This window comes from Balaenoptera acutorostrata, chromosome 4 (genome assembly GCF_949987535.1).
Source record: "Balaenoptera acutorostrata chromosome 4, mBalAcu1.1, whole genome shotgun sequence".
NCBI classification, from domain to species: domain Eukaryota; kingdom Metazoa; phylum Chordata; class Mammalia; order Artiodactyla; family Balaenopteridae; genus Balaenoptera; species Balaenoptera acutorostrata.
Window position 1 is genome coordinate 37,310,226 of NC_080067.1, and position 72,089 is coordinate 37,382,314.

The window sequence follows — 72,089 nt, forward strand, 5'->3', positions numbered from 1 at the left end:
TTTGTTTAGAGCCTAAGACATAGGCAGGCCCATAATAGAGGCTAAAAAATACTTGTTAAATCTGAACACCTAAGTCTAACCCTTTACTTTGTATATTGTTTAAATAACTCTCCTCTCTACCTCTTATTCTCTTTTCTACTTTTCCTACATAATTTCCCAAATTATTTCCTCTTTTGTCCTTTTATTTACTCTTCCATCAATCTTTGTTCCTAAAATTGACCACTGTAGTTATCTTCTCCCTTCTTATTTAGATAGTAGTTTGGCCAATGAGAAATGAGCAAAATATAAATCCAAAGCCCATGACAATTTTTCTTGGTTATTTTCTTTCAAATTTGGTTTAAATAGAGACCAGGAGGATGGGCCACTGTATAATTCTTTAAGAATGTTCCCATTTTTAAAAATTATAGTTCTATCTTCCCAGATGTAAAATGATTATTCCCTACATTCTTATAAATATTTTATAATGGAACCATGACCTGAAAACAAAGATTCAAGTTTCATAGTCACTGTGAATTAAATTTGAAAACATCAAAGTTTATATATTGAATAGGTCAGTGGGGGATACATTTGCAAGAGAGTCTGAAGAGCTCATGGGAAAATGACAAATCAAGTTGGGGAGTTGGTCCCAAATATTAAAATTTCCAGTGAATCAAGCAACAAAGAGTCACCTCCTAATCCCAAGTAAAATTATAAATGGGAAAAGAATTCATGCTAGAAAAGGGGAAATGAAATAAGTAATCTGAGCTGATTTTTAAAGAAACTTGATCCTCTGTCATTCAAATTGCCCAGCCCTGTGCATTTGTTTTTGCATTTTTAAAGAGTTCCTAGGATAAAGGATCATAGAATGAATTAAATTAGAGAAATACATCACTATAAGTATATAAGAAAATGAAAAAATGAGAGTTACTGAAAGTCTGAAAACTCAATGTGTGTTTTTTTCTTTACTCTGGCTGCTTTTAAGATTTTCTCTTCTTTTATTTTTTTCATTGTTTTTAATACAGTGTGCCTAGATGTGATATTTTTGCTATTCATAATCTTAGGGAGCAGTAGTGCTTTGCAAAACTGTATCTTCATATCTTTCTTCAGCTTTAGAAAATGTTTCACCAGTTTCTACTCAACTATTGTGTCACTCCCGTTCTCCCTCTCCTCTTTTTCTCTTCTACACATACATTACATCATTTTCAATACCCCTTAAGTCTCCTAATCTCTTTCTGTATTTTCCATCCTTCTTTTCTCCTTGTATTTTAGTCTGGTTATTTTATACCTCTCTTTTCTTGTAACTAATCTGCTAGTAATTTAATCACTAAGTGCTGAATTTCAATTATTGTATCCTCCAGTTCTAGAACTTCAATTATTTTATATATATTCCCATACTTTCTAAAACTCTCCCTCTTGCCATCTATTTTATTGAACATATTAATTACAGTTATTTTTAAGTCTATGTTTTGTTACTTCAATAACTAGATAATCTGTAGGTCTGTTTCTAGCACCTTTTCCTTCTCTTGTTTTTTGATCATTTGGTACTGTTCTCTTTTAGGCCTGTTTTTTTTTTGTTGTTGTTATTGTTGTTTTAATTGACTGCTGAGCATTTTATGACTGCCAAAGTAAGAAGCTCTGGATGACATTATCTTCCTCAAAGAAGATTTAATTATTCTAGCCAGTGTGGTTAGAGGAGGGGCAGGTTCTCTTGGTCTAATCAGGGATAGATACAGTCTGAGAATAGGTTTCAAACTTTGTGAGAGTTAAAATCTGTAGTGTTACCATTGCAGCTCTTCCTCAGCAGACTCTAATTTCCAATTTGTGTTCCTCCAGGGTTGTGAGACTTCTAAAAGTTTTCCTTAGCCTTTTTGCCTGCTTTCTTCCTAGTTTCTCAGTCCCTTACACTCTGGAAGTTTTATGTTGACAAATGCCTCAAGGACAAGAATGTAGGCCTCACTTCTCTATAAACCCATTTTCTCGAGATCTTGGTCCTTTGGGTCTGGCCTACCTTAGTAGTCATTACATTTTTATCTCCTCATCCCAAGAGCTTGACAAAATTTGGGGCAGACACTTTCTGCTTAAACTCTGTGCCCAATGCTATGAAATGGCAAATAATATCAAATTCCTCAATAGAAAAAAGCAACTAAGCAAGTATAGCTTCTTTCAGTGTATTTCCCTTCTCTTTTGGGTCTCCAGTCCTCACTGCCTTAATTGATCACTAATGCCTAAGTAAGCTAAAAAAATTTTTAACTGAGTAGATTTTAAGTGGAGGATTTGTCTGATACAAGCTATTCCATCAGAGCTGGAAGATATTTGGAGCCAATTTTTTGACCTTTGGGTTTCCCTCTAGTCCTAATTTTTTGTTATGTGGATAATGTGCCAATTTGAAGTTTTTCTTAATATACTAAGTAACGTTTTCTTACCTAACATTTTAAAAGTACTGGAAAATTTATATGGAAAAGTGTGACTTAGTTGTTTCGTCTCTAATCAAAAAATGAAGAAGCTGAGGAGGAGGACATGAATTTATCCCTGTGGGATAAGATGCTTTTATTGTTTATGTGCTCAGGGAGGCATATATAAGAGAATTCATTAAAATTGAGCATTTTTATTTTGTTTTCCTTAAATAGAAATCCCAAAGGAATTAAATTATATTTTGGCTAGCTTCTTACATTTATTTGCCAATGGACAAGTCCAAATATGAAGGAATTTTCTTTTTATTTGGACTGATATAATTAGCCTGTCTACAAATAGATTATTTATACAGGCATACCTCAGAGATATTGGGGGTTCAGTTCCAGACCACTGCAATAAAGCAAATATCACAATATGGTGAGTCACACAAATTTTTGCTTTCCCAGTGCATATAAAAGTTATGTGTACACTATACTGTATTCTATTAAGTGTGCAATAGCATTATGTCTAAAAAAACAATGTATATACCTTAATTTAAAAATACTTTATTGTTAAGAAATGCTAACCATCATCTGAGCCCTCAACAAGTCATAATTGTTTTGCTGGTGGAGGGTCTTGCCTTGATGTTAGTGGCTGCTAAATGATCAGGATGGTGGTTGCTGAAGGTTGGGGCGACTGTGGCAATTTCTTAAAATAAGACCACAGTGATGTTCGCCACATTGGTTGGCTCTTCCTTTCATGAAAGATTTCTCTGTAGCACGCAATGCTATTTGAAAGCATTTTACCCACAGTAGAACTTCTTTCAAAATTGTAGTCAGTCCTCTTAAACCCTGCTGCTGCTTTATCAACTAAGTTTATGTAATATTCTAAATCATTTGTTGTCATTTCAACAATCTTCACAATGTCTTCATCAGGAATAGACTCCATCTCAAGAAATCATTTTCTTTGATCATCCATAAGAAGCACCCTTATGCTCCTTATGCTCCTTATCCCTTAAAATTTGATTATGCGACTGGAGCAGTGCAGTCACATCTTCAGGCTCCACTTCTAATTCTAATTCTCTTGCTAGCTCCACCACATCTGCAGTTACTTCCTGCACTGAAGTCTTGAACCCCTCAAAGTCATTGATGTGGGTTGGAATCAACTTCTTCCAAACTCCTTTTAATGAACCTAATTCCAGTAATGACCTCTTCCCATGAATCACGAATGTTCTTCATGGCATCTAGAATGGTGAATCCTTTCCAGAAGGCTTTCAATTGACTTTACTCAGACCCGTCGGAGGAATCACTATCTATGGCAGCTGTATATAGCCTTACCAAACGTATTTCTTAAATAATAAAACCTGAAAGTTGAAATTACTCCTTGACCTATGGGCTGCAGAATGGATGTTGTGTTAGCAGGCATGAAAGCATCATTAATCTCATTGTACATCTCCATCAGAGCTCTTGGGTAACCAGATGCATTGTCAATGAGCAGTAATATTATGAAAGGAATCTTGTTTTCTGAGCAGTAGGTCTCAATAGTGGGCTTAAAATATTCAATAAACCATGTCATAAACAGATGTGCTGTCAATCAGGCTTTGTTGTTTCATTTCTAGAGCACAGGCAGAGTAGATTTAGCAGAATTCTTAAGGGGCTAGGATTTTCATAATGGTGAATGAGCAATGGCTTCAATTTAAATTCACCAGCTGATTAGCCCCTAACAAGATAGTTGGCCTGTGCTTTGAAGGTTTGAAGCCAGGCATTGACTTCTCTCTGGCTAAGAAAGTCTTAGATAGCATCATTTTCCAGTATAAGACTGGTTTTTCCACATTGATAATCTATTGTTTAGTGTAGCCACCCTCATTATTTATCTTAGCTAGAGCTTCTGGATAATTTGCTGCAGCTTCTACATCAGGACCTGCTTCTTCTCCTTGCACTTTTATGTGATGGAGATGGCTTATTCTCTTAAACTTCATGAACCAACCTCTGCTAACTTCAAATTTTCCCCCTACAGCTTCCTCACCTTTCTTAGACATCATAGAATTGAAGAGAATTAGGGCCTTGCTCTGAATTAGGCTTTGGCTTAAGGGAATATCGTGGCTGGTTTGATCTTCTAACCAGACTACTAAAACTTTCTCCATATCAGCAGTAAGTCTGTTTTGCTTTCTTATCATTCATGTGTTCACTGGAATAACACTTTTAATTCTCTTCAAGAACTTTTCCTTTGCATTCATAACATAGCTAACTGTCGGTGCAAGAGGCCTAGTTTTCAGCCTATCTCCTCAGCTTTCAACATGCCTTCTTCACTTAGCTTAATCATTTCTAGCTTTTGGTTTAAAGTGAGAAACATGTGACTCTTCCTTTCACTTAAGCACCTAGAGGGGATTTTAGGGTTATTAATTGCTTAATTTCAATATGGTTGTGTCTCAGAGAATAGGGAGGTCCAAGGAGGGGAGAGAGATGGGGGAAGCTGCCAGTTGGTGGAGCAGTCAGAACACACACATTTACCAATTAAGTTTGCTATCTTATATGGGCACAGTTCATCATGCCCGCAAACAATTACAATAGCTGTATCAAAGATCCCTGATCGCAGATCACCATAACAAATATAGTAACAATGGAAAAGTTAGAAAGTACAAAGTGTGACACAGAGACACAAAGTGAGCAAATGCTGTTGGAAAAATGGTGCTGACAGACTTGCTCGAGGTAGGGTTGCCACATACCTTCAATTTGTAAAAACTGCAATATCTGCGAAGCACAATAAAGCAAAGCGTAATAAAATGAGGTATACATTTATCTGTATATTATAGCTAATGACCTGTCTTATAGAAGATAAATCCTTATTTTAAAAGGTTCAGAGTATTGAAGAGAAGACCCAAAGGAAGCAAAATTTGTTTCTGCTAATGTAGTGCATACAATACTAGGAAAGATGGGGTGGGGGGAGAATGCATATGCAAAAAGTGTAATCTCAAAACTGACATGTATTACAAAATGAATAATCATGAAACACACAATATAAGAAAAACCATTCAAAGACATAAGAGAACTATGGGTGAAGAATACAAAACAAGATAAATTATTTACTAGAATTTTAGGAGTAAAAGTTTTATCGATGTTTCTGCTTGACTTTAACTTAGATATGAGAATATAGTTTCATAATGTTTATGAAACTGGTGTATTTATTGCTTTAGTCCTATGCAACCCAACTGAAATGACATATCTGATATTTTGTGGCTTAATTGCAGAACATAGTGCCCATTACAGTTGTTGCAGAAACCCTTTAATATTTTAGGTTGTGATGACAATACAAAGGTACTTATCTCAAAGAACTATATTTTGATATACTTACTGACTTTACCCTCAATCATTTTAAATGGTGAGATATAGAAATGAAAGTTCTCTGTTCTTTGTTCTCATGTAATAACTGTTAAGGTGAGACTCAGAGTGTATTAGAAACATATGGTCTTAGTGACACATGAAGAAAGTAATGCCCATCTTCATGGAAGCAATCAAATTCTAATTAAACATGCTTTAATTAAACAATGTCATATATAGTAGTTTGAAACAAGGCATTATATCTAGCCTTGCTATGTTCTTTTAACATTTAAAAAAAACTGTTGGAGGGATTATTGCTTTTAAGCTTCAGTAAATTCTAGAGGCTTATTGTTTCCTCATAATTCACCTGAGGATACCTGAGAGTTGACTTGTTCATGGTCACCTACAAACCCAGGAATGTGGCTCAATTTTTAATTTATAATCTACTGTCTTCTTTCTAAATTCTACAGAATTTATTAATTAGCAATAGAAAATAAAACAAAACAGATTTTATCTTTAATATCCTACTAGTTTAGTCAAACTTGCTCTGAAATGGAAAGATTAATAACAATTGTAAGATTTCATCTTTGCTCATCATCTCTTGATGAATTATTAGTGTGATTTCCGATCAACAAGAATATTTGTCTTCTTTTTGCTCATATGGACTGTTAAGGAAAATAGTTATGCAGAGTGGGTGGTTACCTATTGTAATATCAGTATTTAATCTAACATAATAATGTTTATATATTCTCCAAAGATTCTCACAAGGATTATATACCTAGATGGATAAGAAGCTGATTGCTAAAAGAGGGAATTTGAGAAACTACAAAACACAAAATGAAGACATATGACTGAGGCAGATGAGAAAAAAATACAGAGAATTTTCAATTTCATTTTCAACCAGTCAGAAAGGCTGTATAGAACAGGTTGCATTTCCTACAGAAGAAAAATAGGTATTTTGATCATCTGGCAAAGAGAAGGCATTTTAAAAGCAATTTTGATTCATTTGTAGACTTATCCTAATTTTAGACTTTGTATTTTTAAATTTGCTGTTAAAGTATAATTAGAAACATGTAAATTTTCTCCTCTGCTTTAAGAACCTGGACATTTAGCATTTCACTTTAACAATACCTTTCTTACAGTGTCATTTCCTTTTGTAATCATTAGACATTTAAAAAATTTTTTTCCACTTTCACAGAAAAAAAATTAAAAACAGTATCATAATAACTGACAACTCAAAGGCAACAAAGGGGCCCCAAGTTGCAGATAGCTAAATAAACATAAAAGGAAAGTTACATACTGCTCCTAAGAAAAATTAAATTATAGCTGTAAAAATACAAACAGCTCAGTCTGTATTATCTTTTGTTGATCCAACAGCTTGTTGCTATAATAATACTGACAGTTATAAATACAGTCCTTTCCCTTCTGCCAATGAAGCTATCATATCTTCCTATGAAAGTCACAAGTGAGAGATGAATTGACATCCTGGGTAGGAAATTGAATAGAAGCAAGAAATCAAGTAGAAATTCAAATCTCTCCCCTGACTCTCAAAGGAACATATGAAAGTGACTTCTATTATGGCAAGATTTTCTGAGAATATTAAATTAGAATTTTAAGGACATGTTTATTTCAAGTCAATACGACTCAAGAGATTGATGCCTTTTGAGAATAATGCATGGTGTCATTCTGAATAGGCAAGCCATACTTATGAAATGTCCTAAAGAACAAAGAATAGAACAGGGGGAAGTATTAAATTTACTTTTATTATGAAATCTTCCCAGAATTTAACTTCATTTAAAATGAAAATAATTCCATCTTCATTATTTTTTATAATCATTGCCGAATGTTTATTGAGTGCCTTCCAAGTACGGAACAGAGAATTAAGTGTTGCCAACCCAAAAAGATATGGTAGTCTCTACCTGCAGGGGCACACTATATTGTTGGAAAAGAGAAAGTTAAGTTTCAATCGACAGATGTTCCTATTACTTATATTTACTCTCTTGCCCTCTTTGGAGCCATACAATCCTAATAATTCTTTGGGCTTTCATTTAATACAGATTTTTATTTCTTCTTCTTAGGACAAGGGAAGACAGTGAAAATTTTTGGAAAATCTACCTCAAATCTCAGTGCATCAAACCCTGTTGTGTCCTCAGCAAAAACTCCAGGTATCAGTAACTCTCTACTGAAATCAGAAATTAATGGTCAATATGTTTTGGTTTAAGTTTGTGCTATAGTATTAGAAGTCTCCAATCTAGAGTCATTAGAGAAAATGAGAAAACACTTTAAATAAAACCTAACTATTTTTTAAAAGCTATATCATTTGCAGAATATGAATCACACTGTGTAGTCACCTAGCAACTATTTACTTGATATGGAATTTTAACCTAAAATGGATATTCTTCCCATGACTAAATTCCATTTCAAGTCTATCATGTCTAATTAATTTCCACATGAGTGCCCTGATAGAAACCATAATAACTTAAACTAGGACAGGCAGGAGGCAGTTCTGCTTATAGCACAAACTGCAGTGGGAACCATAGCACAAGATGCTGGGTCGTACTAGCTGACTCTGGACATGGTAAGGATATTATTTCATGGACTGTGTTCAGAACGAGAAGAAAATCCATGGGAAACGTTACTGGATTAATGAGAGAAAAACTTGATGTGCCCACTGTCCTCTACTTTTCTGGGCTTCCCTGTGGCACAGCACTGGAATGGTCTATTTTCTACCCAACTAAAGTGTAGACTCTTCAAGTTAGTAGAGTCTATATTACTTTTCAAGGGGTAGGCAAAGTGCTTAGGCCATAGTAGATCTCAAAAATGCTTAAATGGCAGAATGAGATGAGAATCTAAGATGGTATGATAGCTATCAGAGACATAATGAGCAAATAGTAGATAATTTAATAGGATCTTGAGACCCATGATTTTATACAGCGTGGCATAATTAAGGAACAAGAAGTGTAGAAGCTTGGTATTCATCTACAGCTGGCAAATTCCTAACCATGATCTTCTAATTTGTTGAATAAATATTTTATGAATGCTGAAAGAAAGAATGAACAACTCTGAAGCAACCCTGACATTCATAATTTGGAGTTATGAAGTTTTGCTCCATCCCAAATTATCTCATGTATTCTGAGTGAGCTGGTGAGTCACTTAGCTGGTGACAGAGCCTAGCCTTGAACATCCCAGCTGATGATCTGTCATAGCTGTGAACCCTGAGAGTTTGCCCCTCTCAGCCCTCAGGCTGTAATATTCTATACGTCTCAAGATACAAAAAAGAGAGAAAACACCAGCTTAGCCAATCATTTACTATCTACCTCTCAGAGCAACTTTGATTCTTCTCTGTACATACTTACCCAGCAACCCTCACAAAGGGATTAAAAACTTCCTTTCAGTGTGAAAATTGCAATGGAGGAAAACTTTTCATTGAAAGTTAAAAAGGTTGTGAGATGATAGGAGGAAACATTATGCTCTGGAAATGGCATTTAGATGAAAGCTAGGAGCCTGTGCGAACATTGTGGTATACATAAGTTTCAGGTTTCAAGAAAATTTTGAGATTTATCTTTTCCATGAACTTCACAAGCTTAATGTTTATGAAAGAATAAAGGAAAGAACATTCGGGAAACAGAGGAGATGTATTTATTGAACACCCACATCAAAGTCTCCTATGAGGCACTTGTCTTGCAAAGGAAGTGGTAATTTAACAAAGTTCAGAAAAATCTGACTCTTTTCCAAAAGTACAATAAACAAGAGATCTCTTTTAGTTTAGATAAAATCAGACAAAGAAAAGATAAACATTGAATAAATTGACACCATGATTTCTAAATATAGAAAAGTAACAAAAGGTAGAAATTATAAGAGAAATAAGACACAAATTCAAAGATAAAGCCAAAAGCAGTGAAAGTTTAAATAGGAAATAGAGTGTCATAATCATTAGAATTGTCCATTACACTTGTACAAATTATACGAGAAATTGTCCTTGGATTTGAAAGCACATACAGATCCAATCAAGTAACAAAATTATATGCATTTTCTTCAAAAATATGAATATTATACTTGTGCTGCTCATCAATAATATTTATAGCTCTCCTGTACACCTGTCAAATTGTCCTTGATTATTTAAATGTATAATGGCAATTTTCCCAATAGACAGAAAACTTCAAGAGGTAAAGACCATGCCTGGCTTGTTCACTGTGAGACTTTCAAAGGCCACATGAGTAACAACTGCAATTGTGCTTCTTTGATTTTGGAAGACGACAGACCATTTTTAAGTATTATGGATTGCATATACAGTAGATCTAATAATCTATGCTATTTTCAAATACTTTTTAGAATAAAGGAAATATATTGGTAGTTATAGGACTTTACCAGTTCTACCTATAACTCCCTGTGAGACCTTTGTTCTCCAGGTTCCTCTTTTTTATAACAACATGTTGCACATTTTTAAAGCATGCAATTTGATTTTTCACATATGTACACACCATGACCACCACTACAATCAAGATAATGAATATATCAATAACTCCCAAAGGGTCCTTGCAATCATTCCCATCCAGCTTTCCCTGTCCTTCTCCCATTTCCAGGCAACCACTGACATGTTTTCTGTCTTTCTCTCTCACATATATATAATTAAGGGAGAGCTGACATCCTAACAAAACCAAGGCTTCAAACACAAGAGTATAGTTTATCTCCATTTATTTAGGCATTCTTTAATTTCTCTCAGCAATGCACAGGGAGCTATACTTAATATTTTGTAATAATCTATAAGGGGAAAGAATCTGAAAAGAATATATATATGTAAATATATATTTGTATATATATATATGTAAAACTGAATCACTGTGCTATACACCTGAAACTAACACATTGTAAATCAACTATACTTCAATAAAGATATATATTTATATTAAAATAAATAAATAAAAGTGGGCACATACTTCTACTAAAAACAAAAAAATTGCATTAGTTTTAGGTGTACAACATAATAATTTGATATCTATTGCAAAATGATTGCTACAATAAGTTTAATTAATATCCATTACTACACATAGTTACAAATTTTTTTCTAAAGAAAAGTATTCTTTTTTCAATTTTATTTTCTGAACAATTATTGCTATGGTAAAGAAATAAATGTTTGTATATTGGTCTCTTATTCTGCAACCTTGATAAATTCATCTAACGATTGTAGTACATTTTTGTATATTCTACCAGATAAGGATTGTTATATTCTCTTGAATTGACCCCTTTACTATTTTGAAATGAACATTTTAATGCCTGGCAATAGTATTAGTCAGAACTCTACTTTGTCTGATACTCATATGGATATTCTAGCATTCTCTAGTGTTAGCATGGTATATATACTATGGTATTTTCCGTATTTGTGTCTTTCTTATTGAACTAAATATCTTATAGGCAGTATAGAGGAAGATCTTGTCCCTTTTATCCAATTGAACAACATTTGCCATTCACTTGGAGTATTTAGACCACTTACATTTAATGTGATTTTTGATATGGTTGGATTTAAATTTACCATCTTGCTATTTGTCTTTTATCTTCCCTGTCTGTTATTTATTTCCTTTTGCCTCTTTTTCTGCTACCTTTTGAATTAATTAAATGTTACCTTATGGTTCCATTTTATCTCCTTTCTCTGCTTACTAGCTATAACTGTTTTGTGATTTCTGGAGGGTTTAGAGTAAACATCTTTACTTATCACCATCTAATTTCAAGGGATCATATACCTATTCCATTCACCTGTAATTTAAGAAGTTTACAATAGTTTCATTTCTCTTCCTCCTCGCCATTGTGCTATTGTTGTCACATATTTTATTTTATTTTATTTTATTTTTTTTTTTATTTTTTATTTTTTTATTATTGAGACAGTGCGCTTACTGATATACTTGTATTTTAAGATTTGAGAGTATTTCTTTCCTATGCGGCTTGTTTACTGGGAATAAGAAATCAGATCAAGCTAAAAGCCAAAGAAGTATTTCTGGAATACAGGCTACTATTGAGTTTCATTAATTTAATTGAATTCAATCTCAATATTCATTATACATGGAAAATATTAGCTATTTTTAGTCACGTTCTTGTCCCTGTCGCTGCTAGGGCCTTATGCAAACTTCATGTGTCAGTAACTGCAATTGTCTTTCACAAATAAAATGCATGAAGTCACTTAACCTGGGCAAGCAAACAATGGCTGTGGTTGTACTACTGCTGTTCTTTTTCACTAGAATCTTCTGTTCTTTGATTCTCTTACTGTTTTCAGTAACTCCACCTAAAAATCAAATATTACTCACACGTTATTTTCTAAAAGGAGCCATAGCTGTTATAAAAGTTAATTCCTCTTTTCATGACAATGTTCCCTGTTAAAATATTTGGCAATTCTACTTGTAATGTGTGACATCTTTGTAAGGACTTTTGTCCTTCCCAACCTCAGAGGCTCCCAAACAAATCTAACATTTTGTTGATGAAAATTTATGCTCTTGTTTAATTGCTGATTCTCATCTTGTCTTTTACATGTGTGTTTATGTGTTTCAGGAAAAAAGTGCCAGTTCAAATGTAAGACTTAAAACTAATAAAGAGATTCCGGGATTAGTTCATCAACCTAGAGCAAAGTAAGTTCTAATTCCTATTTTCCTATATTGTTTTTTTTTTTTTTTTCCACACACACACACTGTATTTTATTTTTACAAGAGATAAATAGACTGACACCAAGCATTGTACATGGATGACCACAACAAAAGCAACAATGATTGCAATTACCAAACATGAAACACAGTTATACTATGTCATAATATTGACATTCAGTCCAGTAATCCTCCACTGTAACAGCTCCTTTACTTTGCAGTGAAAATTGATTTGTATATTCTTTTCCTCTGAGTCCTTGTGGGATTTTTTTTTTTTTTAATTCAGACAGAAAGTCACAAAAATTATACTCATCCTCATCAGTTCACTCAGTCCCATGTAATTAATTTCTTTTTTTTTTTCATCTTGATCTTTTGTTAGCACTTTTATGAGTTCATCAGTTTTTCATTAGAGTTCTGAAAATGCTTATTCATTCAGTTCAGCAGTACAGTCAGTTACCAGAAACCTGTACTTGTCAGAGTCTTTTCCATGAATTTCTTGAAGATGAAACCCTTTTATAGGAACATATTTGCAAAATCATCAGAGTACACCCAGAACTGTCTGTAAATGACAAAAGACTTAAAAATGACCATGGTTAAAGATTTGATGAAAGTTCATAATAATGCAGTTGACAAGAAAATTAGTTATTTCTGAGATATACATTTTAAAGTAATAACTAGGATTATTACTTATAACATTATACCAGAACATATAAGATTTTTAGACGTTTCCTGTAATGTCTGAAACATTTATATTAACATATTTCCATACATATTTCCATACAAATACAAATATAAGATTTTTAGAAATTTCATGTAATGTCTGAAACATTTATATTAACATATTTCCATACATATTTCCATACAAATACAAATATAAGATTTTTAGAAATTTCATGTAATGTCTGAAACATTTATATTAACATATTTCCATACATATTTCCATACAAACACAAATATAAGATTTTTAGAAATTTCATGTAATGTCTGAAACATTTATATTAACATATTTCCATACATATTTCCATACAAATACAAATATAAGATTTTTAGAAATTTCATGTAATGTCTGAAACATTTATATTAACATATTTCCATACAAATAACCCAATGAAAGTTTAGTATTAGTTGTTTTGTTTGTTTTTTTATACTGCAGGTTCTTATTAGGCATCAGTTTTATACACATCAGTGTATACATGTCAATCCCAATCGCCCAATTCAGCACACCACCATCCCCACCTCATCGCAGTTTTCCCCCCTTGGTGTCCATATGTCCATTCTCTACATCTGTGTCTCAACTTCTGCCCTGCAATCTGGCTCATCTGTACCATTTTTCTAGGTTCCACATACATGCATTAATATACGATATTTGTTTTTCTCTTTCTGACTTACTTCACTCTGTATGACAGTCTCTAGATCCATCCACTTCTCAACAAATGGCTCAATTTCGTTCCTTTTTATGGCTGAGTAATATTCCATTGTATATATGTACCACATCTTATTTATCCATTCGTCTGTTGATGGGCATTTAGGTTGCTTCCATGACCTGGCTATTGTAAATAGTGCTGCAATGAACATTCGGGTGCACGTGTCTTTTTGAATTACGGTTTTCTCTGGGTATATGCCCAGTAGTGGGATTGCTGGGTCATATGGTAATTCTATTTTTAGTTTTTTAAGGAACCTCCATATTGTTCTCCATAGTGGCTGTATCAATTTACATTTCCACCAACAGTGCAAGAGGGTTCCCTTTTCTCCACACCCTCTCCAGCATTTGTTGTTTGTAGATTTTCTGATGATGCCCATTCTAACAGGAGTGAGGTGATACCTCATTGTAGTTTTGATTTGCATTTCTCTAATAATTAGTGATGTTGAGCATCTTTTCATGTGCTTCGTGGCCGTCTGTATGTCTTCTTTGGAGAAATGTCTATTTAGGTCTTCTGCCCATTTTTGGATTGGGGTGTTTGTTTCTTTGATATTGAGCTGAATGAGCTGTTTATATATTTTGGAGATTAATCCTTTGTCCGTTGATTCATTTGCAAATATTTTCTCCCATTCTGAGGGTTGTCTTTTCGTCTTGTTTATGGTTTCCTTTGCTGTGCAAAAGCTTTGAAGTTTCATTAGGTCCCACTTGTTTATTTCTGTTTTTATTTCCATTACTCTAGGAGGTGGATCGAAAAAGATCTTGCTGTGATTTATGTCAAAGAGTGTTCTTCCTATGTTTTCCTCTAAGAGTTTTATAGTGTCCAGTCTTACATTTAGGTCTCTAATCCATTTTGAGTTTATTTTTGTGTATGGTGTTAGGGAGTATTCTAATTTCATTCTTTTACATGTGGCTGTCCAGTTTTCCCAGCACCACTTATTGAAGAGACTGTCTTTTCTCCATTGTATATCTTTGCCTCCTTTGTCATAGATTAGTTGACCATAGGTGCGTGGGTTAATCTCTGGGCTTTCTATCTTGTTCCATTGATCTATGTTTCTGTTTTTGTGCCAGTACCATATTGTCTTGATTACTGTAGCTTTGTAGTATAGTCTGAAGTCAGGGAGTCTGATTCCTCCAGCTCCATTTTTTTGCCTCAAGACTGCTTTGGCTATTCGGGGTCTTTTGTGTCTCCATACAAATTTTAAGATGATTTGTTCTAGCTCCGTAAAAAATGCCATTGGTAATTTGATAGGGATTGCATTGAATCTGTAGATTGCTTTGGGTAGTATACTCATTTTCACAATGTTGATTCTTCCAATCCAAGAACATGGTATATCTCTCCATCTGTTGGTATCATCTTTAACTTCTTTCATCAGTGTCTTATAGTTTTCTGCATACAGGTCTTTTGTCTCCCTAGGTAGGTTTATTCCTAGGTATTTTATTCTTTTTGTTGCAATGGTAAATGGGAGTGTTCCCATAATTTCTCTTTCAGATTTTCCATCATTAGTGTATAGGAATGCAAGAGATTTCTGTGCATTAATTTTGTAACCTGCAACTTTACCATATTCATTAATTAGCTCTAGCAGTTTTCTGGTGGCAGTTTTAGGATTCTCTATGTATAGTATCATGTCATCTGCAAACAGTGACAGTTTTACTTCTTCTTTTCCAATTTGTATTCCTTTTATTTCTTTTTCTTCTCTGATTGCCATGGCTAGGACTTCCAGAACTATGTTGAATAATAGTGGTGAGAGTGGACATCCTTGTCTCGTTCCTGATCTTAGAGGAAATGCTTTCAGTTTTTCACCATTGAGAATGATGTTTGCTGTGGGTTTGTCATATATGGCCTTTATTATGTTGAGGTAGGTTCCCTCTATGCCCACTTTCTGGAGAGTTTTTATCATAAATGGGTGTTGAATTTTGTCAAAAGCTTTTTCTGCATCTATTGAGATGATCATATGGTTTTTCTTCTTCAATTTGTTAATATGGTGTATCACATTGATTGATTTGCGTATATTGAAGAATCCTTGCATCCCTGGGATAAATCCCACTTGATTGTGGTGTATGATCCTTTTAATGTGTTGTTGGATTCTGTTTGCTAGTATTTTGTTGAGGATTTTTGCATCTATATTCATCAGTGATATTGGTCTGTAATTTTCTTTTTTTGTAGTGTCTTTGTCTGGTTTTGGTATCAGGGTGATGGTGGCCTCATAGAATGAGTTTGGGAGAGTTCCTTCCTCTGCAATTTTTTGGAAGAGTTTGAGAAGGATGGGTGTTAGCTCTTCTCTAAATGTTTGATAGAATTCACCTGTGAAGCCATCTGGTCCTGGACTTTTGTTTGTGGGAAGATTTTTAATCACAGTTTCAATTTCATTACTTGTGATTGGTCTGTTGATATTTTCTGTTTCTTCCTGATTCAGTCTTGGAAGGTTATACCTTTCTAAGAATTTGTCCATTTCTTCCAGATTGTCCATTTTATTGGCATAAAGTTGCTTGTAGTAGTCTCTTAGGATGTTTTGTATTTCTGCGGTGTCTGTTGTAACTTCTCCTTTTTCATTTCTGATTTTATTGATTTGAGTCCTCTCCCTCTTTTTCTTGATGAGTCTGGCTAATGGCTTATCAATTTTGTTTATCTTCTCAAAGAACCAACTTTTAGTTTTATTGATCTTTGCTATTGTTTTCTTTGTTTCTATTTCATTTATTTCTGCTCTGATCTTTATGATTTCTTTCCTTCTGCTAAATTTGGGTTTTGTTTGTTCTTCTTTCTCTAGTTTCTTTAGGTGTAAAGTTAGATTGTTTACTTGAGATTTTTCTTGTTTCTTTAGGTAGGCTTGTATAGCTATAAACTTCCCTCTTAGAACCGCTTTTGCTGCATCCCATAGGTTTTGGGTCGTCGTGTTTTCATTGTCATTTGTCTCTAGGTACTTTTTATTTCCTGTTTGATTTCTACAGTGATCTCTTGGTTATTTAGTAACGTATTGTTTAGCCTCCATGTGTTTGTCTTTTTTACGTTTTTTTTCCCTGTAATTCATTTCTAATCTCATAGCGTTGTGGTCAGAAAAGATGCTTGATATGATTTCAATCTTCTTAAATTTACTGAGGCTTGATTTGTGACCCAAGATGTGATCTATCCTGGAGAATGTTCCGTGTGCACTTGAGAAGAACGTGTAATCTGCCGTTTTTGGATGGAATGTCCTATATATATCAATTAAATCTATCTGGTCTATTGTGTCATTTAAAGCTTCTGTTTCCTTATTTATTTTCATTTTGGATGATCTGTCCATTGGCGTAAGTGAGGTGTTAAAGTCCCCCACTATTATTGTGTTACTGTCAATTTCCTCTTTTATAGCTGTTAGCAGTTGCCTTATGTATTGAGGTGCTCCTATGTTGGGTGCATATATATTTATAATTGTTATATCTTCTTCTTGGATTGATCCCTGGATCATTATGTAGTGTCCTTCCTTGTCTCTTGTAACATTCTTTATTTTAAAGTCTATTTTATCTGATATGAGTATAGCTACTCCAGCTTTCTTTTGATTTCCATTTGCATGGAATATCTTTTTCCATCCCCTCACTTTCAGTCTGTATGTGTCCCTAGGTCTGAAGTGGGTCTCTTGTAGACAGCATATATATGGGTCTTGTTTTTGTATCCATTCAGCCAGTCTATGTCTTTTGGTTGGGGCATTTAATCCATTCACGTTTAAGGTAATTATCGATATGTATGTTCCTATGACCATTTTCTTAATTGTTTTGGGTTTGTTTTTGTAGGTCCTTTTCTTCTCTTGTGTTTCCCACTTAGAGAAGTTCCTTTAGCATTTGTTGTAGAGCTGGTTTGGTGGTGCTGAATTCTCTTAGCTTTTGCTTGTCTGTAAAGCTTTTGATTTCTCCATCAAATCTAAATGAGATCCTTGCTGGGTAGAGTAATCTTGGTTGTAGGTTCTTCCCTTTCATCACTTTAAGTATATCATGCCACTCCCTTCTGGCTTGCAGAGTTTCTGCTGAGAAATCAGCTGTTAACCTTATGGGGGTTCCCTTGTATGTTATTTGTCGTTTTTCCCTTGCTGCTTTCAGTAATTTTTCTTTGTCTTTAATTTTTGCCACTTTGATTACTATGTGTCTCGGCGTGTTTCTCCTTGGGTTTATTCTGTATGGGACTCTCTGCACTTCCTGGACTTGGGTGGCTATTTCCCTTCCCATGTTAGGGAAGTTTTCGACTATAATCTCTTCAAATATTTTCTCTGGTCCTTTCTCTCTCTCTTCTCCTTCTGGGACCCCTATAATGCGAATGTTGTTGCGTTTAATGTTGTCCCAGAGGTCTCTTAGGCTGTCTTCATTTCTTTTCATTCTTTTTTCTTTAGTCTGTTCCGCAGCAGTGAATTCCACCATTCTGTCTTCCAGGTCACTTATCCGTTCTTCTGCCTCAGTTATTCTGCTATTGATTCCTTCTAGTGTAGTTTTCATTTCAGTTATTGTATTGGTCATCTCTGTTTGTTTGTTCTTTAATTCTTCTAGGTCTTTGTTAATCATTTCTTGCATCTTCTCAATCTTTGCCTCCATTCTTATTCCGAGGTCCTGGATCATCTTCACTATCATTATTCTGAATTCTTTTTCTGGAAGGTTGCCTATCTCCACTTCATTTAGTTGTTTTTCTGGGGTTTTTTCTTGTTCCTTCATCTGGTACATAGCCCTCTGCCTTTTCATCTTCTCTGTCTTTCTGTAACTGTGGTTTTTGGTCCACAGGCTGCAGGATTGTAGTTTTTCTTGCTTCTGTTGTCTGCCCTCTGGTGGTTGAGGCTAAGAGGGTTGATGGGAGGCTCTGGTGGTGGGTAGAGCTGACTGTTGCTGTGGCGGTCAGAGCTCAGTAAAACCTTAATCCACTTGACTGTTGATGGGTGGGGCTGGGTTCCCTCCCTGTTGGTTGTTTTGCCTGAGGCAACCCAACACTGGAGCCTACCCGTGCTCTTTGGTGGGATTAATGGCAGACTCTGGGAGGGCTCACGCCAAGGAGAACTTCCCAGGACCTCTGCTGCCAGTGTCCTTATCCCCACGGTGAAACAGAGCCACCACTTGTCTCTGCAGGAGACCCCCCAACACCAGCAGGTACGTCTGGTTCAGTCTCCCCCAGGGTCACTGCTCCTTCCCCTGGGTCCCGATGCACACATTACTTTGTGTGTGCCCTCCAAGAGTGGGGTCTCTGTTTCCCCCAGTCCTGTCACAGTCCTGCAATCAATTCCCACTAGACTTCAAAGTCTGATTCTCTAGGAATTCCTCCTCCCATTGCCGGACCCCCAGGTTGGGAAGCCTGACGTGGGGCTCAGAACCTTCACTCCAGTGGGTGGACTTCTGTGGTATAAGTGTTCGCCAGTCTGTGAGTCACCCACCCAGCAGTTATGGGATTTGATTTTACTCTGATTGCGCCCCTCCTACCGTCTCACTGTGGCTTCTCCTCTGTCCTTGGACGTGGGGTATCCTCCTTGGTGAAGTCCAGGGTCTTCCTGTCAATGATTGTCCAGCAGCCAGTTGTGATTCTGGTGCTCTCGCAAGAGGGAGTGAGAGCACGTCCTTCTACTCCGCCATCTTGGTTAATCTCCCCCACATATTTTATTTTTATATATGTCATAAAGCCCACAATACATTACTATTATTTTTATTTAAAGTCAATTATATTTTTTAAAGCTGTAAATAATAAGAAATAAAAATCATAAATACCCATGAAGTTACTATTTCCAACACTTTCCATTCATTGTATAAATTCATATTTCCATCTGGTATCATTTTCCTTATGTTTGAAAGACTGTTTTTAACATTTCTTGTAGTGCAGGTCTGCTTGTGATGTTTTCTCTCATTTTGCATATGTTAAAGTATTTGTCTTGCCTTTCTTTTTGAAAGATATTTTCTGGGTGTAAATTTACAGTTTGAAAGTATTTTGTTCTTTCAGTATTTAAAGACATTGCTCCACTGTCTTCTCATTTGCATTGTTTTTATTGTTGTTATTTTAGAGAAATCTTCTGTCATTTTTATCTTTGTTCCTCTATACGTAGAGGCTGCTTTTAAGGTTGTTATTTTCTTTATCACTGGCTTTGAACACTTTGATTACATTGTGCCTTGGTATAGTTTTCTTCATGTTTCTTGTGCTATGGGGGTTCACTGAACTTGTACCTGAGATTTCTGAAAAATTTTAGTCACTTTTTTCTTCAAACAATTGAATCTTCTTCAGAGATTCCAGTTACCTTTTAGCAGACCCTCATAAATTGTCCCAAGGATCACCAACCCTTTGTAATTTATTATTATTATTATTACTATCTTTTCTCTTAATGTGTCATTTTGGATAGTTTCTATTGCTATGTCTTCAAGTTCTCTAATATTTCTTTTCACAATTTCTAATTTGCTTAATCTCATCCAGGGTATTTTTCATCTCATACATCAGAGGTTTTATATTTAGAAGTTGAAATTGGGAGGTTTTTATATCTTCCATGTCTCTACTTAACTTTTTGAACATATGTAATATAGTAACAGTATTAATGTCCTTGTTTGCTAATTTTGACTTCTATATCAGTTCTAAATCAGTTTCAATTTATTGCTTTTTCTCCTCAAGATTGCTCATGTTTCTTACCTCTTTGCAAGTCTATAATGCTTTTGTTTTTGTTTTTTCCAGTCATTGTGAATTTCGCCCTATTGAGTTCTTGATAGTTTTGTTTTTATATAACTATTTGTGATCTTTGTTCCATGATGCAGTTAAGTTACTTGCAAACAGTTTGTTCCTTTCAGGTCTTGCTTTTATATTTGTTAAGCAGAATCAGAGCAGTGTTTAGTCAAGACCAAAGATTCCCAATATTCAGGCAAGTTTCTTTTGTGTACTCTACCCAACACCCTTTGAATCACGAGGTTTTCCAGTTTGGCTGGTGGTAACAGGCATTACTCCCAGTCCTGTGTGAGTGTTAGGCACTGTTACTCCTAACACTACTATCACATGATTCTTTCCTCAACCCAGTGTATAATCTCCTTGTATGCATGTGTTAGTCAGCATTCAGCTGCATACTCAAGAGGTATCTTTGCCAGATTTCTGGAGCTCTCTCTCTCTCTCTGTGCTGCTCTCTTCTTTCTGATACTCCATACTGTAGACTCTAGCCACCTAAGTCTACCCACACTCACAGCTCCATCTCCTCACACAGAGTCTACTCAGCTCCTACTGGATCTTTCTCCCTTGGCTTGGAAAGTCTGAAGGAAGTAGGTGGCAGCATTCACTGCGCTCATCTTTTTTGTTTCCTATTTCTCAGCTACCACTATCCTTCATTGTCTGATGTCTAGTGTCTTGAAAATTGTTGTTTTGTTTTAAATGTATACTGAACTTTTTTGGAAATTGTTTCAGTTGGGAGGGTAAGTTCAGTCCCTATTACTCCACCTTAACTGAAAATAGAAATATCTCCTCATATTTTAAAGTCACATTTGGAATAAATGATCTTTAAAGATCAACCCAGCTGTAAAAATCAGCAGTTCTTTCATAGGACAGAGTATCCACAGCTGTGTCGGTTCACTAGATCCAGTTATGCACTGCCCAATAGGCTCCTCTGACTCCTACTCTCCAGACCTCAACTACTTGCCTTTGTTCTTGGCCTGAGCAGCCCTAGCTTTGACTCACACAGTTTCGGGGGATTATAAAGTCCAACTATGACCATAATCACTACAGATCTAGAAGTCCCCAGCTGATAAGTACAGACCGCTGTCCCTAACCACTTGCCAGAGTGGAGCTGTGGAGGCTGTGCCTTCTCCATCAGCTGTTGGAAGACCTGCATGGTACAACTCAGGAGTGTGGGGAGTTCATGGCCCCTGGCGAGGACTTGACCAATGAGAGACAGTGGAGCCATAAGACGAATTACTCACTTTTCTACCCTGACCATAGCTCCCAGATATAGTGATTTCATGAACCTTGTCCTGAGATACCCCATATGACTAAATAACTGACTGCATTTTCTTGTGAAATCACAGGCAGCACTCCCCTTTCCTGCCTCGTTTCCCTTTTTCCTTCACTCTCACTTTGCACGTAGCCATCCCACCCCTGCCAAAGAGCCTTAGTGTGTACATTTTGGTTCAGTCTGTTTCCTAGGGGACTCTGTCTAAGAGAGTGGGGAAATAAAAGAATGTAAGAAAACAAATCATTCCATTATGTAATATCTCCTTGTTCCATTTTTATACCAAAATTTAAAAATCTGCTCTGCATATTTTAAATGAAAAAAATAAAATATTTTCATTTAACATGCAGAAAGTATAACGCAACTTTACAGAGCTGGGAGAAATATTATCAAGAACTATCAGTCTTGCTGAAGAAAAATAACAAAACATGACGACTCAGTGCTAAACCAGCTGCCAACCAGCGTAGGAGAGAATTCCATATGCAGGTGCAAATGTCACTGTGAAAGCTGGAATTTCAGGGCTCTTATCTGAAATATGATTTGGAAGGTTTGTGGAAGAATGATGATCTAAACAGTTGAAGCAACGTGTAGTTTGCCTGCTTTTGTAAATACCAGCATGACTTTAAATGGAAGAAGCTAAAAATGTTTTTGCCTCAGTGCTCTGTCCTGTGTCACAACTTTGTGATTTGTTTAAACAGGCTTCTTCAGCACAGTGGAGTGATATTAAGCATGTAACACCTAACCAAAGTCACAGACTGTGTATTAGTAGAAAAAAAGGTCAGTTAAGTATGAATTAGAAAATGAGTAAATAAATTTTTAACAGTTTATATAGACAGCACATTTCTGATAAGAAACCCATGATAATGTGAGATTTATTCATGAAATACTGGATTGGCACAGTGAGAGTCCAAACCAAACTATAATTTTTTAACCTTCATTTTATAAATTAATCTTGCTTATTCAGAGGAACCAGTAAAGTGAAATACTGGTAGCTGGCAGAAAGTTTTTCCCGTTTCTAATGCAATTTTTTTTGAAGAATCCTAATACCTAGCATTATGGGTTGAATTGTGTTCCCCAGCAAGATATGCTGAAATTCTACCCCACTACCTGTGCATGTTACCTTATTTGGAAATAGAGTCTTTGCAGATCTAATGAAGTTAAAATGACTTTATAATAGATTAGGGTGGGCCCCAATCCAGTGACTTATGTCCCTATAAGATGAGGGAAATTTGGTTACTGTGTCCCTATGTGATGAGGGAAATGTGGATGCTGACACAAAGAGAGAACACCACATGTGGGATATAATAGAAGATTTTATTGTTTATAAACCCAGTGTATGGTGTTTATTTTAACAGACCAATAGATAAGAGCATTAAAATTATAGTTATCATTTTTTCTGGTTCCAACAATATGCTCTCATTATAGAAAAAAAATGGAAAATACCAAAAAGAATTTCTTAAATCAGGGGTTCCCAACCCCCACCGGTCCGCGGCCTGTTAGGAACCAGGCTGCATGGCAGGAGGTGAGCGGCAGGTGAGCGTGCAAAGCTTCATCCCCCGCTCCCCATCGCTCGCATTACCGCCTGGACCATCCCCACCCCACCCCTGCAGTCTGTAGAAAAATCGTCTTCCACAAAACCCGTCCCTGGTGCCAAAAAGGTTGGGGACCGCTGTCTTAAATCACTCATACTTCAAATACCAGAGATAATTTATTAGAATTTGACATATATCTCTGTAATCTTTCTAAACAAATACTGTATAAATCCATTGAAATCTATTAATCATATATTTGGGATTATACCAAAGATATAGTTTTGTGTGAATACTACTTTTTAATTTAACTGTAATATAATGTTAAACCTGGTTTAATGTTTAATATGTCATTAAACCAGGGTATTGTGTACACAAGTATAGGCTGGGCACTGCACAATTCTAAAAGATATTCACTTAGACAATGACACACTTCCTGGAGTTGTGTAATATGACAGCCATTGTTAAGCATTCTTAGAAAACATTTGAAATGGCCACACAATTGCTCATTCTTTATTAAATACTAGTCTACTGCTGGATGTTTAACTTGTTTCCATTCTTGTTGTTATAAATAATGCTATATGAAATGATCTGTGCGAAAATATTTGTATTCATTGTTCATTAATTTACGGAATATCCTTAAAAGTAGAATATATATAAGTCAAAGGATAGGCATATTTTAAAGATTCTCTACACATATTGAAATGTATGTCAAATGCTTTAGACTAATTTCTGTGGAAATTAGTCTAAATTTCACTTCCTTTCCTTAACCCTGCATGTTCATCACAGTTCCCTTGGTTTCAAGTAAAAGAAATTTATTTCAATTAGAAGAAAAATTTATATCTATATATGTGTGTGTGTGTTTGAAGCATACAAGAAAATATCACAGAACCCAAGGCACTCAGGTCTCGTGAAGAAATGGAACCAGGAACTCAAAAGTCATTAGGAAATTAAGCAGTACTAAAATCTCATCTGTCTCTGCATTTGCGTATTATTCTCCACTCTTTATCCCTTCCTCTTTTGGAATTTTCCACGGTCAAAAATATCCACATCACAGCTCACTTTTTATCTCCACTCAGTTGGTCAGTCCAGATCAAAGTAGCATCTTTGATCTATGTTACATGTTCCTAGGAGGTAAACCTGATTGACTTTCTTAGGCTAATTGTTTCTTCTCATTCAGTTGATAACAATAAACATTGAAGAGCCATGTAGCACAAAGATGACTAGGACAGCCCATCACAGGAAGGAATTTCTAAGAGAAAGGCAAGCACTATGATGTGTACAGACACTGTAAATGTCTGGGACTCTTATTTCAACTACAGCTGTCCACTTGTTTATGTATTGACCTTTCTTGTAAGCTTTCAGAGAAAGAGAGAGAGTGGGAGAAAGGAAAGTGGGGGAAGGGAGAGAAGGGAAGAGAAGGAAAGAGAATTCTGTGGCTAAAACTCATTTGAAATCACTTATGTAATCCACTCTCTTTTTTTTTTTTTTAATCCAAACAGGATCTTTTCCTTAAAATGTAAGTGGATCTAGAATATGGATGTATGGATATCACATTTGTTTCATTATGGGATGCCAACTCTCACAATTTCTCGAATTTCCACTGATTTTACCTTAAAGTCTTTCTATAGAGAGTTCCTTTGGGAAACATTTTTTTGGATACTCTTTCCTAAGACTAACACTCATTTATGGAATACCCAAGAATAATTCTGAAACTACCCAGGAGCTCTAAAGAGCAATATATTGTTGTGGCAGCTAATGTAGGAATTATTCTGCTTCTCACTGAGCTATCATGGTCCCCTGTTTTAGTAACCTGATAGCCCTATCTTCTCTTTTCCTTTCTCCCTGAAGCTACAACCTTGTAACCAATTACCATCATTCCCTTCTGTTGTCTTGCACATTTCACAGCACAGGCATTAAATAGAACTGGCTTATCTCCTCCATGTAGGACAGGGATGGGACTCATAGTCCCATGTTTGTTTTTCCCTCAGAAATTGGTGGAGTAACTGCTGGTTGCCTGGGTGAATGAAAGGAGAGGTAGAAAGACAGTGGGATTTTCCATTCTGTGCTGTATTTAATATTCTCTTATAATATCTAAAATCAAATACAAAATTTCTTTGAATCCATCCTTCCCCAAGAGAAACATGTATTTTCCACTATCTTAATTTGACTATTTCATGTAAAGTAATATTTGAGCTTATTACGTTAAAGACTATTTATCCATTGCTTGCAATCTCTGAGTTACTTAAGAAAGTATCTTCCATTAACTTGACAATAAAAAAACATTGTCAAATAAATTATTTCTCCCTAATCTGGGAGGCTCAATATTATTTTACTTCCTCATCTTGGAATAATTAATATGCTTAAAATAGGGAGAAAAGGCACTTAAGGCAACTTTAAATTGGCACCACAGTTTCATTTTTAAAAATAGAGGAAAAGATTTTGATTAGAACTTTATCTTAAAAAGCGAAACCAAAATTGTAAAAATGTGATAAAATATAATCGAATATTTAGCTAAATTTAGTTTTTAATTGCAAACATGGTTCAATTCTTAGAGAAGACAAAGAACATTGTTTTCTCCTTGGTATCATTAACAGACAAATTTGTACTATTGCTTGATACTGTATTCTGCACAAAACATTTTATTTTTTGGGTATAATAATAAGGAGGATTATTTTGCAAATATGTATGTGCTTAATCAGTTTTTTCAAAGATCTCTCTTAAGACTTTGATTATTAAATCATTCTCTTTGAAACTCCTATCCTGTCCTCATCCCTGTTAACTTTTTCTTCTTCTCCCATTGTTAACTGCTCATTTGCCAGTGGCTTTAAATGAGATCTAAGTATTTCTCTAATAACCCTTTCATGGTTTCCATGGAATCCTGTACTTTTTGCAAAGCCTGAAGTTTCATTTGGCAGTAAATTTGCACTATATTGGCCTTGAAAACATCCAAGAATAGAAACAGGCCAAACCACAAAGAGAAGGGAAGTCGCAGGAGAGGGCTAAATTGATTCTACTATTAAAGCAAGATGGAGGTTAAAAGATGTTTGAGGGGAAACAATTTTCATGTCGTTTGTTCATTCATGAATTTTATTTTTTTTTGATTCTCTATGTAATCTTAGAGTGCAAGTCCTTGGAAAACAAAGACACAGATAAAAAGCTACACTGTGTATTAGAAAAATGAGGTACCATTCAATTCAGTTGACTACCCAAATCCCTTAGAGAATTAAGAAAAAACAGCCAGCTCCACATTTCTTAGTTTAGCCTAACTTTACAGATCTTCAAAGATTTGTGTAGATTATGCAGCCAAAAGTCCTATGAAATAATTTGTAAAATAACAGTCCAAGCAGTCGAATATATCTATATTGTACTCTGGGTACTATTTGGGCTGGTTCCAGGCAACGCTGTGATCTAAAATGAGAAGATATTGGTGCTTACTGTCCTCCAGTTTCCATTAGGTAATTTTCTTAGGTGCTTCAATGCTTGCTCTCTTTCTTTCCTACCCTTCCAATCCTGCTTTTCTGGTTATCAGTGGTTGCATAACGAACCACACCACAAGCTAATGGCTTAAAACAATAATGTATTATTATCTCTCGTGATTCTGTGGGTTTATTGGGTCGACTGGGTGGGACTCACTTTGCAGTCTTATATGTAGTTACGGGCAGATGTCAGCTGGGCTGCAGTCATCTAACTCTGTACTAGCTGGACATCCAAAATGACTCATTCACACAGTTGGTAATTAATGGCTGTCAGATGGGAGCTCAGCTAGGACTGTTGAGCAGAGCACCTACTCTTGCCCTCTCTGTGTTGCTTGGGCCTATAGCCATGCCTTCTTCTAGGAAACTGAAAAGTAATGTAGGTTAACCTGTTAATAACTACTGAGTGTTGCCTAACATTGGCAAAATATTTGTCTTCCAGTAGTTTTCTCATGGCAAATGATTTGACTCAAAATAACTTTATGAAGAGAGAAATTTGGGGAAGTTTCAAAATATACCACAAAAAGCAAATGGCTTCTTAAGGGCCATATAGTAAACTCAGTGATATACACATAGTAACTCATTTAATCTTCCAGCAATCCAATGAATTAGGTGTTATTTGTATAGCCATTTTACGGGTAAGGAAATTAATGCTTGGAGGCAGTAAGGGACTTGACAAATGTTTCATGACTGTTAAGAATTTCTTGGATTTCTTCCCAGATGTGTATGGTATTCAGTAGTTGTTCTCAACCACAAAGAATATTGCCTCCCAGCCTTACAAAATCTGTCTCTATTCCCAAGAATGTAGAAACATTCTGAATTTCTTTTTCTTCTAGTGTTTCACAAGCCATTAAACTTTCATCATTTTATGAGATAATCAAATAAGATACCAAACATAATTGACCTTAACTCATCCTACCCCTCACTATAGACACAGTGGGATATATAACAGTGGGATGGAAAAAATAGTGAAATAAGTAGATTATATTTAACACACATATTCAACACACATATACGTATGCACAAACACACCACACACGCACACAAACACACACTTTTAAAGAAACAACCAGCAGAACCTTTAAATTTGGAGTCTGTCAAATTACCCTGCTTCAGTCAGAGCAGAAGTATCTCTCATTTACTCAAATTACCTAGTACGTTTTGGAACCAGGGCTCAAAATTAGCCTCAAGTTGAACTATAGAGTGGCTGCACTGACAATATTTCCTTATTAAGAAGTACAGGGGAAAAATAAAAGAAATACAACAAAAGACTTCAAATATGTCCGGAATCTTTGTCTTAACTTACAGGAAATTCTCAGTTCTACTGATATTGCATGTATTTATTATCGTCTGGAAACATCTCCTGAGATTTACTCTCCTCTCATTTTCAGTCCATATGTTTTAGGTGCAGCTGACCCACCCTTCAGTTCTAGGGGGTGAAACATGACCTGGAACTTTCCAAAAGAATGTTTCCATGGCTCCAATAATCGATTCAGAGGTAAGCATGTGACAAAACCCCAACAATCAGAGTCTTCACAAAGATTTTTGCAAGAACTCTTAGGCTGAAAGCAGTCCTTCTTTGCTCTGTGAAAGCTAATTATGAGAAGATATAAGCCAAGGCTTACCCTGGGCTATCACTAAGCAGTGGAAAATTGTCCTCATTAATTCCTCCCCTCCTTGCATGCATGCCCTTTACAATGTAACTTTGCTACCGCTTCCATCAAGAGATAAAGTTTTTAAAAATTATGTAGAAAGAGTCTGCCTGTGAATAAATTCATTAAGAGTAAAGCAAAAAGAGATAAGGAGAAAGAGGGAGACAAAGAAAGTGAGAGAACTAACAACTTCATTTATGGTCCTGTATCTAGCCATGTATGAAGTACATCCCTGGATTTTATAGATTCATGAGAAGATAAAATCTATTTTCACTTAAACTATTTGAAATGAGGTTTCTGTCATATGTGCCCCAATAGATCTTGGCTTACTCTCCAAATTATGTGTTCTTACCAACCCCAAGTTAAAATTGCATAATTAATTTAAGATGTAGAAATAATGAAATATTTGAGGTAAGCATCAAGCAGTAATTACTATCTATATATGCATTAACTATTAAATGTAATAGTTATATTTATATATACATGGGTAACATTAAAAAAATTGTTTAGGTAAATATAAATATAGAGATACGATTCTCTATTACTTTTTCCTGATATTAGCAGATGTATTAATATATTATTCATGGAAACGTTTGAAATTTATTTTACATATATGTATGTATATATGTATGATTCTCTATTGCTTTTCCTGATATTAGCATATCTATTAGTAAACTTTATAGCTAGTACCCTCAAATTCCAAACTCATATTATTTTTAGTTACTGCCCAACTTCTTGACCCATCCTGAACTATTGAAATACACCTAAATTATGGAAATTCATACTTTGCCTACTTCACATATATTAACTATAGTTTTTACAGTTTTTTGATTCTTCAGTGCCTTCATACATTTTTAGTCACTCAACGAATATTCACTGAGTATATTTTTTAAATGCTTACTGAGTATATGTCATATGCCAGACACAATTCAAGTACTAGAAACATCTTAATGAATAAGATATATAAAGTCCATTTTCACACACAGCTTAAGTTTTATTGAGGTTGAGAAACAATAAGCAAATAAATGATTAAATAATATAATTTATACATCTTGATAGATGTTAGGAAGGACAAGGGAATAAAGTGACAGAAAGAGAGGTGGCATTTTGGGTGGCCAAGGAAGACCTCTCTGAAGTGGTAACATTTTAGCAACATAGACCTAAATGAATTATGAGAAGGAGCCAGCGATGAAAGTATCTGCTTAGTAGTGTTTCCAGAAAAGGGAATAGCAAGTTGTCATTTAAATTAAAATAGAAAAAATACGTACATAGATAGATTCTGCCTATAGAAATACACAGATTTTTACATCACTTTTATCTTTTCTAAAAGTATTATTTTTTAAACATATACAATGTGGAGTATGATGTGATTAGATAGCACTCCAAACTATTACCACTAGGTTAAGGTTTAATAACATTATATAGGAAGTATCATGGCACTATGGAAATGAAAGATCTGTTTTAACATGATTCCAAGCAAGAAGTAAGTCTTCCTATTTAAAGAATTTGCATAAGTCCCCCCACCCTTCATGATCAATACAGAGACTACATTCGTCCAAAAGAATTCTGATACCTCAGGGGGAAACGGTTATCAAAGGGATTGTAGGAAAAATTATGCAGATTAGAGTGACTTTCCTTTTCCCTTTCTTCCTTTCTGTCCCTAAACAATTGTGTAGAAAATCCATTAGGTAGTACCAAGCAAGGTAGACATAGGGGCCATGGTGTCAGAGTCCAAGAATATTAAGGAGGGCATCTGTGAGGAGGGGAGATGGTGATTCAAGCCTGACTGAGGTGAGGAGGTGTATTAGTCTGCTGTGGCTGCTGTAACAAAATACCCTAGGCTGGGTAGCTTAAACAAAGACATTCATTGATCACAGTTCTTGAGGTTGAGAAGTCCAAGATCAAGGTGTCAGACCACTTGGTTCTTAGTGAAGACACTCTTCCTGTCTTGAAGATGGCCACCTTCTCACTGTGTCCTCAAATGGCAGAGAAAGAATGATCTCTCTCTCTTCTTTCTTTTCTTATAAAGTCACTAATCTGATTCTGAGGGCCCCACCTTCATGACCTCAATTACCTCAATAACCACAATTACCTCCCAAAGGTCCCATCTCCAAATACCATCACACTGGGAGGTTAGAGCTTCAACATGTGAATTTAGAAGGGACACAATTCAGTTCATAGCAAGAGGATATCCACAAAGGGGTGAGCTTCAAGAGAGAGGGCAGCCCACCTTAGGATGACAAAGCCCCAAAAGAGTAAGCAGTGTTTCCTTACCTGGGTGGGGGGCGAGTGTCCCATTATGTGGTGTTAGCATCCAAGCAGAGTCAGGTGTGTGTTCCCATGGGAAGGGAGGACAACAGACTGCTGGTTGTCCAAGCTCAAGAAGGATGGGGAGGGTATACCATTAGGAGACAGCCCTGACAGAGGGTCAGAAGCCAAACGGTTTGAGGAGAGCATCTGTCCAAGGATGGTGGTGGCCATCTGATAGGAGGTGTTGAAATCTGAATGGAGTGAGCAGAATATCTGCATGGGAAAAGGACCAGTGACAGTGATGACTTTGCACAGCATATTAGAGCCCAGTGTGAGCGACGAGGGCATGCAGATTGGATATAGTAGCATGACATTTAGAAATTGGATATATAAGAATAATTGATCAAATAAATATATTGAGGATAATGAGAGCCTAGTTTCTCAATGTCATACCAAAAAGTTACAAATAAGAAAAGGGAGAAAACTAGAATGAACTCTGTGGTGTTGCATTGGAAGTGGAGATATTGATGTGAACTATTAATATTCCAGATAGATAAACTATTTATGGATGTAAATGTAAATCAATATGTAAATATATATCCCTACCTATTATAAATATTTATATTTTTACCTACTCTGGATATATTCCCTACCTCTCTCCACTGAGAAGCTTGAAATCAGCAATCTCCAATAGTAATGAGCATACCTCTCACTCAGATTTTGGTTTCTAAATACCATTGTCCACTTAAGGGAAGCACAACTCTCTGGACAAATAATTCAATCTGTGACTGGGCAGAGAAATTAGAAGATGAGCCTGGGAAATTTTGTTGCATCAGAAAGAAGGAAATTCTCAGAAAATGGTGGAGAAATATCAAAAGTACAAAGATGGTACCTTCAAAGGGGAGCCAATAAGGAAATGTGGGACAATTTTAACATTAAAATAAATATGAGAATATTGGACTGCAGCCTCTTAAATAAAACAAGAATCTATCAATCCATAGTGGTATGAATAAATGAATAAATTAAAATTTTGCTGGGAAGTGGAATCTTTACCTAGCCTCAAAGTACCTCCCCCACAAAATACTTATTATTTATAAAGGGGAAAAAAAAATGTAACTTCATGGTAAGGAGCCTGGCAGATACCACCTAAATCAAGTGATCAAAATTAACATCGCCAGTAATGGAACAAATCAAAACCATGTGTCACCTGATAGGATGAAAGGAGAAGAATGCAGGGTCACTTTTGTGATGTGCCTGCCCAAGTTGCATCACCTTGATTTAATCATAAGGAAAACATGACAAACCAAACTGAGGGACATTCTACCAAATAACAAGCCTATAATATTCAAAAATGTCATGGTTGTGAAAATCAAGAAAAAACCAAAGAACTATTGCAGACTCAAGGAGTTTAAAGGATCTTGACAACTAAATATCATGCATGATTCTGGACTGGATTATTTTCTTATAAAGGACTTTATAGAGACTATTGACAGAACTTGAATGGAATCTGAGGATTAGATAGTAGTAATGTATCAATGTCAGTTTCCTGGATAGCTGTATTGTGGTTATGTAGGAGACTGTCTTTGTTCTATACTAACATGTTCAGGGGTGATGGGACATCATGTTGGTCTCTCAGTCTCAAATTGCTCAGGAAAATGTTATTTGGATTATTCCTGCAATTTTTATAAGCTTTAGATTGTTTAAAAATAAAAATATTCCCCCCCCCCGGACTTATTTATTTATTAACTAAAAGTTTGTACCTTTTGACCAACTTCATCCATTTTGCCCCCCCAACCCCCCACCTGTAGCAACCACCAATCTCTTTTCTGTATACATGAGTTTTTTAAGACTCCACATATATGTGAAATCATATGGTATTTGTCTTTCTCTTTTTGACTTATTCCACTTAGCATAATGCCCTCAAAGTCCATCCATGCTGTTGCAAAAGTCAAGGCTTCATTTTTAATGAGTGAATGATATTCCATTATATATATATATATATATATATATATATATATATATATATATATGCATTTTTATCCATCCATCAAGTATTTTGATTAGCTATGGTGATCAGTTGTTATAGGGAATATAAAGGTAAATAGAGCATTCTCCTACATTAAAGGCAGAATATTGAGGAGAAACAATACATTTATGCAAATAATTTTAAGACAAGGCAACTATTATTATACGCAGTACAATAAGGGAGTGACTAAAGAGTTTTGGGGTCTAAGAAATTGTAAATTATTGAGAATCTAATCCAGGTGAAGATAATGAGAACTTGATTGGAAATGATAATCTATAACTAAAAAGGAAATTTTTTTTTTTTTGCTTATGTGTGTTTATTTTATTAACATTACTGTGTACCAGGCACTGCACTAGACTCTTAGAATAAATAGTACATAAACCTTGCCATCAAGCATTTAGGTTCTAGCAGAAAATGGGTCTCTAAAATGCTTCAATTAGGGAATTCCCTGGGGGTCCAGTGGCCAGGACTCCGAGCTTCCACTGTGGGAGGCAGGGGGCGGGTTCAATCCCTGGTCAGGGAACCAAGATTCCCACAAGCCATGAGGCTGGGAAAAAAAATTAATTAAATGCTTCAATTTAAAAAAAAATTTTTATATATACCAAAAAAGGAGGCAGTGCAAATGTTAGTTAGAAATAATAAAAATATGACCATCCGACTTGAGAAAGAGAACAATAGCTATAGTGTTGAATCTCCCTGTGTAATTGTAAGTGTCCCATGACCACCACCACCCTCCCAATCAGGTAACCACTATTCTGAATTTTGTGCTTGGGATTCCCTTTTATTTTCTTGATAATTTTTTGTCACTTTTATAGACTTATCTTCTTACCCCATTGGTATCCTTAAACAATATACAAATTTAGTTTTGCTTATTTTTAAACTTTGTTTAAAAATCATAATGTATGTGTTCTTCCTCAACTTGTTTGTTCCATAGTTTCTGAGATTAACCCATGTTGATACTGGAAGCGGTTCATTCATATTGGCTGCTGTATAGTATTCAAGTGTATGAGTAGAGCATAATTTATTAATCCATTCGCTGTCAATGAACATTTGGGAAATTCTGATTTTTTCCTTTTATACATAATATGGCTTTGAATATTCCTGTACCTGTTCCCCCAGGCACATGTGCTAGGGATCTTCTATGTGACGTTATATGCCTAGGAGCGGAACTTTGGGGCATATGTTAAGAGAATGATCAGCTTCAGAAGATAACCCAAATTTGTTTTCCAAAGTTTTTGTAACAATATACATAGTCCCCAGCAGTTTATGAGAATTCTCTACTCCACATTCTCACCAACACTTGGTACTGTTATATTATTAATGAAATCAAGCACATTTTCAATCAATGTTCATTGGCCATTGAGTTTCCTCTTTTGTGAAGGGCCTTTTAAAAACTCTTGCCCATTTTTCTATTGGGTGGTTTTTTACTTATTGATTTGAAGGAGTTATTCACGTATTCCTGAAAACAGCTTTGTGAATACATAAATGGTGCGAATATCTTTGCCAAATTGGTGGCTAGATTTTAAACTTTCTTTGAGGGGGTCTTCTGATGAAAAGGGGCCCTTAATTTTTGTGGGGTTGAAATTTTTAACTTTCCTTTTATGCTTTGTTTATTTTGTGTCTTGTTTAGGCAATAAGTTCTACTTGGAGCTCATATGATTTGTTCCCTAAAATTTTAAAAGACTGTTTTCCCTTTATATTTGAATACTTAATCCATACAAAATGGATATGTATCGTGTGAAGTAAGGAGCCAGTTTCATTTTATGCAATTGTTGAATCAATTGTCAAGCATCTTTAGTGAAAATTCCACCCTATTTACATTGATCTGTGATACTGATATATATTGAGTATTTACCTATGTCTGCTTCTGCTCCTGGGTTCTCTATTTTCTCCCTATGGTCTATCCCTGGCCCAGTACCATGATGTCCTAATTACCTTAAATTTATATTAATAGCTTACAGGAGAAATCACTCCCTACTCCACCATGTCATTATTTCACTTTGTTTCCTAGCTATTCTTGACCCTTGTTCTTCCCCATTAATTTTAAAATAAGCTTGTCAATTCCATGAAAAACCTTGTAGTAATTTTGGTTGGAATTTTATTGACTATAGAGGTCAGTTTGGTGAGAACTATTATCTCTAAGATGATCTAGTTTGCCTATGGCGACTAAGTTATAGCTCTCCATTTATTTAGTTTTTGTAATCCCCTTAAGTTTTTTTTAAAGTCTTTATTAATCCCAGTCAATAAGTTTTTTTTAAGTCTTTATTGAATTTGTTAATATTGCTTCTGTTTTATGTTTTGGTTTTTTTATAGAGACTATTGACAGAACTTGAATGGAATCTGAGGATTAGATAGTAGTAATGTATCAATGTCAATTTCCTGGATAGCTGTATTGTGGTTATGTAGGAGAATGTCTTTGTTCTATACTAACATGTTCAGGGGTGATGGGACATCATGTTGGTCTCTCAGTCTCAAATTGCTCAGGAAAATGTTATTTGGATTATTCCTGCAATTTTTATAAGCTTTAGATTGTTTAAAAATAAAAATATTTTTTAAAAAATCAAGTGACAACTGTAAAATCATTCAGCAACACCTAGTGATAACAATATAAGAGTAAGAATTATAATTAGTAATTAGAGCTGGGCAGCAGCAAGAAACGATCTCAGCACAAACCACAGAGGTATAATACGAAGATCTTCAGTGATCCAAAGTAGAAAAGCACACTCTGATAAGATCACCCTATTATCTATACTGGGTTAGGTTGTCCACAGCAGGCTCTTAATCCTCGGTGTGGAAGAATTGGAAATTAATATCAGATCCTACCATACAGATTTTGGACTTTATTATAAATTCTATGTTGTTCTCTCTAAAATATGTGGTACAGTGATTCTAAACCACATTTTTGTCTTAAAATTCCTCAGTCCTCCATGAAACCACTCAGTATACATATTACCAGATTACATGGAAATATATATTTTAATATAAATTCCTGGACCAGAGGTTCATACATAAGCTCCAAGAGAGCAAAACTAGGAAAGTGATTCCCCATATAGAATTCTTTCTTAACACATAATAGTACTAATTTTGCTATCTATGATATTATATTGAAAAATACTTGGCTAAACTGAATGTGCTATGTATATTTACACAATAAAATTCCCAAATTAAGTCTACAAAACTTAATAATAAATGAAGATCTAATATAAACATTCTCTGGATTTTAGTGTAGGAGTAATGCTTCAGTGTATGCTTAAGGATAAAAGTAATTAATAATAAATCACTCCACCCTCAAGAGTTGTAAATCTGTTTGCACTTCAAAGTCTCCATTCTTCTAAACTACATCCTAGTGTTTCTTTGGAAAGTGATGAAATTTACACAAAATCAGAGGATTAAGTCTCCTTGACTCAACTTTGCTCTCCTGTAAAATGGGAGTTATCAATTTTAGTTGGAGGACAGACTAATTGAGGGATTAATTCTTGTTTGTCTAGTCCTTTGAAGATTAAGCATTACCCAATACAAAATTATTAAGCTTTATTCATCACTCTTAAAAGCCAAGCTTATCATAAATATAAAGTCCCCATAATCAATCATTCATTTACAAGTAGAAACATATTAATTCTATATACAGAAATTGAAATGAAATGTAAGACCCCAATAACCCCCCCAGAAAATAGCAGCAGTTAGAATCAATGATTGTGACAAACATATATAGGGACAAACTACAGTCCCTAGCAAATTGTTTTATTTAGAAATACTATAAACATTGCAGAATGTACCAAAATCTATCAGATTTGTTGTATCCTCATTTTTACACTTATATAATATTGTGTTGCTTTTCTTAACTATTCCATAAATATAGATTGATGCTTAATCTGAACACAACTTCTTCAAGCTTCCGAAGCTTATATCAATTAATAGAATCTTCCTTTTATGTTAAATTTTTGCTTTAGCTTAATTTTTAAAATTTATTTGGAGACATTGGGAAAAATTATATCTATATGTACTGGAACTTCCAAAAATAATCTCTAAGTATTTCTCCTAGGTAGTATTTTTCTTGGTCTACCATGACAACAGATAAAATTCCACACTGAATCATGAACCGTGGTGTGCTCTTGGACTAGTGCTAAACACATTTGTCAAAGAAGCAGGCCAACACTGTTTAAAGTAGCCATGTGATACCTCTTATTTTATTTTAGATGTTCAGAGGACTATGTAAACTAAATGACAATTTGTTTTATTTAAGACCAAACTGAATTCTTGGCTCCTTTCAGTGGAATTACATATGATATTTGAATATATCTACTGACTCACAAACCGGTCATACAAATGTTTATTGAATGTCTTTCATAATCTCAACTCACTGATAGATGTTGGACAGGAGAGAAGAGAATTTTAAGCACACCACCGTGTTCCAAAAAGGATTCAAAATGCTTTACACGGATAAATAAAATAGAAGCAAGTTGGGATCAAATAAAAATAAAAAAGAAGAAGTATTAACAAGGGTAGAAGCATAACATGTTATATAATCAAGTGTAAAAATGTAAACTTCCTCCCCAACTTCATCCCATGCACCCATTCTCTTAGTTACTCACTCCAGTCACATCAGCCTCATATCAGACTTGTCAACTTACCAGCTCTTGGAACTTGCTCTTCCCTCTGCTATGTTCCTCACGCTTGGAATGTTGACCCTCTCAACTACAACAGTGCTCTACATTTATTCTGTTTATTATCCTTCATTACTGTCTTCAACGCACTTATCACTTTGGGAAATTATTCTTTATTTGATAGTTTGTGTGTTTACTGTCTGGTGAACCCATTAGAATGTTAGCTCCCTAATGACAGGAACTCCCCTTTCTGTTACTGTATGCTCAGCACTTAACACAACATCTAGTACATCAGAGGTGCTTAATAAAGGTGCTTGATAATTCAATATTTGTTGAATGAAGGCACTAAATGTAGAGCCTGTTATCATGTCATTCCCCTATTCAACAGCCCTAAATATAACAGCAACAAGTCCAAATCTCTTTAAAATTGCCAACAATAATGCCTCCATAATATGGCTCCATAACACCCTCTGTATTTACCTTTTGACCTTTCTTTGACATCATTTGTCATGTTTGATCAACACTACCTTTCCCCAGGAATTTCCTACACACCCTGTATTTTCCCACAACAGGACCTTAGCCCACATTGTTTCCTCTTTCCATATCTACCCATTAATATCACATCCATTCTTCCAGGCAGGGTGACAATATGACTTTTGTGAGCCTAGGTCACTTTGTCTTCAGGGGTCCCTTCCTGCATAAAAATATTAAAAATTATTGTGTTGGTATAAAGACGAATATAATCCTGGTTGAGTTCATTCTTGTATATCTTATTACTATTATATTCAATTTTTTCTAATTTTAAAGGAAATTAAAATTAAAGCATTTTATTTGTGGGCCCCTGAAAGTATCATGGGTCCTAGGCAGTATGCATTATTGTGCCCTTTGGTTTAGTTGACTCTTCTTCCAAGCACAATTTAAATGTCAACTCATCCTGGAAATCTTCTCTGAGCACATCCCCCAACGCACACACAGATACACACACGCACAATGTGCATTACTCTTTTCTCTCCTCCATCTTCATGGTACTTTCTGTGGGTCCCATTAAACTTAGTAACAGACTAGAAGCAAAATTGTGACTAATTCATCTTTATGCTCCTCAAAGTTTCCAACACAGAGCTTGACCTCTTCTAAGCAACAATAATTGTATTTTGATTTGATATTTAATTCATGAACTAAGAATGTGGATTCTAATAGTTAAGGAAGTTTTCAGTAAAGAAGACAACTTTAGATGGCCCTAGACACACTGATGTGTCAGATCCTAGGCCATAAACTATTAAATCTGTATGATAGAAAGATTCTATGGATCACATCTACCAGAGTAGTAGGTGATGAATTTGGTTAGATAAATTGGGACCAGATAACAAAATACCTTGAATTTCACGTAGAGAATTAGGGTCTTGATGCTGTAGGATATGGGGAGACCCTGCAGGTTCTTAATCAGGAAAGCAACATGATGACAATTGTATTTTTGCAAGATTTATCTCTGAGTTGGGCATTAAAGGGATCAAAGCAGGGAAAGTCTGGAGGCAAAGAAAACAGAGAGATTATAGAAATGGGCCAGTATGGCTGGACTTTGTGCCAAGTTTTAGTTTTATTCTCTTTTTGCTTGGTTTTACTCTTGACTTTATTTCACAGTAAATACAGGCGTTCTTTTCAGGATATTCATTTTGTAAGCTACTTCTAAAGTTTTTAAAAAATGATCCTAAATATGACTTGATGTATGTTTCATCAGAAACATTAAATATTTTTTCCTCACATGAAGCAATAAAGTTCTTTTAAATTTGTATTCTAATCAGTCAATAAACAAACGATTTTTGAACAAACAATGTAGGTAACATTGGTTTAGGTTTAGGCCATAGCAGATTCAAATGGAAAAACATAATAAAAGTAACTATTTTCAATAAAAGAGTTTTCAATTACCTTATTTTATCTAATTATATCAACAACCTATTGGTATTATATTAACCCCATTTTATAGAAAAGGAAACTGATAAGTTATAACACTAAGAAGGGAATCTGCACATCTGACTTAGAACCCATCTGCCTTCCATCAATGTTCTCAAGGAAAGCAAAACCAGCTGAATTGTAAACAGGGAGACAAGAGCCCCTAGAGTAACCTATTACCAAAGAGAATGCAGGCATCTATCAGGAAAGCCTGGAAAAGTATAGTCCATCTTCAGAAAGAGGACATTAAAGAAAGAAATGAGTTTCATAGAGAGCATATATGTTCAAGTATATAAGATCAAGAAAAGACTTGATATGGTTAAAACAGAGATAGGGTGCAATTGTGTAAAGATATGATGCTCAGGTTTTCTTTTCCATCCACCTTGCATAGAAGAAACAGAAGAGCAAGATTTTAAATTTTGCTCTCAATAGTATCTATCAATATGTAATGACTACCCACACCGCAGGAAGTTCCCTATATAAATGGGGCCGGGGTGATTGGTCAAGACTACACTATGTCAGGGTAGAAACAAGCCTTTGCCGTATGCTATTGAATTTAATGCTCTCAAAAAATCATGAGGTAGTAATTGTTATTGTCTTCAAGTTGAACAGGCAGGAATCAAGCCCATACTACTAGTTCACTGGATTGGAGAGCCAGTGCTCAAGCCCAAATTTGCCTAACTCTCTCCTACTATATTGTAAACTTCACTAAAATTAATGACCTGTAGGAAAGCCTTGATGCTGGAGTACAAATTCGTAATCGAATGTGTTCCAAATTATAGCTCACACTTCACCACAATGCAAAAGAGGTGAGCTCCTTACCAACTCTACTCACCATTGCTCAGTTACAAAGAATTAAAGATATTTAACATATATTAAAATAATTAAATAAACCCACCTTAATTTCATTCCTCTTTTTCTGTCCAAACCTTTTAAAGTATCTACTCTGTGCAAGGCTGTGTGCCTCATCCCCAGTTCTTTTCATAAACAAGTGGAAGTGAGAAGTAAGAAATAAGTAAGAAATAAGAGAGTTTATTTTTCTCTGGTTTTCCTCAGCTTCTGGTGAAATCCCATTTAAATATTTTGTGGTAAACTCATTCCTTTCCTAGCTTTCAGATGGTGAGCTTTTTAGTCATCGTTTTAAAAGACCAACACATCTGTTAACTGGAGCAGTCATAGAGAGGCCAAGAGCAATAACTCTTATCATTTTATTCTGAGGGAGTGAACCTATTTTATACCATCTTTGGATGCAATGTAAATCTCAGAGAGAATCAGAAGCTAGTCTGTGTTTAAATTAATTAACTTCATACTGAAGTCACCATGACACCTTGAGCCATAAATTAAGCTTATTTAAAAGAATTCAGTAGAACATTCCAGAAGTGGTTACAGAACCAAACAAGAGACTGGGATCTTTTACTTTTAAAGGAAGTTATTTCTAATAGCATAAGCTAATAAAGTTCACCGTTTTTATTATTGGTATAGTGTACTTTAGAGCCCCAACAATTAAAGAACACTGCAGTAATCCTCCTTACTAAGAGCACGTTGTAAGCTTGATTTCCCTTCAAAGTTTCTGTGAGAAGAACTAAATATGATATTTTCTCCTGAAATAATAAAATATAGGGAAATAATATTTTTATATTAGAAAAAACTAGAATAATAACACACATTGATTTTAGGTGTTTTATGAAAGAACTGTCTCTTATAATTGGGATTGCATTATTCAAGTCTATTAGTAAAAATTTTCTTATTAGCTCTAACTTGGCTGTACAGGTATAGAAAAAAATATGCATTCATGGACCACTTAGTAGGTACTCTACATACATTACCATATTTTCTTAATACAGACCCTGGGGAATAGATATTACTGTTAACCCCACTTGATAAAGAAACTGAGGTTCAGAGGGGTCATCATTTGCTCAAGGTCGCTCAGCTTGCAAGTGGCCCAGCAGGCATTTAAACCTCTTTAACTGCTTGGCAAAGTTACTGTGTTTCTATTTTTTTAATTAACTTTATTGAAGTATAATTTACATATGATTAATGATATGCACATTAAGTGTATAGTTCAATGAGTTTTGACAAGTAGATGCACCATAACAAGAAAGATGTAGAACATTTCCACTATTCCCAAGTGGGTCCATTTGGTGCCAATATCCCACCCTTTTTACCTCTCTGACAATCACTAATCTGCTATCTCTAGAAATATTTTTTCATTTTATTGCACATGTGTTCTGTTTAACAAGACAGTTTTGCACACAATGCCAAATGTGCATTTCTTCATTCTTTATGGTAGTTTGAAATGATACAGTCCTTCTTTTAATATCTGTTAATATTGCCAAATCTAAGTTTTAAACAGATGTATGGCAATTAATTAAGGCTTAATGGCAACAAGGAGGGGAAGAAAAGAGCCTATACATTTATTTTGTAAAATTGACTGAATGAAAAATTAATTCAAGAAATAGTAAATGAATTGAATATGGTCTTATGTGTACCAAAGTGGTGGTACCTGACTTTGAGGGGTGATCACTAGGTCCAGATAATCTGGACTTCAGAGTTGTGGAATCACCAATCTTCTTCCTACCAGACATAGAACTTCCCATCTCCTTTACTATCCTTCCTTTCTATCAGCTTCTCTGCTGCCTTCCTCATGGGGTACATGAGACTCACCAGACACCCTTAATCGTGGGCCATGAATCACTTGTTCTGACCTGTGATCCAGGAAGCAAGTGAGAAAACCAAGTTGCTACAAGGCTTGATAATCCAGGATGAGATAGTTTTAGTCTTTTATTATATGATTGGTATGGTTTAATTGAAAGAAATAAATAATAACATAAATGGATGAAGTACTTTGAGTGGTAAATAGAAAAATTACAACATTCAGATATTCAAAGCAAATGTAGTTTTATTTTCTATGATTGATCTGATTTTCCTTTGAGAGCCTCGTCTCTTTGAGCAGTAAAAGAGAAAACCAAACACTTTTTTAAATTCCTGGACTATAATATTTCATCTCGTCTCCATCAAACTGTCTCTTCTGGTTGATTCTGTCTTTCTTGAGTAAGTCTTTTAGAAACCCTTTCTTTTTCCATGCATTTTGGAGACATTCTGTCTGGGTATAAATGAGCTTTCTTAGCTAGGTGGAGGTAGCAGAGAAGGAAGCCCAAAGCCACAATGTTTTCAGGAAAGTGTCTCTCCACAATAGATGTTCTTTTCTCTTCGGATCAGGTTTTGTCTCCTCTTTCCACAGTCTAATGGAGCACTTAGGTTTGGCTCTGACTTCCTCTTCTTTTCTGCATCACATCTTGCTTCTTCCCAGAGAACTTAGCCTCAAAACAGAATCCATTGCACACTGGGGAAGGAGTGCTAAGATCTAATTAGACCACTGGCTCCAGATCCCTGTGGAAGCTATAGAAATTTGAAAATTCTTTTTATATTGCAGCAACAGTAAAATTTTAATGCTATTGTCTTGCTAACAACACAAAAATACATTGCAATTCAAAACTTAGTCCTGATGTTCTTCTCTCTCTCTCACCCTTTCGTTGTTGTTTTATTCTCTGATGTAGCAACACTAATCTTCCTTGCGGCAGAGAGAAGCAATTTGGAGGCAATATGAAGGATTAGACCCAGGAACATTAAAAAGAAAAAATCATATTAATAGACATTTAAATTTATTACCATTATTGTATTTATAAATGTCATGGGAAAAAAAAGAAAAAGAGGAAAATATTATATCTTTGTTTAATATCATTTCATAGTGTACCTTTCTTCAGGGTTGAAACTTCATAGCCAAGCATTCAGAATTTTCCATAAAATTATCCATTTTATATCACATATTAAACACGTGCAAAAGACGACAGATTAATCATTGTTTCTCTAAACAATGTCTACTTTTCTGTTTCCATATCTTTGCTCAAGCCATCTTCACTGCTTTTGATAAATATATCTGAAGCATTTTTCATTCATTTGGGTCCAGCTCAAATCTCATCTCTGCCATGAAGTCAGGCAATATTGATAAATCTGTCTTGTACTCCTGCATAATTCTATCATATATTATATCTCCATTATAACAGTTTCTCTTTTTCTGGTATGTATTAGTGATTCTTAATTGGCCTGTCTCCCACACTAAAGTGAGTGGCTGCAGGGCAGGAACTGTAAACAATTCACCCTGGTTTCACTTACAGTACCAGCAAGGTGCCTTATACATTGTACGTGATATGTGGTATGCAATCATACATATCTGTGATGTTGGTTGAATGCAACTGGAGGGGGAAAATGTCTTCTAATTATTTATTTCTCATAAAATTCAAAAGAAGTATGTCTGTCCTTTTGGAACTAAAAAGAACTTAATATAGAAATTCTACCTATAGTCTGTATGACACAGAGGCCTTCCAAAAAGACAGAGAATTTCTTTTTTTTAAAAAAAAAATGCATTCCTAGCAACTAACAGATTGAAAGACTATTTGGAAATTTTACTTTAAAATCTCTACATTTTTGGAGGCAGGATCAAGATGATAGAGTAGGAAGATGCTGACCCACCTCCTGACATGAACACATCAAAGCTACAACTACATATAGAGCAACTTTCACAAAGAATGATCTGAAGACTAGCAGCACAGCTCTTCTACAACCAAGGCTATAAAGAAAACCACATGGAGTCTGGTAGGAGAGGAGGAGCAATCTAGTTGGGACCTGCACCCATAGTGGGTGACCCAAAGGAGGATGAGATCCCACAGACTCCAGGATCCTCCCTAGAAAGTGAGGGGTTTGAGCCGCAGATTAGACACTCCATCCCTGGTGTCTGATACCAGAAGACACACTGCCTTAGCTGGTTTGAAAACCAGCGGGGCTTTCCAGAGGGCTGTAGGAAACCAAGGCTCCGTCCGCTCTTGAAGAGTGCACACAGACTTGCTTACTCTCAGTCCCAGTGCAAACACAATAGATTGAAAACTGTCTGGTGCTCTGGCTGGCCTGCCAGAACTGCCCCAGCACCCCACCCCCCTGCCAGCACACACCAGGCTCCTGCTCCAGCCCCTCTTGCCCTAGTGCTGTTCCCTGCTAAGGCAGAAGCCACCATTGCCAGCACAAGTGTTCACTGGGGAAGGAGAAAAGCCTGTCCAACCCTGGCCCTGCCTCTAACCAAGGCAGAGACTGCCATTGCTGTAGCACTCACACAACAGAGAAGGAGCAGGACCAGCTCAGTAGTGCAGCTCTAAATCTTCTGGCCCCAACCTCTCCTCTAATTAAGGCACACACACTGGGGAAAAGTGGAACCACCTCAGAAGTGCAGCCCTAAGCCTTCAGGTCCTGGCCACACCCCCAACCAAGGGCAGAGACTTCCATCACACCAGGGAGAAACCCAACACCCTCAGGGCTTCTGCTCCAGGTCTGCAGGCTATGGCCCTTCCCCAGTAGGGTGGCAACCACCATTAAGCATAGGAGAAAACTCCAGCTGACACCTGGCTCTGTCTCTAACCCCTCCAACTTCAGCCCTACCTCTCACTAATGTGGTGGCTACCAGTGCACCCTGGGAGAAGAAGTAGCCTGTGCTCACTTCAGATCCAGCTCTCCAACCAAAGCCACTGGGCATATGCAGACTGTATAGGGATGGTCCCAAACAGGACATACCCTCAAGATAGGTAACTGTTTCACCTAATTGTATAGAGACAAATAGAGAAAGTTAAACAAAATGAGAACTCAGAGGAATATGTTTCAAACAAAAGAACAAGATAAAACCTCAGAAGAAAACCCTAATGAAACAGAGATAAACTATTTACCTGATAAAGAGTTCAAAGCAATAGTAATAAAAATGCTAAGTGAACTCAGGAAAAGAATAGATGAACACAGTGAGAAATTCAATGAAAACTAGAAAATATTTTTTTAAATCAGAGCTAAAGAATACAATAACTGAAATTTTAAAATACCCTAGAAGGAATTAATAGCAGATTAGGTGATACAGAAGAATACATAAGTGATCTGTAATATAGAATAGTGGAAATCACCATATCAGAACAGCAAAAAGGAAAAAAAAAATTAATGAGGATAGTTTAAAGGAACTCTGGTCCTCTGGGTCAACATCAAGCATAATAACATTTGCATTATAAGGTTCCAGAAAGAAAAGAGAGAGAGAAAAAGGTAGAAAATGTGTTTGATGAAATTATGGCTGAAAACTTCCCTAACCTGGAGAAGGAAACAGATATCCAGGTTTAGGAAGCACAGAGAGTCCCAAACAAGATGAACCCAAAGAGGCCCACACCAAGGCATATTATAATTAAAATAGCAAAAGTTAAAGAAAAAGAGAGAATTTTAAAGGCAGCAAGGGAAAAACAAGTAGTCACATACAAGGGAACAACCATAAGGCTATCAGTTGATTTTTCAGCAGGAACTTTGCAGGCCAGAAGAGAGTGGCATGATACATTTAAAGTGCTGAAAGGGGAAAACCTATGAACTAGGATAATCTACCCGTCAAGGTTATTATTCAGAAATGTAGGAGAGATAAAGAGTTCCCCAGACAAGCAAAAAATTAAAGAGTTCATCACCACTAAACCAACCTTACAAGAAACGTTAAAGGATCTTCATTCAATTAAAAAAAAAAGTCTGTAACAAGAAATAAGAAAATACAGGTAGGAAAAAATCCCACTGTTAAAGGAAAATATATAGTAAAGGCAGTGGATCAACCACTTAAATAAGCTAGTACAAAGGATAAAGGACACAAACTGTAAAATCAACTATAATTACAATAAACAGTTAAGGGATAAGCATAAAGATGTGAAATAGGACATCAAAAATGCAAAATGTGGGGGGAGTAAAAAATGTATATCTCTTAGAGTGTGTTTGAACTTAAATGACTCTGAGTTTAAAAGAAGTAAATATAGTTAAAAGCAACATATATGAACTCCATGGTAACTACAAATCAAAAACCTACAAAGATACACAAAAATAAGGGAGAAAGGAACACAAATTTAACACTAAAGAAAATCATCAAACCACAAGGGAAGAGACTAAAAGTAGAAGAAAAGAACAGAGAAGACCCACAAAAACAACCATAAAACCAGTGACAAAATGGCAATAAGCACATAACTATCAATAGTCACTTTAAACGTCAATGGACTAAATGCTGCAACCAAAAGATATATGGTGGCTGATTGGATACAAAAACAGGATCCATATATATGCTGCCTACAAGAGACTCACTTCAGAGCTAAAGATACACACAAACTGAAAGTGAGGAGATGGAAAAACGTATTTTATGCAAATGAAAGTAAAAAGAAAACTGGTAGCAATACTCGTATCAGACAAAGTAGACTTTAAAACAAAGTCTATAACAAAAGATAAAGAAGGGCATTATATAATGATAAAGGGATCAATATAAGAAGAGGATATAACATTCATTAACATATATGCACCTATATAGAAGCACCTAAATATATAAAGCAAATATTAACAAACATAAAAGAAGAAATTGACTGTAATATAATAATAGTAGGGGACTTTAACACCGCATTTACATCAGTGAATAGATCATCCAATGAGGCAGAAAATCAATATGAAAACAGTGGCCTTAAATGAGATATCTAAATGAGATATACTAATATATATTCCATTCAAAAACAGCAGAATACACATTCTTTTCAAGTGTCATGGAATGTCCTCCAGGATTGATCGCATGCTAGGCCTCAACACAAGTCTCAATAAATTTAAGAAGATTGAAATTATATCAAGCATATTTTCTCATCATAATGGTATGAAATTAGAAATCAATTACGGGAAGAAAAATGGAAAAAAAAATATGGAGACTAAACAACATGCTACTAAAAAACCAATGGGGCAATGAATAAATCAAAGAGGAAAACAGAAAATACCTTGAGACAAATGAAAATAAAAATGCAAAATTTCAAGCTCTATGTGATGCAGCAAAAGCATTTCTTAATGCTTTTAGAGGGAAATTTATAGTGATAAGGTCTACCTCAAGAAACAAAAGAAATATCAAATAAACAACCTAACCTATCATCTAAAAGAATTAGAAAAAGAAGAACAAATGAAGCCCAAAGTCAGTAGAAGGAAGGAAATAGCAAAGATCAGAGCAGAAATGAGACCAAAAAAAAAAAAAAATCAATGAAACCAAGAGCTGGCTTTTTGAAAAGATAAACCAAATTGATAAACCTTTAACCAGGCTCATTAAGAAAAAAAGAGAGAACTCAAATAAAATTAGAAATGAAAGAGGAAAAGCTACAGCCAATGTCAAAGAATTATAAACAATCATAAGAGAATACTACCAATAACAAACAAATAGGATTACCTAAAAATATGGACAAATTCCTAGAAACATACAATCTTCCAAGACTGATAAGGAAGAAGTAATCTGAACAGACTGATTACTAGTATTGAAAGTGAATCAGTAACCAAATCTCCCAACAAACAAAAGTCCAGAACCAGATCACATCACAGAGGAATTCTACCAAACATTTAAAGAAGAGTTAATACCTATCCTTGTCAAAATATTCCAAAAAACTGAAGAGGAGGGAATGCTCCCAAACTCATTCTATGAGGCCAGCATTACCCTGATTCCAAAATCAGACAAAGACACTATTTAAAAAAAAGAAAGTTAAAAGCCAACATTCCTGATGAGCATAAATGCAAAAAATCCTCAACAAAATATTAGCAAACCAAATTCAACAATACATAAAAAGGATAGTACAGCATGATCAAGTGGGATTTATTCCAGGGATGCAAGGATGGTTCAATATCTGCAAATCAATCAGTGTGATGCACTGCATTAAGAAAATGAAGGATAAAAATCACATGATCATCTCAATAGATGCAGAAAAAAACATGTAACAAAGTTCAACATCCGTTTGTGATAAAAACTCTTCACAAACTTTATACAGAGGAAACATATTTTAACAAAAGAAAGACCACTTATGACAAAACCACAGCTAACATCATACTCAATAGTGAAAAGCTGAAAGCTTTTCCTCTAAGATCAGGAATGAGACAAGGATGACCACTCTCACCACTTCTATTTAACATAGTATCAGAAGTCCTAGCCACATCAAACAAACAAGAAAAAGAAATAAAAGGCATCCACATTGGAAGGAAAGGAGTAAAACCGTCACTATTTGCAGATGACATGATACTATATATAGAAAACACTAAAGCTGCCACCAAAAACTATTAAAACTAATAAATGAATTCAGTAAATTTGAAAGATACAAGATTAATATACAAAATCTAGTTTCTCTATCCACTAATAATGAACTATCAGAAAGAGAAAGCAAGAAAACAATCTCATTTACAACTGCATCAAAGAGAATAAAATATCTAGAAATAAATTTAACCAAGGAAGTGAAAGACCTATACTCTGAAAACTATAAGATATTGATGAATAAAATTGAAGATGATACAAAGAAATGGAAAGATATCCTGTGTTCATGGATTGAAGAATATTGTTAAAATGTCTATACTACCCAAAGCAATCTATAGATTTAATGTAATCCCTATCTAAATACCTATGACATTTTTCACAGAACTAGGACAAATAATGCTAAAATTTGTATTGAACCACAAAAAAAAAAAAGTGAAAGCAATCTAGAGCAAAAAAGAACACAGCTTGAGGTATTACATTCCCTGATTTTAGATTATACAACAAAGATACAATAATCAAAACAGTATGATACTGGCACAAAAATAGACACAAAAATCAATGGAACAGAATAGACAGCCCAGATGAACTTATAGTCAACTAATCTATGACAAAGGAGGCAAGAATATACAATGGGGAAAGACAGTCTTTTCAATAAGTGGTGTTAGGAAAACTGGACAGCTACATGTAAAAGAATAAGATTAGAACATTTCATCACACCATAAACACAAATAAACTCAAAATGGATTAAAGACCTGAAACCATAAAACTCCTGGAAGAAAACACAGGCAGTATGCTCTTTGACATAGGTCTTTGCAATATCTTTTTGGATATATCTCCTCAGGCAAGGAAAACAAAAGCAAAAATAAACAAATGAGACCTAATCAAACTTAAAAGCATTTCACAGTGAAGGAAACCTAACCTGCTGAATGAAAGAAGATATTTGCAAATGATATGTCTGATAAGGGATTAATATTCAAAGTATGTAAAGAACTTATATACTTCAATATCAAAAAATAGATAAATAATCTGATTAAATAATGCTCAGAGGGCCTGAATAGATATTTTTCCAAAGAAGGCATGCAGATTGCCAATAGGCACATGAAAAGATGCTCAACATCACTAATCATCAGGGAAATGCAAACCAAAACCACAATGAGATATCACCTCACACCTGTCAGAATGGTTATGATCAAAAAAAGAAGAAATAACAAGTGTTGGCAAGGATGTGGAGAAAGGGAACCCTACTACACTGTGGGTAGGATTGTAATTTGGTGCAGCCACTATGGAAAAATTATGGCAGTTCCTCAAAATATTAAAAATAGAGCTACCATAAGATCCAGCAACTCTACTTCTGGGTATATATCTGAAGAAAACAAACAGTGGAATATTACTCAGCCAAAAGAAAGAATGAAATTTTGCCATTTCCAACAACATGGATGGACCTGAAGGGTGTTATGCTAAGTGAAATAAGTCAGACAGGAAAGACCTACTATCAATATATGTTTTCACTTATATGTGGAATCTAAAAAAAGTTTTTAATGAATATAACAAAATAGAAACACAGAATATAGAGAATCACAGATATAGAGAACAAACTAGTGGTTTACCAGTGGGAAGAGGGGGGTGGTGTGGGCAAGATAGGGGAAAGAGACTAATATGTACAAACTACTAGATATAAAATAAATAAGATACAAGGATGTAACAGCCAACATTTGTAATAACTTTAAATGGAGTACAATCTACAAAATGTCAAATAACTGTTGTATACCTGAAACCAATATAATACTGTAAGTCAACTTCACTTTAATTTTTAAAACTCTACATTTTTTACAAGTAATAATGCATTTTCTTAATCCATTTACAAAGTTACATGAAATTAGGTATTTAGATCTCAAGATCCAAATATTGAAACAATATAGATTATTTATTGTGATTTCAGAAGATCAATTACAATATTTATTGGGTCAAGAATAATAATTCAAGAAAAATTAAAAGTAAAAAATTAACATACTAATTTATGCCTAAAAAAGTGCAACTTAAAATATATTGACATATTTAAAGTGTGGGAAGGCAAGAGAAGAAACTATTTTTTACAAGAAGATAATTAGGAATAACTCAAATCGCCAAAAATTGTGTGATGAATTAGATAGAAAGTAATGGCAACAAATTTTTGGTAGTTAGATGAAAGTAGAGAAAATATGCTGAACAGAGCACATCATCGTCAAGAAATACACTGACATTAATGATAAGTTGGCATAGTGATAGCCAGCATTACTGAATGCGCCCAATGCCTCCCAACCTCCACAGATCTATAGATAAAACCTACAGAAAGTAAAACATGGATTGTAAGAAATTCTGAAGAGGAACAAAAAATAGCTCTGAAGTCATAAAAGTGTTAAAAAGTAATCTGAAATAAATAGAAAACCACAATTTTGTTATAAAAGAAATGCTTTTTCAAGTTGTAATGCACATTTGCCATATCACCCACGAACATTGTCATTACTCATTACATGATCTCTCCAAAGCAGCATATGGAAAACTGTTCAGCATCAGACCATTTAGCAAGAAATGCTCTCTCTGATAGCAGTGCCCAGGGACATGTTGTTGATGGATATAATCAATCACAAAGTCCTCTATTCCCACTGTCATGCTGCATCCAATCACTAAATATTATCTGTACTTTTCTTTATGTGCAAGAAAGACTTCATTCTAATTTCCATCTTCTAGAAGACTGAGTCATAAAACCTGCTCTTAAGAGACCACAATCCACACTAGAAGAATATCAGTACTTCTACTCTAGGAGGAAAAGAAGTTAAGTGCCACCAGAATTTCTTTCAGGATTTCATAGAAGAGAGATTATTAGATATTCTAGCTCAGTGTCTTGTATACTATCAATGTTTGTCAAATGGATAAATAAATGAATGAATTATAAATCCAAGAATGTACCTGAGTTTCATGTAAATGTATTTGAGACTTTTTTAGCCTATATTATGTCTAGAGCACAAGATTTATTTTTTTTTATTTTTTATTTTTTTCATTGGCGTATAGTTGTTTTACATTGTTGTATTAGTTTCTATTGTACAGCGAAGTGGAGTTCCCTGTGCCATACAGCAGGTTCTCATTCATTATCTGTTTTATACATATTAGTGTATATATGTTAGTCCCAATCTCCCAATTCATCCCACCTCCCCTTCCCCCCTTGGTGTCCATACGTTTGTTCTCTACATCTGTGACTCTATTTCTGCCTTGCAAACTGGTTCATCTGTACCATTTTTCTAGATTCCATAAATATGCGTTAATATACGATATTTGTTTTTCTCTTTCTGACTTACTTCATTCTGTATGACAGTCTCTAGGTTCATCCACATGTCTACAAATGACCCAATTTCGTTCCTTTTTATGGCTGAGTAATATTCCATTGTGTATATGTACCACATCTTCTTTATCCATTCGTCTGTCAGTGGGCATTTAGATTGCTTCCATGACCTTGCTATTGTAAATAGTAAAGCACAAGATTTAGAGTTAGCTCTACATTATGTACATATATGTGCATAAAAATGATGTCATGCAAACTTTTAAGAATAACACTGCTTTTATGATGCTTGGGCTAATTACTAAATGTAAGCATCACATGTGTGATTTCATGCACTTTGATCACATGTTATCTTAGTTTTAATTACTTAAGACTTTAAATGTCATAATTTTCCCTTTTTTTTTCTTCAAAGATTCTCCTATCTCTGGTTGTCCTCCCACCCTCTGGCCTCATGTTCTTGGTCTCTTTTGTGGCCTTCCCTTCTTCCATCTATGTCTTTTATTTTGTTCTTGCCAGGGTTCTGTCTTTGGGTTTTTACTCTCTTCATTGTACATTTTGCTTAAGTGAAACATCCAACCCCATGGGTTCAGTGACCCATCCTTATACCATTCCCACATCTAGTTTCCCAGGTTAGGCATGTTTCCGAAGCTGAAATCCATACATCCAATTCTATACTGGAAGCTACACCTGGATGACATGACACACAGGCACCTCAGATGGACTAGTTCAATATCACTTCTCTGATTTTTCCATCTCACGCTTACTTCCTCACCATCACACCAGGATCCATTCTACACACCACTGAGAGACTGATCTTTGGAAAGCTAGTCAGATGTTGTTACTTCCCGATTGAAAATAACTTAAAAAATAACTAGCATATGATATGTTGGCATTTACGATCTGGGTCCTGACCTTTCTGCCTTCATCTTTGATAATACTTCTTATTCTCTATAAACCAACCATTAGTGAATTTTAAGGTTTCTAGAATGCCTTCTTTGGGTTCATGCCATTACAAATGTTTCTTTCTCGTCCCTTTCTCTCTTCATCTGATTAATACCTACTCATACGTTAAGTATTTCTCCTAGGATATCTTCTTCAGAAAGTCTTTCTTAACTATTGCAATCTTCTATATATGGCACCAGATTTAGGAGACAGATTGTAATCTTTGTGGTCGGTATAAGTGTTCAGTTTAAGGCTTTGAAGACCTTCTTTGCTTTTGGGAAAATTGCATGAAAAGATAATATGGATTAAAACGTGCATAGCTATATATGTTAGTGGTTAAGAGCTACTGATCTAAAGACAGGAGTTTTAATCCTGTCAATTACCAGTTTGGTGACCTTAAGCAAGGATTTTTTTTTTTCTTTTTAACCTCTCAGTTTTCTGTTCTCTGAAGTGAATAGAATTAACTGCTTCACTGGGGTTTTATCATATTAAAGGAGATATTAAATGTAGAGCACATTACATCACATGGAAGTAAAAAATTATCCTAGAAAACCCTCCAAATCATCTAGTAAGTCCATTATATATAATTTTTAATCTTTTTAAAAGGTGTAGTCTGAAAGAAGGTGTAGTCTCTAGTCATTTATGAATAAAATGATATGGTATCTGTGATTTGCCTCAAAATAATCCAGTGAAGAGAAAAATCAGAGGTGTGATAAGGTAGGTGAAATACAGTTATTTATGAGTTGCTAATGACTGAAGTTTGGTGATGGGTACTTGGAGGGTCCTTAACACAATAATGTCTATATGAGTATGATATTTTCCAGAATAAAGTTCTGTTTAAAAAGTATACTATTACTTGTAATACATATATACTTTATATTTCAGTGCCTAAGTATGCACAATTTCTTTTATCAGGATCAATTGAAATGTTGGCTTGCATGTAGGAATCCCACTGCATGAAAAGTATCTATCTTTGACTGGAATCATTCTTTGTAAAATGAGAAGCTCACACTCTGAAAGGTGTGAGGGAGCTGAAATGATTAAGGGAGCAAGAGGTTCAGGACTCCAATCTCATGTTTACTTCAAGGACATATGCCATTATTTCCTCTGGCTGGCAGATGTGCCCAGAGTATTTAAATTACTTCTCTGCCTTTTTTTCAACGAGCATAAACATTTGAATTCATGTAATATAAATGCATGTATGATATGACATCAGAGTATACGGTTATGGATAGCAGAATTGCATATTTTCCATATTGGATTTGCAACTGCTCTAAATTTTATACGTGTGCTCCCTTATAAAATTAATGTAGAATTCATGTCAATTTTATAATCATTAAAGGGTAATTTTTCCATTTATAGTAAATACCTATGCAACACTACATAAAGGAAGAAGATTTTGGGGACTTCCCTGGCAGTCCAGTGGTTAGGACTCCACACTTCCACTGCAGAGGGCATGGATTTGATCCCTGGTCAGGGAACTAAGATCCCGCATGCCACACGGTGTGACCAAAAACAGAAAAAAAAAAAAAAAAAAAAAAGAAGAAGAAGAAGATTTTAATTGTGTATCAGGAGTATGTAGTCTTAAGCTTGGTTTCAAGTTTTCCTACCTGCCTGGCCATAAGCATATCACTTAAACCCTCAGTTTCTTGATCTGTCAAGTGGATGTCCTAATGTCTCATTTTCAGTGTTGCTTTCAGGAGTAAACAAAAAAGAGTGAGCTCTCCAATAACTGGTGCTGGGAAAACTGGACAGCTACATGTAAAAGAATGAAATTAGAACATTTTCTCACACGATATACAAAAATAAATGCAAAATAGATTAAAGACCTAAATGTAAGACCAGAAACCATAAAAATTCTAGGAGAAAACTTAGGTGGTACACTCTTTGACATAGGTCTTAGCAATATCTTTTTGCATATGTCTCCTCAAGCAAGGGAAACAAAAGCAAAAAATAAACAAATGCGAACTAATTAAACTCAAAAAGCTTTTGCACTTCAAGGAAACCATCAACAAAATAAAAAGACAACCTACTGAATGAGAGAAATATTTGCAAATTATATGTCTGATAAGTGGTTAATATCCAAAATATATAAAGAGCTCATACAACTCAATATCAAAAACAAAACTCCATTAAAAAATGGGCAGAGGATCTGAATAGACATTTTTCTAGAGAAGACATACAGATGGCCAACAGCCACACGAAAAGATGCTTGATATCAGTAATCATCAGGAAATGCAAATCAAAACCACAGTGAGATACCACTTCATATCTCTCAGAATGGCTATAGTCAAAAAGACAGGAAATAACAAGTGTTGGCAAGGATGTGGAGAAAGAGAACTCTACTACACTGATGGTGGGAATGTAAATTGGTGCAGCTATCTTGAGAAACAGTACAGAAGTTCCTCAAATGAATGAATATAATAAAACAGAAACAAACTCACTAATACAGAGAACAAAGTGGGGAGAGGGGCAAAATAGAGGAAGAGGATTAAGAGGTACAAACTACTAGGTATAAAATAAATAAGATACAAGAATAGATTGTACAGCACAGGGAATATAGCCAATATTTTCTAATAACTTTAAATGAAGTATAATCATTAAAAATATCAAATCACTATCACCTGAAACTAATATAACATTGTAAGTCCACTATGCTTCAATTAAAAAAAAATAGAAAGAGGATGAGAAGAATTCATGTTTTGTGTACCTATCACGTGCTGGACACTGTGCTAAATTCTTTAACATAAGAAAAGATTCCTTCAGCAGTATATTATTTTCCTTTTTTTAACTTAAGAAAATTGGAGTTCAAGGAGAGTAAACAATGAGATAATCTGGGTCAAAATACTGCTTTGGAATTAATGGATTTTAATATTCAAATCTAAAGAATGTGATGACAGTTCTTTCATCTGATTTAAAACCACAAAATATTCTTTTGATGGTTTTTGTTTCTTGCAGGTTCTTTTCTTTCTGTGGTTTTTAATATTACGTTGTGACAAATCTGTGAACTGACCATATTAAACTCTCAGAGGACAGTTTAAATACAGATACAATTAAATATAGTGAAAATTTATTTGAAAATTTGAGATGAGTGAGAATTAATACACATGGCCTACATGTTATTTGTAAAATAAATAAATGAATGAATAAATGCATGAATAAATATACCTATGAAGAGTCTGTAACGCTTCTGAGTCTTGAGTATATACACCTTTATTATTAAGAATTTTATACACATTTTACTTTTCAGAGTCAAAGTTATTTTTAAAGAAAAATTTATGTTCCATGTAGTCTGCCTTTGTGAAATTTAGGAGGTCTTCATGGTTGGGAATTTTAGTTAAAATAGGACATAAAGTTTTTTGAGTATTGAAGTGCCTATTGGAATGTGACAATTCCCATTTAATATCTATATTTATTTATACTTGATGCCTCAATTTACATACATAGTGGTGTTCTTTGGGAGTTCTGTAGCTTTTGGCTTTAAGAATTGATGACATTTTTTGCAAACTGGAAGTCATGTTCTGGATGCCAAAATAAGTGAAATTACTGCCCAGGACTTCTGGAAATTGTTAAAATACTTTAAGGATGCTTTTCATTGTGTTTATGAAACCATGAATATTAAAATGGTAAAAATAAAATCTTACATAATTTAAAATTTTCAAAAAGTTTTTCCTGCTTTGATTTGCTCAGTCCTGGATCTTAGAAGCATTTTAGAACTTACACATATACACCATAATAAAGAGTAGAATTTAGCTTGAATAGAGCTTATGTTAACATTAAATCCCTAGATCATTTCTGACCTCAGATATCTTCTTCTACTGACTCTTTATATGGATTCATCAGCATTCAGATTCCTGCTACTTGTTATCAATCATTTCTCACTACTATGTCCTCTTTAACTACTAACCTTCTCTATGCCCCTTGGCCCAAGTATTGAAGCAAATCATTCTTTTTCATCAAGCAAAATATCTTAAAAGGCTAGATTTTGCTAACGATCTAGGGAAAAAACACTTAAAATTGAATATCAGACCTCAAGCCTCCTAAATTTCCTCGATCTTTAATCTTTTTTTTTAACCGTTAATCTTGATTTGGAATTTTAAAAATATGATCACAATGATGAGTGCATCATTTATCTTTCCCCAGCAGCAGAGGAAAGAAGATTTGTGAAATGACAGCTGTAATTTCTTTGACTTCCTTAGAAGAAAGTTTCAAGTTAATTTAAAGGTACAATATAAATAATATTACCAGTGATCAATGAGTTATTTATCTGTAACTTATATGTCTCTGAAGCCTCCCATGTCCTGAGGAGACTCTTTAGGGTTGCACTATTACTCACCTAAAGACAAATGTAATTATTTTTTCTTCTTGCTTTTCTTCCTCTTCCTCATTTTCTTCTTCTCTTCTTTCTTTTTAAAGCAATTTAATCTTAAAGCTATTAGATATAGCTGATAAGTGTCTTCACAGGTGCCGTGGGTGGGGATGAGGAGTCCCCCAAAAAGGAGTGTTCTGGTTTGGGGTACCTAAGCCCAAGCAGGGTAAGGAGGGCACCTTTCCCTGAGAAGAGCCAAGCATAAGGTATCATAACTCAAGAAAGTAAAACAGTGTTCCACATAGGAGACAGTCTGGCATGAAAGGTCTAACAAGGTGAGGAGGGTATTTGTACAGAAGAAAAGAAGGCAGTGGTGCTGGAAGATTGATGATGTAAAGGGAGATTGATCAAATAATTAATATATTTAAGATAATAGGAGTCAGCTTCCTCATTGTCACAGAAGGCAGTTTAAATACAGACAGGGAAAAAATAGAATTAACCTGGTATGGGAATTAGTGATATCAATATGAAATAATGGTTTTCAATATGTAAAGAAAGACAAGAATAAGTATAGATATAAACGTGTGTATCACGTATATAGGTATTTTAAGCACGTGTATATATGTGTGTAAATACATATACACACATATATACTCTAGTTCTGTCCACTGAGTGGTCTGGGAGTAGTGACACACTAATAGTCATGAGCACACCTCACATGCAGATCTAAATACCATTCTCCTCTAACAGGAAATAGGGCTTGTTGGAGAAAGGACTAATTTTTGGTCTGAGCCAGGGCAATAAAAGATATATGTAGACTATCCTTTGGGTCCAGAAAGTAAGGAAGTGCTCAAAGAATAATGAAGATATGTCAAAAGAGCACAATAGGAACCTTGAAGGGTATTTATTGACCAAACAAAGGAAAAGTTGTGCTTCTGGCCAGTGGAACAAATAAAGAGTCCAGAAATACATACACATGGTGGATTGTTTTTAGACAATGACACAAGATAATTCAGTGTGGAAAGTATAACCTTCTCAAACAAGATGCCAGAACAATTTTATATATGCAAAAAAGGAAAAGAAAAAGAAAAAAAGAACCTCAACCCTTACTTCACACACTGTATTAAAAAGAAAATAATGCAAATGTACATAGACTTAAATGTAGGAGCAAAACCTATCAAACTTCTAGAAGAAAATATAAGATAAACTGTCAGTGAACTTCAGTTTAGTGAAGATTTTTAAAAATACAAAGCAAAGCACAGTAATCATTTAAAATTTTTGAAAAAGTTGGACTTCATGAAGAATTTTCTTCAACGTTTTGAATAGAACTTGTATCTAGAATATATAAAGCACTCCTACAACATAATAATAAGAAGACAACCCAAATGGGAAAAAATGTGGACAGACATTTCACCAATGAAGATATATGGATGGTGAATGAAAACCATAAATAAAAACTACTACAAGATAACACTACACACTCAATAGAATAGCTAAAATTTTAAATTTTAAATACTGACCATACTCAAGTATCAGTGAGTTTCAGAAGCAATCAGAGCTTTTATACACTTCTGGTAGAAACGCAAATTGGTACAGTTACTTTGGAAATGAGTTTGGTATATTTTTTAAAGTTAATGGGATCCAGCCATTTCACTCCTAAGTATTTACTCCCCCAAAATAAAAGCATATATCCATACAAAGACCTGAATACAGATTTTCACAGCAGCTTTATTTGTAATCGCCTAAAACTGGGAACAACTCAAATATCCATCAGCAGGTGAATGGATAGACAAATTGGGTATAGCCATATAATGGAGCACTGTTCAATAATAAAAAGTAACGAATTAGCAAAATATCTGCTTAAGTTCTTCTACTTGTACCATTCCTTCAAATAATTTGGTACTCCCTGCTAATAAAGTAATGGATTACTGATATATGCAACAAAATGGATAAATCTCAAAATTATTATGGTGAGTGAAAGAAGCCAGGCAAAGAAAGAATACATAATGCATAATTTCATTCATATAAAATCCTAGTAAATACTAACCAATATCAAAGGATGCAATGAGAACACAATATTATTTCAGTGATGTTCCTACCAAAAATACATAATCAAATCCAATCATGGAAACTATCAGACAAACCCAAATAGAGAGGTATTCTATTTTTTAAAAATCCTATAGTCTTCAAAAGTGCATTGAAAGACAAAGAGAGACCAAGGAACTATTTGAAAGACACTGAACTGGGTATATTTTCTATAAAGGCATTATTGAGACAATTTGGAAATTTGAATGGGGTGTGAGGATTAGATTAGACTCAAGAATCTTAGAGTGTATTAGAACTATTAGAACAATTGACAATACTTGAATGGAATCTGATTAGATGTAATAATATGTAAAAACATATTTCCTTGTTTTAATCTTGTAGTTATGTTGAAAAATGTCCTGGTTTATAGGAAATGCTAAAATATTAGGGGTGATGGGGCCATCAGTTTGGCCACTTACTCTCAAATGCTTCAGGAAAAATGAAATTGTTCTTTGCGCCATACTTGCTGTTTTCTATACATTTCAACAGATGGATAGATAGATATAGATATACAACAATTGTTTGTTTGTTATTTTTATACACTCTGTTCATTTTGATCCTATACAGCAATTCAAAGAGTCCTTTCATATAATTTTCAGATTCTTCTGGTAGAAATTCTCAGATTTCTACCATACTGCTCCTACTTGCTTCTCTCCAAGACTATATCTAGGTGTGTAAAAGGAGAAAGACTTAGGTAGTGTAACCACCAAATTAAAGTGTGCCCAGACAACAGACATCCTGAGTCATCCTGAGAAAACAAGGGAGGATGATGGTCAATTGAGGTTTGTGATGTTGGAGATTGATATCATTTCAGGCCTGTGTCCATCTTTTGTTCTCAAAGTCAGTGACACTCTTCTGCAGCTTGCAGTTGTGCTGGCAGTAACAACTGGGCAACCCATAATCAGCTCTCTCTGAATCATTTCAGGGCCTCATGTTCTCTCCTCTATTTGGATCCTGCCCTACTTTGGCTTTCACAGGCATTACAGAGACTCCTGAGATCTGCCTGGCTATGACTCCCATTTGGACCAGTATCATGAGGTTCCTCCTGAAATGACTCAGCCCTGACAAGCTCCCCAGACAATTTCTACCCCCTAGGGGTTCTGCCCGTAACACAAGAGAACATGGAGTGGTCCAGAAAGCTAAATATTGGGTCCTTCTCTGTTTTCTTCTTCTCACAAAATCTCTGGACTTTTGTTACATCAGTGAAGACATAGTCTCTTTCTTTTGGACATCAGCCTCTCGGCTAAACTTTAATAACACACATTGGTATTTTCTCGGTGTTAAGGGAGAAGATCTAAGATTTGATTATTGGACATGGTCTTTAATGTTGTTATATATGAACTAAAGGAATTTGGAAATTACTTCCTCTCAAAAAACCTCCCTTTTGTGATGTTTCAAAATCCTATTTTAAATGCCAGATGTTGAATATTAACCCTTGCTTTTTCATTGCAATCTTTCTGTAACAATCCTAATATGACTCTTCTCTTAAGCTGGTCTGAGAAAAGCACATTTCAGAAAGAAAAAAGAAAAAAACACAATAATATTCTTTCTTTCTTTTTTTAAATTAATTTTTATTGGAGTATATTTGCTTTACAATGTTGTGTTAGTTTCTGCTGTACAGCAAAGTGAATCAGCTCTATGTATACATATATCTGCCCTTATTTGGATTTCCTTCCCATTTAGGTAGAAAACACAATAATATTTTTTCTAGTGTTTCTTTCATGATACATTTAAGTTAAGTAACGTGTCTTGTGCCATGTAACTACTGGAAGTCCAGTAACCTCTTTTAACTTTCCAAGGATCCCAGGGATGTGTGAGGGATGCACATGCACTGTTGATATTCATCTCATGTCTCTGAATAAACATTTCTGTTACTGATTCAATTATCAACCTTCCTTACCATCTTGTCTTCTAAACATTGTACTTTCTCCACACTCCACCGCAAGCATTGGCCCTGACCATTCTCTTTCATTATGCAAAACATCTCATATGATTGTTGTGTGTAATAGACGCTTTCTGTACCTATCTGTAGTTCCATAGTTGCTCTCCTTCTAGCTTTCTAACACTTGTTTGGGAAACCCTTAGCCCTTCTAGCCCCTTTCCCACTGTATCCAAGAATTCAAAATCTTTGGGATTCTTGTTACTTTGTTATTCAAAGAAACTCCTCCCTCTTTTTGCATCAAAAATTTCCCAATCAAAATGGTTAACTAATAAGAACCTGCTATATAAAAAAATAAATAAAATTAAATTTAAAAGAAATTTCTCAATCAAACAGGCTCTCGAGACTTCCCTTACCTAACAACATGTCTTATTAAGATCTCCACTCCCCCCACCACCAAATGTACAAATTTCTCCCTAGAGGAACTCTACCATCCTCCTCCAGCAGAGGTCTACAACCAGGTAGCCCAAGACTTTAATCTGGCCAAGAGACATATTTTATTCATCTGCAGAATTTGTGTCTTCATTTTACTTCTATACCTGTTTCACCATTGAATTTTGGAAGCAGACAATTTACTTTATAGTTTGATAGGTCCAGAGATGGAAAGAGGTTTTGCTCCATGATGGATCATACACAGAGTCACATTCATATATGATTTAGATGATTTAGATGATGATATCTGGGATTTGAGGGCTCATGAGATTTAGACGAGATTTTAGCCTTGAGCTGATGCTAATAGGCTGAGAATTTGGGGGATGCTGGGATGGGGTAAATGTCCACGTGGGATGAATGTGAGCCTTTGGGGCCAGAGGGCGGACTCTGGTAGTCTGAAAAATGACCCTCCCCACCTCAAAAAAAAGGTATTTACATAAAATCCCTGGAAACTACAAATGTTACCGTATTTGAAAAAAGAGCCTTGTCAGATGTGATTAAATTAAGGATCTTGAAATGAGGAGATAATCCTGAATTATCTCGGTGGACCCTAAATCCAGTGACAAGTTTCCTTTTCAGGGAAAGGCAGAGAGATATTTGAGACAGACAGAAGAGGAGAAGATACCAACACAGAGTAGAGAATGCAATGTAAAGACAGATTCAGAGATGGAGTGATATGGCCACAACCCAGGAATGCCAGGATTGCTAATAGAAGCTGGAAGAGAAAAGAGGCAAGTTGTCCCTTAAAGCTCCCAGAGGAAGTATAGCCCTAGAGATTTCAGACTTCCAGACTCCAGCATTGTGAGAGGATACAAAAAAAAAAAGTAAATCCTTGTTATTCCAGTTGTAAGAACATCTCTGGAGAAAGACTTTAAATTAACAGGAGAATTGGTATATGGTGTTTTAGACTATCTTACCATGCTACATGAAAATATTTCTACAAAAAGAAAAAAAGCCATTTTTATTATAATATGGTGAAATATAATAAAAGTAGAGTTTATTACTGGAAATGGCTCTATTATTGACCAAACTAATTCTCTAAAATTTGAGCAGTCTACTTTTTGCCTTTCATTCAGTTTATTCTAAAATAGCTTTAAGAGAGGCTGTTTTGACCAAAAGGATATCAGATATAGCTAAAATTAATAATTGAAAATCTTTGGCAGTATAAGTTATTAAGAACACTTCTTTTTTTTCTTTTTTAGTTAGTAGCATCTGGTTTTAAATCCTTAGTGAATACTTACTAGCTGTGTGACCTCAGACAAATTGCCTCATCACTATGAGTCTGTATAAAATATTTAATAAGAAGACAGCAAAGAAAATTTGAGGCTATTGCTAGACTTCTTTGATGTATAAAAGTGAGTAGTAGAGGGAGAACCAAACTAGTCACCTGTAACCAGTATCCTCCAAGGACTACCTGGAAGACATGTATAATATCACTCTAAGATGTAGTTTATTGTGGGACCAGTGATTGGGCTTGCTTCATGAAGGCTCTAAATTACAATTTAATAGAGTTTCATAAGTCTATTTTCTTGGGTAATTTCCACATTCTCTTGGATTATTTTCACATTTCTCAGAAAACTCAGCTATAAATAAAATTGAGGGAGTTTCTTGACAAAACAGAAGAAAATCAAGGTCTAGACAACTAGCTTTTAAAGAAACCCTAGGCTAAGAAATTATGCCAATAGTTAAGAATGGTGCCACTTGAAACCAAAAAATTGAGACTAAACTTGAAATTTCCAGAAGATTTCCCAAGGAACAGAAAGTTAAGGAAAGGCCAGGGAACTTTTGTTATGACTATGGGAAAAGATAGAATGCAGAATCCTAGATGTAAGACATGAGAGAAGAAACAATGTTTACTCCACACAGCAGGCAATTAGAGCCATCAATGGACCATCATGGATGACAGAATACACTGAAGGAAGAAGAGGACAGAAATGAATGCTTATTTAATGTCTAATGTGGGCCTCAAAACTTTGCATTTAAGATTTAGAGAAGCACTTTTATTTAATCCTCACAATACTTCTTTAAATAACTAATATTATCTGTGAAGTCATGCTAATCTATCTCATTTCCAAATCCATGATCTTTCTAGACAATTTAAAAGGAGAGTGGGTATCATATGGTCCCTAGACATGAGCTGTGAACTACACCCAGAAGGTTAGAAACAAACTCCTGAAGAATTTGCAAAAGAGCATCAGGATGAGAAAGGTCTTCTAACACTATGGCTACCAGCTCTGGTCATTTCAATTATTTGAAAGCAAGGAAGGAAATATCGATTGTTTTAACCCCTCTAAAAGTATCTGCATGATTAGGATACAACTTCATAGTATTCCACAAAACAAAGAAAATAATAATGTCTTACCAGATGACCAAGTCAATTTCAGATTCCAGAAACCGCATGAGAGAGGTCCTGCTAAGTGACCATGTTAGAATCCTGGTTCTCAAGAAAGGTGAAGTGGTGAAAACTTTGAAGCCAGAGGTAATTTCAGAGGAAATAATGATTGTGAAAATATGCTCCACTTTGGTTTGGTTTGGTTTGGTTTTGAAGTGAAATTACTGCAACAAAGAATCTGGTGTAAACCACAAAAGAAACCTTAATTTTTAAATTTAGGTGGACTGTTTGTGTAATATAGATATGCCTCTTGGTTTTTGGCTTGGTTTGTTTTGCTTCTGCTTTTTAGTCAAAGGTGTACTACTGACATTTACAAATAATAGGTCTTTGGGATATGTTTGATTGTTTGAAAATTTAAAAGTGACTATGTATTTGGGGTTTTTGTTATTGCTGGTTTTCTGTTTTCTGTCTTTTGTTTGTTTTTTGCTATTTTTCATCACTGATAAATGCATACGGAAAAATGAGTGACATCAAGGTCTAAACATACTTTGGTAAAATTTCTTCAACTGCGTCCAATAACAATATATCAGTTATCTCAACAAGCACAATGGAGCAAAGGGAAGTGGTTTCTTTTTAGACATTTTGTCTGTGAAATTTCTCTGGTGGGTTTTCTTGTATTTTAATCTGGCAATAAATTTCCTGATGACATAAACTTTATCATCTTATTTCACCTTGTAGAGGTCTGGGCCAGCCTCATATTCATATGTTAATTGCATTTAGAAAAAAGGTGATTATTTGGATTTCTATTAACCAAAAAAAAAAAAAAAAAGAAACAGTTTTTATAGGTTAAACTATATAAAATTACTGATATTAAACTGTTTTTTGCTTCTAAATTGCAATTTTTCATATGCTTCAATCTAATGTATTCCTAGTACTTTTGCTGGGAATAAGTGATTCCCTTACTAATATCTCTATATAGCTCAGTAGGATTCTGGAATATATTCTTGATTATAAGAGGGATAAAATACAATTATGGTCTGAGAGACTATCATCTAAATTTTTAGAAGTGGTAGTATTTGTAAAACATAGCATTCTATTAACCACATACTTTATTAATTTTTGTTTGTTTCTTCAACAAGTACTTTTGAACATGTACTATAATAAGGTGGTTTTAACATATAGGTGTCAAAATTCATGGATTTCAATCCTGGTAGTCCCCATATTTTAGTGTGTAACACTCTCCATATTCATGTATATCTTCAAGTCAAATGTTTCTTTTCTATAAATGGGGACAAGAATGATGACATCTGGCTCACAGAATTGTATGAATTAAGTGAAATAATAACTGTGCTTCACAGTACCTGGCTCATAGTAACCACTCAGTACAAGGGAGAAAAATAGGTAATCCTGTTGTCATGGAGCTTACAATCTAGTTAAGGGATACAGACATAAATTATCACAACTGTCAAAAGTTTTATAAAGGAGAAGTACGTAGTCCTACACAGGTGTGAGTAAGAGTACTCTGTGGCAATCAGGGAAAGCTTTCTTTGGAAAATGAGAATTGAGCTGAGATCTGAAGGATAAACACTAATAAATCAGGTAAAATTTTGATGGAAAGCATTCCAGGCAGAGGGAAATCCATGCCCTATATTTTGCAAGAGTATGACATTTTTGGGGAACTGAATAAGGCCAGCAAGGCTGAGGTGTCAAACTTCTGCAGGTGAGGCAGAAGTGGGAGACCAGTCTCATGGGGTCTGTTAAACCATGTAAATTCCTTTAAATAGAGGAGTGAAGTCATTGCCCAACTTTGCTACTTAATAGAAACCTTATTCTTTTTTAAATATCTGGTGTAACTTACTTCTTTTGTGGTATTTATAAAAAATAATTTGATGTGCCTTGGCTTCCTGCAATCATTACAATTATTTTTAAATGACATACATGTGGACAGATTTTTTTTTTGGTCCATTTTTCTCTATTTTAAATACAGACATAATTTCCAAAATTCCCTAAAATGTGAGGTTTGAGGGCACAGTCCTCCGGGCTACCAAGTTTTCCCAAGACTTCTGACACCAGGTACAAGTTGGGCGGGGGAGGGGGGAGTCCCAAAACGACCCTCAGTTTTGATAATTCACTAGAAAGACTCACAGGACTCACTGAGAGCTATTGTACATGTGTACATGAGAGCCATGGTTTATTACAGGGAAAGGATAATGAAAATCAGCCAAGGATGAGATGCATAGGGCAGAGTCTGGGAAAGTTCTACAGTGAAGCATCTGCTGTCCTCAAGATGCATTACTCTCCCCACAACGGTGTATGACATTATACACTGAGTATTGCCAACCTGGGAAACTCATCCGAGCTTTCATGTCCAGAGTTTTTATTGGGGCTTCATTACATGGACATAATTGATTGATTGCCCATGTGGTTGTACTCAGTCTCTAGCCCCCTGCTTCTTAGAGGTCAGGCTGAAACCATGAAGCCCAGGGGGCCCACCATAAGTCATCTCATTAGCATAAAGTATCAGATGTGGTCCAGGAGGCCTACCATGAATAACAAGGACACATCTATCACTCAAGAAATTCAAAGAGTTTAGAAGTTACCTCCCAGTTGCTATGGACAAAGACCACATCTTTCGTTTGGCCAGGTCAAATGATTTACTACAAAGGCTACCCTCTGGCTTTTGGGCAAGTCTCTCTTACAGCAACACAATCATATTTGGGCATCTACTTTTAGTATAGCTTTTATATGATAGACACAGCAACAGTATCAGTATGAATTTTGGAAGAGCCACTGTGGGGTAGAGATACGTTTAAAAAAACCAACTAATCTGTCCCATAAAGTTATTACAACATTTTCACTTTCTTGATTTACCATTATTTCTAGCTTAGGATAAACTTGTGCAGTTATTTAGCATGGAAATTAGTTGATTATGGACTAAATCCAGTTCTTCTTCCTCAGGTCAATTATTTTCCATCAGTATTACATCTTAAGGAGGCTTTAACTAGTTTTCCCAATTTGACCACCAATATCAGCATTATAACCTCACCAGTAGTGTCTGTGTTATACCATTATCACAGTATGGCAGTAGATGTGACTTAAAAAATAAGATCAAAAGATACAGGCACATTACTAGAGTCCCAGTAAGTCATCAACAATTAGTCCAGTCCACCATCATATTGTAGAACCAAAATGTCTCCTAGAGTGATGCCACTCAGGTTTGCAGTTTTCCCTACAACCATGTCAGTTTGCAAAAGCAGAAGCGATCTTCACCCTTTCAAGCATCTGGTAAAATTGAGTTAAGAGACAATATCATCTCTTCTTCTGAGTCTTCCTCAAAGTGGGAATGTAATATTTGATTTCCCTCATTACATAACCCATTTATTCATTCCCTTACCTTCAGCTACTATTCCTGCCCTAGCCCTATTCACTGTTTAGCTTTACCCAAACTTTCCACCTTTGGAAAAGATGTGATGTTTGGCCACTGAGCAGGTCCAGATTGCTGGTAGTAATACTAGTCTAGCAAGCACTTCCCCCTCAGTCCACTCCCATTACACTGGGAAGAATTATATAGTGCATTAACTAGTAGGCTATCTCAAGCACTAGGCAACTAATTTTACATTTTTCACCAACCCCAGTTATGCCAGATTAGGTAAAGGCATCAGCCCCTTGGGAATCCTGATGTAAATGTTTAAAAATACAGCTACAGTTTTTTGTTTAGGGATCATGCCTGTTTCTGGCACCACCAGTTGCAAGCCTGGTCCTTGGACCACTGCATTAAGTAAGAAAAAAAAAGGCTGAGGTGATAGGAGAAAAAAAGAAAACAATATAGTCATACCACCATCCTCCCTCTGTGGGAAAAAATTGTATAGTCCTACAGAATACTCCCCTATTTCCTTCTCCCCAGATTACCCAGAAAAGTGAAGGAATCTATCTAGTCATCACCCTCCCTTGGCGCCCCTCATGTTGAATGTGAGAACACACGCATGAAGGTGTATAAACCAACCCTTCTTGCTTCTATCTCCCCCATTTTAAACAACAAATGTACTAATTGTCCATTCTAATTCTCTATCAAACCATTCCTCTGAGGACAATACCTCCCTGCCCATTGTGGGGCGTATGAGCTGTAAAGTACTTTCCTTGGTCTGATGGAATGTGACTTGGTAGTCCAAACTAGTGTTTCCCAAAACCACTTCAGTTTCCATAATTCCCTAGAAGGACTCATAGAACTCTCTGAGAGCCATTATAATCACAGTTATGATTTATTACAGGGAAATAACACATTAAAATCAGCCAAAAGAAGAGACAGAGCAAAGTCTGGGAGGGATCCAAACACAAGATTTCCATTGTCCTCAGGACACATTACCCTCCTAGCATCCATGTGTGACAGTACGTGTGGAGTATTGGCAAGCCAGGGAGCTCATCTGAGCTTCAGTGTCAAGACTTTTCACCAGAGTTCCATTACTTGGGCATGACTGATTGATTGATTGCCCCTGTGGTGCTCTCAGCCTCTTGCCCCTATTCTCCAGAACTCAGGCTGATAACACATGGTCCAAGAGGCCCACCATGGGTCATCTTGTTAGCATAAACTCTCAGGCATGATCAGAGGGACCCACCATGAGCCATTTCTCTAGTATAGCTGGCAGATGTGGTTCACAAGACCTACCATGAACAACAAAGACACTCCTATCACTGGGGATATTCCTTAGAGTTTAGAGATTACCTTCCTGGAGCCAGGGACAAGGCTAGACCCCTCTTTTGTCAAGGCCAAATTCTTTGCTACAAAATATATCATTTAAAAATAACTAATGCATAGAATTTCCCTTCGGAAGTTGTACTTTTATGAAATTTGCACTTTTCCTTAGCTCTCTAGGGAACAGCAGTACAGTTTCCAAGTGGGTGTGGGACATGCTGCTAGCTGACCATGAGATATACCTTCTACCGTTCATCCTTACTAACAGATTAGGAAATGGGGAAAATAAAATAGGAAACAAAGGGATCAGCAAAGTTAAAATGAATTACCACTTCTTTGAAAACATGATGGCAAGGTTGATGAAGAAGGAGGAGAGGAAGACGGAGGGGGTAGGGAGGAGATAGAGATAGGGGCACTTAAAGAATTAACATTAGAAATATAAGGGAGACATGACAGATGCAAATTTTTAAACAGCTAATATAAGGATATTATGAACAACTTTATGCCAATAAAATTGAATACAGGGCTTCCCTGGTGGCGCAGTGGTTAAGAATCCACCTGCCAATGCAGGGGACACGGATTTGAGCCCTGGTCCAGGAAGATGCCACATGCTGCGGAGCAACTAAGCCCGTGTGCCACAACTACTGAGCCTGCGCTCTAGAGCCCGCGAGCACAGCTACTGAGCCCACGTGCCACAACTACTGAAGCCTGCGCGACTAGAGCCCGTGCTCCACAACAAGAGAAGCCACGGCAATGAGAAGCCCGTGCACCGCAATGAAGAGTAGCCCCCGCTCGCCTCAACTAGAGAAAGCCCGCGCACAGCAATGAAGACCCAACACAGCTATAAATAAATAAATAAATAAATAAATAAATAAATAAATAAATAAATTTATTTATTTATTTAAAAAAAATTGAATACATACATAAGATGGTCAAATCCCTAGAAAACAAATCAAAAAGAAAAACACCATAGTTCCATAACCATTAAAGTGTTTGAATTGTGAGTGAAAAAATCTTCCCACAAACCAAAAACAAAAGTAAAACAAAGCCAGGTATGGCTTTTCCTAAAGTCCTACCAAACACTCAAAAAACAAACAAACAAACAAAAAACACACACACACTTCAATCTTCCATACACTATTGCAAAGTATATAGAACAAGAGGAAAGATTTCACCAAAGCCAGCCCAGATTCAAAGCCAGGGGAATTAGACCCCACCTCTTGTGAAGGAATAGCAAAGAATTTGTAGCTCATCTTTAATCTACCACAAAGTGGTTTTCTAAAATACTGTAATAAGGAGGAGAGTGTCACTGGATCTCTTCATTTCTTTCTAAGAAAACAACAAAGTAGAAGTAACCTTACACAGAGTAGTAGTAATATAAACTAAACTTGTAGTAAAATTTATTTTATTTGTGGTGTTTTAAAATGAAATATTCAAACAAATGAAATTGCTAATACTACTGTATAGATCATGGAGAGTAAGGGGCAAACTGCATGTGTATTAGAGGGAATTAGCTCTTTCATATTATATGTCTTAACTTGTACTGGCATAAATTCTTTTTTTTTTTTTTTTCCTTTTGGCCATGCCATGTGGCTTGTGGGATTTTAGCTCCCTGACCAGGGATTGAACCCAGGCCCTCGGCAGTGAGAGTGCAGAGTCCTAACCACTGGACCACCAGGGAATTCCCTAAATCGATTCTTTCTGTGCTTTGCAATCTTTGCCTTTCTACATTTGGGGGATGTAGCAAATTCTTTCTACAAAAAAATGAATGTGTTTCCACTTAAGTGTACTTTTTATGTGTGTCTTTAATACATTTACACATATTTTTATCATCTCTTATAGACATTGTCTTGCACACAGTAGGCATTCAGTATTGAAATTCTTGAAAAAAAAGATGAGCGTAAAAAGTTCTGAAAGACAATAATCTGCTTTGTAACTTATAGGAAGGAATTATGTCAAACAATTATAACGAAAATGAGGAAGAACAATACCTGAGCTTAACCTAAAACCTTATGAAGGCTACTTACCAGTTTCCCTTGCTACTTCTACAGCACTTGATCTCTAGAGAATTATTTCACTGCAACTACCTATTATGTTTCATCTGCTATATTTTAATCAAAGTTTTAAAAAAATACAAGACCATTTTGCCTTAAATTCTGCTTTTAGTTCTATAGTGTGCATATGATTTTTGTTACTTCTTATATGTAGGAACCAGGAGGGTCGAAACTATGTTAATGGCAGAAGTCTAGTATAATATTTTTGTCAATAACTCTGTCAAAGTCTTTTATATATGAGCTTGATGAATTGTTCCTTGTTTTCAAATTTTTATTTTAAGAAATTTTGGGAGGGGACTTCCCTGGTGGCGCAGTGGTTAAGAATCCGCCTGGCAATGCAGGGGACACGGGTTTGAGCCCTGGTCCGGGAAGATCCCACATGCTGTGGAGCAACTAAGCCCGTGCCCCATAACTACTGAGCCTGCACTCTAGAGCCTGCGAGCCACAACTCCTGATACCCGTGCACCTAGAGCCCGTGCTCTGCAACAAGAGAAGCCACCTCAATGAGAAGCTCGCTCACCGCAACTAGAGAAAGCCTGCGCACAGCAACAAAGACCCAATGCAGCCAAAAATAAATAAATTAATTAATTATTTTAAAAAAAGAAATTTTGGGAAGGGGTTGGATTTAAGTATAGAAATAACACATTCTTATATATTGGCAGCTATCTAAAATTTTATGGTACTTTCCTGCCTTCCTACAATCTTTCATTCACGCATTCAAGAAATTTTAATTGAACTCTGATGATGTTCCTAATACTATGATAGGTATTGAAGGTCAAACTGTGACTAGAAAACATTGCCAGATAAAAGGCAGGATTCCCAGTTAAACTTGAATGTTAGATAAACAACATACTTATACTAAAATTTATTGTTTATCTGAAATTCAAATATAACTGGGTGTCCTGTAATCTTTTTAAATTTTATTTATTTATGCATGCATGTTATATATGACAGCCCTAGTAAAAATAAAGACTGTTCTTGATCTGTTATAATTTAAAGTCCATTGGGCAAGGCAGATACTAATCAAATAATCTTGCAGGTAAACAAAAATTATAAGTGAGATAAGTGTTCCCAAGGATAGGTATAGAGGTATAGAAGGAGAAAATAATTGAGTGAGAAATAAGGTCAGGAAGGGGACACCAGGGAAAACTTCACCGTGACAGAGACAATGGACCAGAGACCCTATGGGGAAGGAAACAGAGATGCTCTAACACTGCTACTTTGCATGAAAATTTTATATTAAAGAGGGGTGTGTCTGACTTTTATGGTACAGCAGTAGAAAGCCTGACTGCACACTCTGATGCAGAAACAAAGCCTTGATTTTTAGGGGTGACCCAGTGTCTTTCCTATTTAGCATGTGACTGATAACAAAGCCAGAGACTACAGGTTTTAGCCCTGTGTGTAAAGGTGGTACAGGAGAGTTCAATTTCAATATTCAACTCCTGAAACTATGGGCATTTTCTTGGATCAGAGAAGACAAGTTGCTTGTCCCATCAGGCCTCTGGCTTTTGCTCCTGCCAGAAGTGAGAGAGAAACATGCCTGGTTGTAAGTAGGAGGGGAGACTATTCAGCACAGGCTGGTGGGAAAGGCAAATCTGTGATGCACTCACATGGGAGCTGCCAGACAGGAGTGTTGCAAGTGAGCACACCCAGCAGTGCCTCTGGCAGGATTTAGGCCCTCAGACTTTCCCAGCAGCCCAGCTTGAGATTCCTCCCCACTTTCCAAGTTTCTCTTT

The 72,089-nt window shown here is 35.4% G+C and overlaps 1 non-coding gene across 1 annotated transcript; it reads right to left on the reverse strand.

Annotated features, from left to right (window-relative positions):
- Positions 1–69,907: 69,907 nt before the first annotated feature.
- On the reverse strand, positions 69,908–69,980 carry TRNAE-CUC (transfer RNA glutamic acid (anticodon CUC)). Its single transcript has one exon. It is a non-coding gene; the product is annotated as a tRNA-Glu (tRNA).
- Between the last annotated feature and the right edge of the window lie 2,109 nt (positions 69,981–72,089).